General features: G+C 46.2%; 1 protein-coding gene across 1 annotated transcript; it reads left to right on the top strand.

The window, feature by feature from the left end:
• Nucleotides 1–33497: 33497 nt before the first annotated feature.
• On the top strand, nucleotides 33498–56375 carry LAMC1 (laminin, gamma 1 (formerly LAMB2); the record flags this gene model as incomplete). The annotated part of the gene is made up of 27 exons (XM_009878047.1): nucleotides 33498–33802; nucleotides 35732–35862; nucleotides 37596–37762; nucleotides 38815–39003; nucleotides 40996–41113; nucleotides 41212–41310; nucleotides 41415–41551; nucleotides 42384–42506; nucleotides 42594–42783; nucleotides 43038–43150; nucleotides 44224–44445; nucleotides 44535–44723; nucleotides 46118–46363; nucleotides 46684–46837; nucleotides 47274–47416; nucleotides 48594–48772; nucleotides 48932–49088; nucleotides 51450–51655; nucleotides 52083–52162; nucleotides 52540–52677; nucleotides 52875–53019; nucleotides 53613–53762; nucleotides 54121–54235; nucleotides 54586–54785; nucleotides 55018–55176; nucleotides 55689–55788; nucleotides 56022–56375. Coding segments are annotated over 27 exons (4412 nt in total), but the record flags the coding sequence as incomplete, so codon positions are not given.
• Between the last annotated feature and the right edge of the window lie 6962 nt (nucleotides 56376–63337).

Raw genomic sequence — 63337 nt, 5'->3', positions numbered from 1 at the left:
CAGTACAGGAGTCCCCGCTCTTCTGCTTTCTAAGCAGGGTGACTCTGCACACCCATCCCGACGTGAGCCCTGCCCCTTGCTCGCCCCCCCGGCCCGATGGCGGTCCCCAGTTGCAGGGAGGTCAGCAGGGCCATCCCCAGTCCCTCCTTATGGAACTCAGGATGTGTTATTCTGGAAGTAACGATACAGAGATGAACTTTTCCAAGAGCTTCTTAGCGCTTTTAGGAAATAAAGGCCTTTTTTGCTTTTATGATAACTATTAGGCAAAAGTGTATTTAGTGTGTCTGTTTCTTTCTGGCAATTTGCAAACATTGCAGGTAGGTTGTTGGTCCTGCTTAGGAAGGGGAGATGGTGTTTTTCATGACGGATTGATATTTCAAATCTGGTAAATACCTCTCGGAAACGATAATTGGCTGACAGAACTACAGCTCTGCAACCACAGTTCTCTTGCAAGTGACCTTAGTTGCTCTAGCCTGTCAGTATCCCAAAAAAGGCAGGACTGCGTTTTTCCTTTTCCGGAATTAAATTTCTTTAAATCAGAGAGTCAGGTCTATTGTGTGAAGAAAAAGTTGTTAGAAGTCACCAGCGCAGATGATGAGCGAGCGTCTGGCTTAAAGCCTGCAAGGTGAGACCATGTTGCTCATCAATCTCGGGCAAGCAGGCAGGGATAGCAGTTAGAGGGTTGGGTCAACCTGAGGTGTCTTTGTCACAGATTTCCTTGTAGCCTAATTTTTCTGTTCTTCCTTTCCTTGTAAGACATAGGAGCTGCATCAGGAGAAGCCCATAACTGCTTGGAAGGTGCTGGAGAGGCTGTAAATCCTGACCTTGGCACCCTTTGCACCCTAGGCTGATTCTGTTTGTTTCCTGGCAGACTACCAGTAGTCTTTATTTTGGTGCAAAGTGCACAATTTCAGGAAAAATTTTCAAAGACCTTTAATTTGGTATCCACTATGTTTTGGAAGTCTCTAGGAAAATGTGTTTGTCTGCAGCTCTGTAGGTACACGAGTAGCACTCGGGAAGGGAATCAGAAGATATGCAAAGTTGAATTTGTTGCCTTTCTGTGCTTTGATTCTCTGCAAGTTCAAGTGAAAACGTGGCAGTAAAAATCCTGGGGAGTTTTGATGACAGTTCATGTTTTACTGCTAATTCATAACACCCACCCATGGTGTCCCAAAATTGCTCGGAGCAGCTGTGGTGCTGCTGCGGCACTGGCTGCTCCCGAGTGCTGCGGTCGTCGGCAGAGGTCAAGAGCTTTGGTTATAGCCCTGGTAAAGTTCTTACTTGTGTCAGGCAATGAACTGGACTGGTGTTGTGGTGCACTTGAAGTAGTCGGCTCTCGTCTCTTTGTACTGTCTTACTCCCCAAATTAATGGTTAATTAACCAAGGATTTGGATGCACAGTTACAACAGTGCTATTGTCTGGGCTGCTGACACTGATCTCTGCCTGGATGGTGTCACTAGCTGTTACATGGAAGAGGCTACACATGTTTATAGGAAGCTCAGCAATTCCTATTGCAAAACCTCCTACAAAATATGTCTCCTCGTTAATTTGTCTGCAAATTAATCGCCTTTTTCATGTCATCCGTACAGACTCTTTTGCAACTCCAGGGCTGTGGCATGTTCCTTTGTGAAATGCAGGGTAGAAAATTAACATGCTTCTCTGGCAGATGGGAGGGACCCTGTCTGCCAGCATTTCTGTCCCTGAAATCCTGCTTCCTTTTTTTTTTTAGTTCTCTTTTTTTTTTTTAATGCTTCCACCCCTAAAAAGTTGTCATTAACTTGAAAACAGTGGAAGAGAATGAAATGCGTTTTGAAAGGGTGAGAGTAGTACTGAGTTCTTATACAGTGTCTAGAGAGGGGTTATGGAAAGAGAGTGCTTCGGCAAAATGAATCAACTTTGGAGTCATTAATCTGCATCATTAGCACTGTGTACCAGAAAATTTAAACTGTGCCTGGCTAAATCGCATGAGTATTTGAAATTCACAGCAGTGCTGGCAGCCCCGCTGGCTTTTGTCCTTCCTGCAAACACGCAGCTGCTTGGTCTGGCCGTCCCTGTGTGCTCAGCATCCCTGCTGCTGCCTCCGGTCCCGCCACAGAAAGCTGCTCACGGCTTTTAGGGACACCACAAGAGACCAGCTGAAAGCAACCTCAAGAAAATGAGTTCGTGGTGCCCTTAGACCGGTGCAGGATGTGAAAGTGGGGAGCATTCAGTTCATGTCTCCGCTCTCTGTGTGTAATTAGCGTAGCACGGGAAAATTTTCTTTATCACCCCCCTCTGAGGAGTGACGCGTGTCCAGGCTTGCTTAAGAAATTTACTGGTAAAAGTCCAAAATGCAGACGGAGCGAGTGCTCACGTAGCTGTATGTGGTTTGCAGGAACACTTGCTGTGTTCAGGTCGCTGTGCTGGCTGCTCAAGGAAAGCTGATCTTAAAAAACACCCAGTTGAAATCTTATCAGCTTTTGCTTTTCTCTCGCTGAAATTTTAAAGCCAGCTTTCAGTGCAGGTAACGCAGCAGAAAAAGTGATGGATTGCAAAAGGCTTTGGTTGGAAAGTGGGTGTGAGGGCTGTGAAAGGGGTTTTATGTATAGCAGTTAGTCAGGTTACATGACGCTTGGCTACTCTTGGGAAAGAAGTGGCCGTTGCCTCAGGTGGCACTATGAGGTGTCTTGCCGGAACTAAAATCAGAGACGGCCTCAATGTGCTTGTAAAGCACAGAGATAAAACCCATGGTGGCTTTTTGGCTGTGGTGCTCCTTGAGGGAGATGCTAAGACCACTTATTCTCATATCTGCCTTCTGAGATGCGAGAGGAGAGAGACAGGAGCCTTCAGAACAAGCGGGAGTGGAACATCTTACTCTTTCTGTCACAGAGACTATGGTTAATTATTTAAGTTCTAGTGGAAGAGACTTGCTTCGAAGTGTAAACAAGCATTTATAGTTAGAACAGTTTGCAACTTGTAGTTCTGTGTGCTTTTTTTCCCAACCTTGTGTAAGGCATGTTTAAAGATTTTTGAAGGGGAGGATCTTATCCTGTTGGAAAAGATTAATGGTCGTTCTGAACAGGCAATTAAAAAGGGATGAAACAATTAGTAAGGAGCATCTGGAGCATTCCTGGAGCATCTTCCATCCATCCTGCCTAAAGGACACATGCCACGTTGTTTCTTTGAAGAATGTTACGGAGGTGAAACAACAAAATTATTGTTAAATTTCTTCCTTTCAGTACTTAGAAGGGGGCTTATAAGAAAGATGGTGACAGGCTTTTTAGTAAGGCCTGTTGCAACAGGACAAGAGGTGATGATTTTAAACTAAAAGAGGGCAGAATTAGACTAGATATAAGGAAAGCATTTTCTTTACTGTGAGGAGGGAGTGAAAGACTGGCACAGGTTGCCCGGAGAGGTGGTAGAAGCCCCAGCCCTGCAGACCTTCACGGCTGGACAGGGCTCTGAGCAACCCGATTGGAGTTACAGATCTCACTGCAGGGGGGTTGGACTAGATGACCTTGAAAGGTTCTTTCCAACCCAAACCATTCTGTGATTCTCCAAAATGAAGTATAAGCCATAAGGATGAGCCGCAAGGAGCTCGGGCTTTCTGTTCTGAGCTTGACTACGGGAGAGTAGTCAGGAGTGCTGGAATACTTGGGGTGTATTATCAGGGTTTATATGGTTTGTATTTCTGTGTGATGGATCCCTATGTTGGTTTTATGTCACACATTTGCTGCTTCTCGTCTTTACTCTTCCACCAGCCCCACGGCTTCCATGTGTTTTGTGTTCAGTTGCTGTGACAACAGATTACAAAGCAGAGTGTTTTGCGTGTGTGAATCAAACAGTGTCCTTGCCCACTAGCTGTCCTCTGGCACAGTGGGATGCCTAAAATTTGGGAGGCAAGGGATGAAGGTGTGGCTTCGTGATGTCTCAGGGTACAGCAGCTTCTCCCAGCCCTTCCCACCTCACTGCAGCTGTGGCGAGGATTTGGGTAGCCCTTGGCTGGTTCTGTCGGCTTGCTTAAGTCCCAGGGACTAATTTGGAGAAATAACCTTTTGTGGCCATGGTGATAACAGGAGTGTGCCTGGGGCCACGTAAATGCTGGCTGGTGGGAGGGAGGCGCCCAGGGATGCACAGCCCAAGGACGAGGACAGATTTACACCAGTTGCAGCCGATTTTGAAATACCTGTAAACTTTTTTTTTTTTTTCAGATGGACACTTGTGGTAAGGTGAATTCAAAGTGAGGACTTCAGGTTATGGGAAGCTGCTGTAAGCTTTGAAAGCAGAAACCTTTTGTAAAAGGAAGGAAATGAGCCCTCTGAAATTTCCACGCTGTGCCTTGCACATGGATGTAGCTCATTAGGTGAAGTAAGAAACCAGAGGAAGAGATTGAGAGATCAGAAAGTGTTTCTGAGGGAGCATTTTCAAAGAGAAGACATTCATGTATCTATTTAAGTTAAAAAAATGAATTCTTGTAGTTACACTTTATGCAACACGTGTTTATTTGGAGATCTAGCTTGTTTAAGCTGACTTTGCATAAGCAGTAATAACGAGATTTGCTTTTTAAAATTAATAACCCGTTACAATAACTGGGCACACTGATATTTATGTAGCTACTTGATTATCCTGCAAGCAGATTCAAGGGCAAGAGATTGATGATGGGTTTTTTTTTAATAATTCTTTGTGAGGAAAATTTTTAAAAAAGACAAACAATTGGACTATTTATCAACTGGATTTTCAACTATAGATCAATGTGAAACTAAATCTAATTTTCATAAATGATGCTGAAGATTGACATGGTGTATCCCAATGCAATTAAATTTATAGGCTTACTCATTTTAGAATTAATAACACCATCATGTCTTGCTTTTCTCTTTATGGCCTTGGAGTTCCCATAGGGATGGATGAGATAAAGCCCATGAAGGACTCTTATGCTGCTGATATTCATTGCGTATCTAAGAGTTAAACCTGTGCGGAGGGAGAAAAGGAAGCTAAAATGTCTGAGCAATGTGGGTTAATTAACTAGTACAGCTCCTGCAAAATTACTGTTCTTTATATGTCAGGTTGGCGGGGCTGTGTTGCATAAGCGTTTATTTTGTTAAAAAGCTTCTGAAGAGATGAAAAGTTGGAATATGCGTCTCCTAAGAGGAGGTTTTCCTGCAGGTCATCTGCCACCTGTACAGAGCTGCGGAGCCACTCTTCCAGCAGTCAGTCAACCAATGAATGGTCATAAATCCTTGTCGAATACAGATGTAAAGATGGTTATGCCTTCTGTTTTGAGGGACCAGGCAAGTGCTTTTTGATGAACTGTGATCATTAGTCCTAAGGAGAGGTGTGTTTTGGTGGTTTTTTTTTTTTAATGCAACTTTCACCTACTTGCTTAATCTGCGGGTGCCTGGAGGAATGGAAAACGAGTTTAGCATACCTGAGGGCTTTTCTTCCAGAGGTTCCCCTTTAGTATGTCTGCCCACACAGAGATAAAGGTGAGCAAGAAAAGCCCCTCCAGCGATGCATTTTTGCCTGGGTATGCAGCAGTTCCTGCCTGGGCGACTCTTGCTGGGAGGATCCAGCCCATCCGCTGACCTGGAGCTGCCTTCAGCGGCAGCTGAGATGTGCTGGAAGAGCTACAGGGATCACTGGTTGTGGGGCTGCTCGGGCAGTGTATGCACCGAGGTCGCTTTTATTTTACCTCTGCAAGGTAGTGATGCCTGAAAACAGAGCACGGGGAGAGATGTTCTTCCTTCGGATCCCTGGAAGCTCCTTTGCAAGCACAGGCAGCTTTTTGGTGCAACTTCATCCATCCCCTTCCTATTGCATTTAGGGGAAAGGTGGTGAATAATCAACTTCCTCCTCCCTGGATAATGCTTGAAAACTGTCCAAAATGGGCTTGGTTTGAAAAGCAGAGTGAAGTCAGTGGGACATGTAAGCCCCAGAGTCCCACTGGGGGTTTTGTGGTGTTCAGCCCTTCCTTCCTGCTGGGAGAGAGACTGAAACACCTCCGGGTCATTTTATTTCTGGGGTTAAATTTGTAGTTCCCTGCCAGCGCAGCAAGCTTGTGACTGTCTCGGAGCAGAGTGTCTTCAGCCTGAACACAAGCCGAATCCTGCCAGCAAGGCAAGCGAAGACTTGTTTGCTAAAGATAGCGTGCACAAGCGTCCGTGGGGTGGGGTGGGGGTTAAGGCGCTCTGTCAGTGCTCAGATTTACAAGTGCGATCGTCAGGATCCTCCAGAAAATTAAAGGGATCAGATACAGCTAACGAATAACGAGCTATTTAAGGTCAGCTGTCCTCTATAGCACCTATTCTCCATGGTAGCTGTGCCAGATGACATTTACTCCATCGCACAAGCATCAGCCTTTGTGTCAGATTCAACTCTGTCCTGGGCTGTCGTGCTCCCAGGTGATGGGGCAGCGGTTTTCGGCATCGCTCCTGCCTCCCAGGCTGTTACACATCAGTAGTTCACTAATCCCTGCAACACAGTTGGGCTGTCTAAGGTTATAGCTTGGGTTTGTGTTCATCAGGCTGGCCCTGAAAAAAGTTTCTGTTCAACTCTCCGAGTTATGTTTCCTTTAGGTTTATTAAATAGTCGTCCTCTGCATGGATGGAAAATGTTAAAAATAGAAGTGCTCAAGGCAGGGCTATTGTGTTGGTGTTGACAGGTTCACTGGAAGCTGAAGCACGCCTTGTATTTTAAGAAGTGCCAAGAGGGGGTTGCTTTCTGATGTCGTCTTCATCCTGTCCTGAGGAGCTGCTTTTCTGAACTAAGAAGAGAGCACCTTTTTGGATAAATTAGGTTTGTAGTCTGCTGCCCCGCACTAGGTAGTGTGATTATTGCAAGTAGTAGTGTGAGCTTGGGATTTCTGAAGAATTGCTGCCTTTGATAATGAAGAGACACCAACTGCAAAGCTAGGCAGTGAAAGAACCTGAAATAGTATCTAATACATCATTTATTTGCTTTTTGGTACAACTCTTCTACTAAAAGTCTGTTCCACCGCTGTGCTGGCAAGCCCCCTGTGTGTGAGGGAATAAAGCACAAGTGATGATACAGAGGAAATAATGACATTATACTGATCTGTACCATACAGCAAATAAGTAACTTTCTGCAATTTCCCTCGTCTCGGTAGTTGTAATGACTGTAAAACCAAATTATTTTTTTTTTAGGACCCTTAACTTTGCTGAGCTTAGCTCAAATCAAAGCCAGGCTTTTGAGAAGAAAAGGCAAAGGCACTCAGGGCCTTTATTTGGTGGGATTCTGTAACTACGGAGTCGTGCCCCCAAAGGTAAACCTAAAGCACGAGCGTCTCTGGCTGTCGTTGCAGAGCCAAGCTTTCCAATGTAGATAGTGCATGAAATCACGGAATCCTTTGGGTTGGAAAAGACCTTTAAAGATAATACAGTCCAACTGCTGATGGAGAGCGATTTCCTGAGCCTCCCATCTCTAGCTGGATTTTTTTTGGTAGCAGTCAGCTCTTGGTGTCTGCATTTCTTCATCATGGAAATCTAACAGTGACCCCACAGGTTTTATTGTGCCATTGCTGATGGTGTTAGCAGATACCAGGCTTATCTCAAGCCTGCACAGCTCTTGCCAGGTATTATTCTGCATCCAAATGTCCCTTCTGCAGCTGTGGAAGTCATCTGTAACTTGCGTGGAACTGAAGTTCTGGTTCTGGGGGAAACTGGGATGTAGGACAAACATAAGGGAGAGGTAAAAAGTTGTGGTTTTGTTGTTTTAGGGTTTTTTGTTGTTGGTTTTTGGGGTTTTTTTGTTCTGGTTTTGTTTTTTTTTTTAGCTTTCCTCGAATGGTGGGAATAAGGGAGGGTTTTGCTGAAGTTCAGGTTTTCACAACGTAGCGATTACTCCTTTCTTCCTTTGTGCTGCACAGAACGTTGATTTTTTTCCTCTTGTGATTAGGATTCCCCCTGATTTAGTAGGATCATCTAATCTTCAAGACCCAGCCCAGCAGGGGAATGTGTATTTTGATAAGGAGCATTTAATGGTGCTTCCTCGCCCAGGCTTGGAACGATCCCAACATCAGATCATACGTCATCAGGAGAATGCTCGTCTCCACGCAGCTTTGCAACTTGGGCAGCGGGTGGTTGTAGTAATATAAAGAGATTGTAAAAAAGCCTGTATATATTATGTATATATATATATAAAAAACAAAAAAAACCACTTCATAAAAATAACTGGGTTACTTCATGTCACCTACTGGTTGTGCCTTTATTCCAAATGTGCACAAGTTTATCACTTTCTTGGACATGGTGGGTACGTGGCAGTGCTGGGTCTGGAGCGTGGTGGGGACCTCTCCTCCCTGAAGTCACACAGCGCACAGCTAAAATGTGTTCAGAGTGAGTGCATGCCTTTACTTTCCTTCTTCAGAAATTAGCTGTAAATGTTGGCAAGTGATTTTAATACTGTTAGTTGAAGAACAGTACTAATTTTCAACTTCCTTTGAAAAATAATGGAGGCTACAGGGGCTTGGGGAGGGGGGATGAGGGGAGAAAAATGCCGTTATATTGTAAGGCTTTTTTGGAGTTCAGAGGAGTAGTGTGCTTCTATAAACCTTTTTTTTTTTTTTAAAAAAAAAGTTTCTATTTATCCTTCTGTTTGTAACTTACGAAATATTCACTGTCATAGGTCACAACGTTTCTGTGCTAAATTTGGGAATATAGCTGGCAGCTTGTTTTTTCCCTGGGAACTTTCTTGTCAGGTTGGTACAGAATGCTTTAACTACTCAGCTATTGAGGCAGGAGGTTCTTAGTTTAATTTTTTTCTTTCTTTTTCTTTTTTTGCTTCCACTGCTTTTATATTCTAGCCTACCTCATCCACTGTCATGGAGGAAATCAAAACTTAGAAGTGGCTTGGTTTTCAGCATCATGTTTGTGAGGTTCCCTTTCCTGTTTGTGGTTTCTCACTGGTTTCTGCCAAACCTCTGTATTTCAGAGCCACTTCCTCCTTGTGGCTTTGTACCAGCTTGGGAATCTCCACACAGCTGTTCTTTGCTTTTGGGGTGCGACAGAGAGGCACAACTGCACAGAGTGTGAAGTTGTAAGACATGACGAAAATCTGTGAAAGAGATGCAATTCTTTTCAGCATTTTGCATATCATTATTTTTGTTTAAAAGAATAAAACGCTTCCTCCCCTCCCCCATGGTATTATAGCTACTCAAACTTGTTATTTAAAGAAATAAAGTGCGTGTGACCTGGGATGCTGAAGCACAAGATCTTTTTATAGGTGCTTGTGCGAATTTGTCATGTACTTGAAAAGGATGGAAATGGTACCGGACGAGCCTGAATGCTTAAGGCAGGTCCATGCTACGTGTGGACGGTGAGTGGAAACCCACCATTTCTGGCTCGGTGCTCGAGTTGTGTGGTGGTGCAAGTTCAGGTGTGCTGCAAGAAGTTCAGTTTTACTCTTTGCCTGTTCTGGGCTTTCCCAGGGTGTCATCTTTTGGCTGCTGCCAGCGCTGCGATGCAGACCTGAACATCAAGCACCTGAACCAGGTGCACTTTATCCATAACGACATAAGAACCTGGGCACCGCTGGAAGCTGATAACCTCGGGAGAGGATTTCTTGAGCACATAAGCATTAAGCTTCTCTAAAAGCCCGGGGAAACAGGTTGTGGTAAAAACCAGAAAAGGAACCTGGCTGATCCTCTTGTTTCTGGGGTCTATGGCTTTCCTGTTTATTCAGCCTGGCTTTCAAATATTTGTTCTGCTCCTAACAAATAAAGTGGTTTTGCACTGACCTGCAGAGTTCTTGCCTGTCCCTCTCCGTGCAATTTTCAGTTTGTCTCCTGGTTTTGAAATTACTCACATTGATTTGGAAACGTCGGAGGGAAACCTCTGAGCCCTTGTCTTTGAGCGTGCAGAAATAAAGCACTGGAAATTCCCACCCGCTCCCCTTCTTGCTGGACCAACACCCCATTATAAAAACGCCAAACTGGTATTTAGTTCCTTCTCCTGTTTTTTCTCCCTAAATACAGCACAGCCTCTTGAAATGAGAGATTGCAGAGGTAGAAATTGTCAGTGTGTGTTTCTGACTGAGGCTTGCTGCCTCTGAGGTGTTTTAAAACTCCATGCGGGATTATAAAACTGTGCTATTAGTAAGTAGTAATCAATAACTGAGATGATCCCATCTGCAGTTCCAATGTGGTGCAACCAAGGGTTGCGTGAGAGGGAACAGAATATGAGGAATATTCTATGAACCTCTCTTTGGAGTTAATTCTAAACCAAACCTTCTAAAACCTTCTAAATTAGGAAGTGACCTACAGATTCACTGCCTGTCCATGCTCTACAGAAGTTTAATGGCCGAAGGGTGAAGTAGAAGATTAAATGGACGGATGTGTTGGTTGTGATGTGGAGGCGTGAATCCAACTCACCTTCTTCTCCTGTGTCACAAACAAAGGGGGCTCGTGCTCGGTGTCAGAAACACGGACAGGGAGCCCCGTGTGGGGCCTGTGCCCAGCGGGTCCGGCCCTTCTGCTCCCTTTGGGTTTTCCTTTTTGCCCTCCTGGAGACGTTCTTGTGCGTGTGTGAGCCGTTGGAGGTGGGGGAAGAAGTAAAATCTTGCCATTGCTCTGGGTGTGGGTTGTAGCTCCGAGCAAGAGCTGAGGCAAGGGATGCCTTTAGGACTGTCGAGTAACTCAGCATCCAAATGGCATCTGAGCCTCAGACCGGCTCGGGCTGTGTGGGTGAGAAGTCGGCGATGTCTTGGCAGAGCTGGGAGCGGCAGGCAGCTCTGTCCTGCGGAAGAAAAGCCCAAATCCTTCTGTTGGGGTCCTTTGGCCATGAAGCTGGCCCAGAGCGATGTGCTTGTGCCGGAGGAGCTGCCTCGGGGGGCTTTTGACCGCCCGCTGCGGTGGCGCGGGCTTTGAGTGAAGGTTTCTTTATTCCTCTGAAGGGCTTCCGGGCCGTTTCATCTGCAGCAATGTTTGCTCTGAAACAGATTTTTTTTTTTTCAGAGACCACAGATAGCTGGGGGTTCTCAGCTAGATGCTTCCTTCCTAACCTCTTGAGAAGAGCCGAGTACACTCAGCTAAATGAAGTTTTGCCAAAATAAGCATTCTTACTTGAAGCAGTATATCACCAGGAATGCTTCTGGCTTTAAAGCTTTAGGAAGAGAAGTTGGTCTGGACACTGTAGCATGATAACATTTTTATATTTTGTTTTGTTCTCTTTTTTTTGTGTGGTTTTTTTTTTTTTTTTTTTCCCTAAAGCACAGGCCCGGATTGCAAAGGCAGGGTTTCAAGTTCTTCATCTGAAGTGAAGATGCAAAATTGCTTTTCTTGAGTGTAAAATGTTTTCTACCTCTACCCAGGGTGATGCCCCTGGAAGGGCCAAGGTGGTGATCTCCAGCCCAATGACTTATTACAGTTTTGTTCCTGAAAAATGTCAGGGACATTTTGTTTCTGTCCCAAAAAAAGAACAAACAAACTGCACAACCTTGGAGGTTGCTATGAAACAGAACTGTCTTCCCCTTGGCTCTGTTAATAAAGCCTCTAAATGAGTTCATTGCAGAGTGCCCTCGCTACTGCTGGTGAGGTACGGTGTCCTGTCTGTCTCGTAGGGATATCTCTTTTCTTGTAACCAAGCCTTTCCTTGGCTGTGGGTTCACTGAACTGTTTCAGGCAGAGTAAGGGTGCTGTGTCCTGCCTATCCTGTGGTATTGGCACAGAGCAGGGTTGTTTTCTGCTTGTTTTCTGTGCAGTTGGAGGAAAACTATTTCCATTTTTTAAGTCCTCAATTTTTTTTTTTTTTAAATATGCTTGTTTTAGAAAGTACAACTCTTTTTTCTATTTTTTTTTGTCTTCTTATTTTTCACCCTCTGACTTTAAGGATTTCCTGAAAAGAATTTCCAATTTCTTAGTAACTTCCCTACAAGAAAGTTTGCTGCTGTTTGCAAGCAGGACCGTGCACCAGAGGCCTTGCCCTGTCTCTTCCCTGCTCTGCCCAAGGTTAGCTCCGTGCTGTGCCGGCTCCACACGGACCTTCTGCGGGCACGTGGCTGGGTTTGTGCCACAGAGATGCGCAGAGGGACAGAGAGCCAGCGCGGAGGACTGTTTTCATCTGTGCCCCAAGCATGTGGGACTGCAGCTGCAACACGCTCTGGCTGTTTTACCTGGGCCGAGTCCTCACCCAGTGGTGGACATCCATGTGGAGCTTAGGTTGGTGAACCTCAAGAGCTCTTCACCTGAATGTCTTGGTGCCTGTGTTGGAGTGATTGCTCTCCAGAGCCTTCTGACTGCTTTGACTCGGGTGCCATTGACTGTCATGGGAGCTCAGTCACGTATCTTTAGGTGTCTGAGTTTATTTGCCTACAGCCTGGACCTTAAGTCCGTTCTCCTTCTGGTCATAGAAGAAGTGAGGTTGGAAGGGACCTCGGGAGGTCCTCTAGTCCAGACTCGTGGTTGGAGCAGGACCGATGCTGAATTTAGACCAGGTTACTGAGGGATTTGTCCAGTCAGGTTTTGAAAACTCACAAGTCTATTTCATGATGTCTCTTCATGCAGTGATACAGTAACTCACTGCATTGCTTCTGATGTTCAGGACTTCTTCCTGACTTCTTCAGGACTTCTCCCTGCCTATTGGGATTTGTATGGCTTCTTGTTCGTAACAGTCTTGATTTTCCAGGTAGTGATCACAAAGTGGACTGCTGAGCTCCTGATGTTTTACCATCTATTCTAAGGTAACTTGTCAGAATATGCTATTTTGGGTACTTACATCCATTTAACATGGAGACACTGCCTCAAAAAAAAAAAAAAAAAAAAAAGAAAAGCCAGGTGACTGGAAAGAAGGAAAAGGAGGAGCTGAATTGGTGAGCTCAGTGCTGGCTCACTTGTTTTCTGTAGCTGGCAACTTGGAAACATCTCACTGGGTGGTCATGCAGAGAGAGTGCTGGGTAGGGTCGAGGGATGTCTTGTTGCCCCTGCTGTTTCTGTTGGTGGGATGTGCTTGCACTGAAGGTCTGCTTGATGCTTCATTACCTGTAGACTTTCTTGTTAATTTATATTTTCTTTGGAACTTTGTAATTTCTTTCAAGAAGTGGACAGCTAATTAATGGGGTTACAAAGCCACTTTTAGAAATTACAGGTGTTCCTCTCTTTGGCTGCTCTGCAGACCTCAGTTGCAGTAAGTGAAGCAGTAAGTGAAAGGTGTGAGTTGTCCTGTTCTCCTCAATGGGTTATTAAAACCAAAGTCTGAAAGGTGCCAGCAGTGTTTGGACCCTAGAGCAACGGGCTGCCTCTGACACGTGAGACTAACAGGCAGGGTGAGTTTCGCCCAACTGAGTGTTAAGAATGTATGGAGTTGACCCCTGTTGTGGGTTACTGTGATGGAGCAGCTATTGCATCCTGCTGCAGCAGCTCAGAAAGGCCCTGAGCTGTCCTGTGGTGCCTAAAAAGCCTTATTTCTGAGTCTTGCTTTAGAGCTTTGAAGCTTTAAAATGTCTCTAAGTAAAAGGCAGCAGGTAGGAAAAAAACTTCGGATGAGATTTGCCCTTCAGATGGTTTTGAAGCCCTCTCCCTGCCTCATCTTCTCTGGGCTGGTTTTTACTACCGTCAGCAGCAAGCTCATCTCCGAATTTGGGATTTTCTACTGAATTTAGGTTTTTTATGTAAAGTGGAATTTGTGGTAGAAATACATCTCAATGAAAGTAGGCTGGAGGGGTTACACGTGCACGCCAGGTGCCTTTTGATTTTTACAAAAATTGGTATGCCTTTTCTTTTGTTTGTTTGGTTGGTTGTTTTTGTGGGTTTTTTTGGTCTAGTTCCTTGCTAACCTAATAGCTACAGGTCCTGGTTACATTCAGAATCTGAAGACTGCTAGGTTAGTTTTAATTTTCATAGTTCAGAATGTCAACATATTGGAACCCAGTGATCCCCATTTGGTCCCCATGTGTTACGTGATCTGGTTGAGAGGCGTCCCTGCCCATGAGGGTTGGATTGAATGATCTCTAAGGTCCCTTCCAGCCTAGGCCAGTCGATGACTCTATGAATAGATCTAATGCACAGCTGAGGTTTCCATGGCTGATTTTTTTTGCTGAAAGTGGTGTTTCCCCACGCAGTACTTGGGTTCTGCATCAGCTCAGGCAACACAGAAAGCTGGAATTCCACCAGCTGCGTCGCAAGGGACGGTCAGCAGGGTTGCACAGAGATTGCCATGTCCTGGGCTCACAAATGAGGTGTCTTTGAGGCTGGAAACCAGACAGAGCTGTACACGTGCACCCGTTTTGTCCATTGATCTCTACACACAGGATATGTATGGGGCTCTCATTCCCACTGCCTTGTGCATGGATTATTGGCTAAATGAGCTGTTGTTTTAAGTCTGTGTGTGCACATGAAGGTGAGGATGATGCTGAAGGGAGTTCTCTGCTCCACATCGGTGAAGCCTGGTTCGGAGAGCTCGTTTGAGCTGCAAGGGTGGGCAGGGGCAGTCAGGAGGAACAGATGGTGCTTATCTCTCAGTTTACAATGTTTTCTCCCCTGCAGACAGATGAAATTATTTATCTTTTTAATTCCAGAGACTTCTATAAACAGAATGTGTAAATACATATAAACATACGCTTGCTCTGCTCTGGTTTGCCTGTCTGGGAGCAGTGGTTTACAAAACTTCCACCCTCTGGGCAGAGGAGAAGGAGTGGGAGAAGGAGCTCAAGTGTGGGTCGCTTCTTACCTTTGCTCGGGTCCGTATCTTCCAGAGCAGCACCCTGAGCTGGTGTGGCAGCCCTTGCTACCCAGGGCAGGGTCAACTCTGTTGTTTCTGCTGGGCCGGGAGGCTTAAAGCCCACCTGCCTTTTTGGAGTTTGGAACGAAATGAGCCGGTGGCTTGGGGTAAGAATGAACCCTGGTCATGGTTTCATCTGCCTTCTTACAGCCTTGAGACGGGCTTACCGCGTGCTAGTCTCCCTCTCCCAGGCAGAATCCTTGTTTGTACTGATATTTTATTTGTAGCTGGCAATGCTCATCTCCTGAAGGATTGATATTAGCAGTCAAGTGTGTTTCTGCCACTCTACACTGGAAGCATTGGGAGGAACCCTGCCAAGCACATCATTGGGTCACTTTGACCATCTGGTTGGAGTTTTTTTGACTTTGGTACATGAGCAAGCGACACGAAAGCCATTTTCTGCTCTTTGTTGTTGAGCTTCAGGTGGCAAATTCTGCCACATGCCAACATTGGTAATGGGAAGGCACTCACTGTTTCTCCTAATGAGTTTAACAGGGTTTGGGTGGACTTCCCCCATGCCAGGAGAGCGGTGATCTAAAAAAACCAGCAGCATTGCCTCAAGGTGAGGGCAAAGCTTTAGCATAGGAGCTGTGCTGTGAGGTGGTAGAGCTGCTGATAAATGCTTTAATCAGAGAATGGCCTAAGGTGGAAGGGACCTTAGAGATCATTTTAATCCAGCCTCCCTGCCGCCAGGGACGTCACCTCTCGACTAGATCAAGCAACACATAGGGAAAGCTATGAAGTTGTCTTTCCAGTGATCTTATGGTCTTTTAAAACAAGAGGAAAAAAAATGCCCTGTTTGTATTCATCAGCCAAGAGAGTATTGTGGTGACTGGCAGGTTTTCTGGGCGAGGAAGGGAAGAGGCTCCTGGCCATGCTGGGCTGGGGTTAGGGTGTAGGGCAGATTGGTGCAGTGATGCTCCTGAACTCAACTTGCCCCTTTTCAGTGAAAGACAAGACTAAGTTTTGTAAGGCGTTTTCCAGAGATAAAACAAAAAAACCTGAGAACACTTTCAGGATTATGGGGTAGGCTTGTGAAGCTTTTACACTCCAGGATTTGCGTGTGGTGAAGAGGGAAGCAGTGCAGTCACTTTTCATCAGAGGTTAGAAATGGGATTTCTCAAGAACCTCTGTTGGCATCTGTGGTTTTTAATCTCTTTAAAAAGTGCAGAGGTAATATTTTCAGATGACACAGCTGCAGAAGTTAGTGCTAATGAAGCTGGTTATGTGGTTTCAGAGGAATTTTGAAAGGCTGCAGCGAGATCAGGTTATTCAGTAGGACCTCAGCAGATAAAATACCCGATGGATGTGTTTAGTAGTGCATGCTGGAAGGGAAATGCTTGAGCTTATATTGATGAGGTGTCAATTAATTCTGGGAAAAACACTTAGCTGTACATTATTGGGTACATCTTCACTGGCAGGTGGGACTAATTGTATCTCAGCTTTTGTTTTAGTCATGGAAGATATAACCAAGCAAGAACATGCACATCCAGCGGCCGCTAAATCATTATCACTGTGACTCTTCTCCAAACCTTGTATGAACTTGGTGACTCTCAAGACCCCTCTGCTGTTCAGAATTGGCAGTTGAATTTAACGAGCTATCGGAGAAGTGAGGGAGGGCTGATGGCATGAGTTAAACTTCAAAAACTTGGAGGAGGGGACAAAAAATATTAGAGATGGAAAAGTGGGTGTGGGAGCAGGCTGTAATGTAGATAATGCTGCTGCAGGATGGTTTGGGGAACGCTGTGGTAGAGTTAGTCCTTGCTGCAGCCTCACTGCTGAGGTTACTGGCTCTGGTAGGATTTGGCCAGGAGCACCTGGTGCAAAATCATCTCATTCAGCATGAACCACTGCTGTAGGTCATTTGAGCTTAATGCTGGATAACGGTTAAAGCTCTTTGGATTGATTTTTGAGAGAGTATGTGCCTATACAGTTTCAAACCCCTCCCCTACCCTTTTCTGAAATTGGGGTGTGTGGTAACCACAATACTCACATGAAAAGTCTGAAATATTTTGTAACACTGAAGAACTCAAACTATTAAGCCAGCAACACAATGTTTTAATTTACTGTTGGCTAATGCCCTGAAAAATTTTAAATATTTAAGTGCTCAAATGAACATAAAAATCTTTCATTTATGGGGTTTTTCTGGAGGGGCAGGAGGGTGGACTTTAACTCCTCCACCCCACACAAACCCTTATCCATGAAAGGAGTTGGCCATGAATTGTGAAGGGCAAGGACAGAAATGTCTCTGCAGTGTTCAAGCCTGGAGCACGCTTTTTGCACAGCACGGGCTGCTTTTGTGTCCCTGCTCTGCTGCCTGAAACAGCCGCAGCTCCCTGCAAGTTTGGCAAGGACCTGCAAAGAGGAGAAGGGAAGCAGCAGGTGCTTCTGGTGGGCACGAGATGGATGGGACGTGTCCTCCCTGCCAACATCTGTCTCATTGAACCCCCAGACAGACTCTTTGGAAGCCCAGGTATGCTTTATCTGCCCCTGATTGCACGTGGTGGTTGACTCATGAAATGTGATCCTGGATGGATCCGGGACCCTTGCGTGGGAAGCTCTGGACCTCGTGGCTGGGTGGGGTTGGCTCAGCCCAGGGTTTGGAGCTTCTCCACGTGGGCATCCAACGTGTCGGGGTGGAGGCGCTGGACTTGCTCTGCGTGCTGTTCCTCAGCTCCTGGCCTGGTGGGGCTTCTGTCGTGAGGAGGAGAGGTGTCCCGCTGCAGCTGCGAGTGTTAAGGGCTGTAAACAAGGAGGGAAAACAAGGCTATTAGTACTGTTTGTGCTCTGTCTGGGCTGTCCAGACTCTGAGCCATCGGAAGGGAGCAGATGCGGCACATTTGGTTTGAGTGGATCTGGCAGCCCTCGTCACGGAGCGCAGCCTCACACTCAGCTGGATGCGGGACACCGTGTGCTTCTGCGTTCAGACCCCACTGTAGACCTGAATGTTACTCATTTCTTCTGCCTTTTTTTAATGCTGTCCCTTTAGAAGAGAATGGTGACTGTCTTGAGCAGCAGTGGTGGGATATCTGGCCAGTTTTCATAACGGTAAACGTGTACCTGGAACAAGAAAGCCCCAAAGCTGTGCAGGTACTGGTGTGAGATGATCACCTCTCCTCCTGTCTGTGGTTGTGCCAGAGGCCTTTAGATGTAGTGCCAGTATTAATGCTTTTTTTCTCTTTTTTTGACTGGGCAGTTATTGGGAGTAGTGCTGATGCTGAAGATGTTCTATGTTATTCAGCTTGGGAGAGGAAAGAAGTCTTAAGGATGTGTTGTAAAGGGTGTGCTGATGCCTTGGAAAACAAACCAGGAGTTTAATTTTGAGTTGGAATTGAAGCCTGAGGTAGTATCCATGCTGTTGAACATGATGCACATACAGAATCAGTGAAAAAAGAGGGAAATCTTGAAAATCTTTTAATACCTCCACTTTAGCTGGAAGATGTTTAATTCCCCCTTGCCTGCCCAACGTTTGGACAAAGGAACAGATTAGACCAAGGATTAAACCAACTCTTTGCCTACAAGTTTGTTACCAAGCTTTCACTATTTCATCTTTTACATAGGTTTGAAAGTACTTTTTTTAAAAAAAAATTCCCTGAATGATGTTTTGTTTGATTACACTTTTAAGATTTGCAGTTAGTGGTGGGTATTAGGATTGAGAGATTATCCAGGGAGCTTTTGTAGCGCTTCATTGTTAGACTCGGAAGTGGGAACTGGGTGAATTAGTTGCTTTTAAAAGGATTTAAAAGCAGTGTGGGTAAAGCAAGATCTCTCAGTTTTCAGCGTGCTGGTGCTGAGCATGCACTCAGGCCTGGAGTATAAGCTTGAAGATATCGTAGTGGTTTCTTTTTGTTTTTATTTTTATTTTTATTTCTTTAGTTTAGTGCTAATTCAAACACTCTGTGGATACTATCCCATACAAATAGACTTGGCAGAGCCTCATGTTTGTTTGCTATAGAGACACAAATATTTAGGGAAGCTTTACTCAGGTATTCCTGAGTAAATCCACCTTTTTCATCTGTAGAAAATGTTTGTGCCAGAGGGCCCGTGAAATATTGATGAGCTCTGCATTCGGTGGGGGGAAGGAGTTGCATCCTGAGAGTTGATTACAGAAAAGGTATTTTCTCAGTTGTGGCGGAGTATATGACTGTGACTAGACAGCACAACAGTTTTCTTCTGCATCTGCTTCCTCATGGCTTTACCCTCTGAAGTTCATCTTATTTCCAGAGCTTGTTGGTATGTGCATGAAAAGTCTGGGAACAGCCTGGCTTCGTCTTCCCAGGAGCTGGGGGAGAATAGATTACTCTTCAACCAGGGAGTCTGAGGGAGGATATGCTTATGTTAGGCAATGTGGTTTAAATTCGAAGGCCATTACTATCTGGTCACTTGGTTAATGAAGCGGTGAATGATGTTTGTACTTAATGTTCCTGGGAGATTGAAATGCCCTTAAAAAGCCAATCTGTTCAACTGCCCTGTCTTTCTGCAATATAAATATAAAGTAACCAGACCTGGTTAAGTGATCAACTGTGTAATACTTGAGGAAAATGAAGCTGTTTCTAATCAGTGTAGTGGTTTTTTCTGTAGCAGTGAAAAAATACTGAGTAAAAACTACTTTGGCCTGTACACATTTTTAGCTGCAGTCTCTCAAACGTTGTTGTTTGGGTTTTTTTCTGCTCACATTTACTTACCTTCAGTACTTAGGGGGTCTAGATAAAGACTGGGAGGAGGAAGGAGAGAGCACTCTTGGAGCTGAAGGAAAAGGTAGGAGGCTAAGCGTGAATGCATCCTAAAGCTCCTGAAGGGTCTTTTCCCAGATTTCATCCAAAGTAAGCACTGCTTATTTCAGCAGTGTTTTGCCAGCGGAGCAATACTGGGTTTTGAGACACGGGGAAAGCTTCTCCCTTGTCCTCAGCAAAATCAGTTATTCCAGTAGCACGGGTGGTCTTTCCCACCATCATCACTGTGTTTCAGAAATCAGCAGCACAGACCTGTTAAAAGAAGTGCACGCTGCTGGCTTTTAATCAGCTGAAAATTAACTCTTTACTCCTATCCTTAGTTTTGCAAAGAGTAATCTAGATAAAAAGTTCAAATAAGTTATTGCTGAAGTAGCCCAGTGTGATCTGGAAGTGATTACACTGTTGTATTCGTTTAATGCTCTCTTCTTGTAATCTCTGTAAAACCTGGTGTGTCTAATCATGGGCTGATACAGTATTTATAGCAACATTTTCTTTGCATCAGTTTGTTTAGGGGAACCTGAAATTAAACTAATGCTGCGTGTACTTGAGTGTTTTTTCTTGAGTTGAGAAAATTCAGCAAGTATCTGAGTTAGTGCACTGGTGCTGGAAATGTTGAATGAGCTTGAAACTTACTTTTTTCCTGACTTCAGAGGAAATCAAATATATATTTCATAAAAGGGCTTTTTCAGAAAAAAAAATATGGAAATGCAAATAATCTACAGAAAAACGTAGGGTTGTTAGACTTTGGTGAAAGGAAACCTCTGTGTGTGTGCAGCTTGTCCATGCATTTGAAATACTTCAGGTATTCTTTTAAGTAGTACTGCAACCATTTACTACGACTGCTCTGCGAGTCTTTAGAGGAGTGAGACACCCAAGAAGGTTGTCACTATCCATTTGCTCATGCAGAGGGAGGCTGTTATCTGGTCCTGCTCCATTAACTTTGTGTGTTAAAGTTTTTTTCTGACAGCGTCATGAGAGGCGCATGGAATTTTTTTGCAATGACTCAGGAAGGCATGGCCGCTCATTTCCTCTTTGGAAACACGAGGCAGTTGTATTTCTCTTCTTGAAATGCATCATCCTGGGGAAGTAAAACTCACCTAAGAATTTGGTCTCTGTCCCATCATGTCCCACATAGATTCTGAAACCCTTGCTGCTCTTCTGCTTGGGTGGGTCGAAGGAGGAAGCTCTCCACGGTAATGACAGAAAAGGTCGACCAAAGAGGGAACCAGGTTTCAAACATACATGTTGCAGCTTTTGGCTTCCCCGGTCAGATGTATCTCTGAAGATATCCCTGTCAAGGTGTTCAGGAGATGCAAGGCTTGCCTTCCAGAACTCAACCAAGAGGCACACGTATAGGAAGACGTGTGTTTTTAATTCCGGTGCTCACAGGGCTCCTTCTCTTCCACTCTTCCTGTTTTAGCTTTCTCAGGAATTGTATGGGACTTCGGGCGAAGCGGCTTTAAATGTCTCACTTCACCCAAGCGGGTCTCACCAGGTGTTGTCTTTCTGCCAGTCTTGTGTCCGTCTCCTGCTCTATGGTAACAAAACACCTTGTGTTTAAGACCAATGTTAAAGTCATTGGTAAGCTTTTATTCTTTAGCAACTGCTTATTTTCAAGTTAAAAACACTGTAGAGCAAGGTTTTACACTTTTAATTTAATGTGAAAATGAGGAAGAATTTGGGTTTGGCAGTAGAAGCCAATGTTGGTTTTCATGTGTTTCTGATGAATGGAGATCCCTCCCCAACGCTCCAACACATTTGCAACGTTTTCTTAACATCGACAGATCTTGAGTCTGACTAATTTTCTCCTTTCTGAGGCTCACGTGACTGCTGAATCTCTTTGTCCCTATATCTTATGTTTTTAAAGTGGAGACCCAGCATGATGTGTGTTGTGCCAGCAGAAGGTAATAAAGAAGATAATAAAGCTTTACAATTAAGGAGGGGATGTTGCCTATGACTGACCCTATGAATTGCTTTAAAGATAAGGAGTAATACCTTCATTGGATATCGGAAGTATTCTGGGAAATAGTAGACTTTTGAAAATAATTATCTGATCAGGCCGTCCAGGAAGCGAGCCTTTAAAAGTTGTGCCCTTTGGTACCTTTTGGATTTTATTCCGTACTGTTGCGTTGAGTTATACAAATCTTTCTTGGTGTGATGGCTGATCGATTGCTTTAGCTGGGTCCTTGTTCAGGAAGCAGTGGTGACAGGTTTTGAGAGGGCAGAGGTGAGAAGCATGGCGTCCTGGATGAGGTGGAGCAGAGTTCAAGGGCTTCGTAATGTTTGGATTTTGTGGGCTGTGTACCTCCTGCGGAAAATGAAATCTTAGCTAGGCTTTGTGGGTTTCTCAAATGATTATGTTTTCCAACCAAAGTAGCTTTGGTTTGGTTTTTTTTTTCTAGCGCTATCTGTGCTTTGGCCAAATTTTGATCTTTTACAGGCACCTTGGCATTTTAGTAATGGTTGTATTGGTGAAGATTAAAATTTGGCATTGACTGGAGTTGGCTTCCCTTGAACTCTGAATAAGTCACCTATCCAGGCAATAGAGAGATCTGGGGATAGCAGAGGGTCTTGGAAGGCTGAGATTGTGGAGAAGCGAGGCCCTTGTTGCTGTAACTCAGTGGTAGATTGAAGAGCGGGATGTTCTTCAGCTCTCTTGGGCTGTCTGTGGATCAGAGGTAGGATGGTTTACATTTTGACCTGTCACTAACCCTAACGATTTAGTAAAAACAAAGGCCTGAGAGTGCTGTATTGTTTCAGATTTCACAAGGACAGCAGCTTTACAGGGGAGGGAAATTAAAATGTAATGTGATTTACAGTGGCTGTTTATTCTCCATTTCTCCCCGAAATACTGTCAGGAAAGTCAGCGTTATGTACTAAGTACCCTGAAAGCGGAGGAAGAAATATCTTGACTCCTACTTTATGGGCTGCCACTGATGGCCAACAAATTACTTGAAGTTTTAATGTGTGGTAGTTTACATTCCTAAATGAGAGTTATCTTTTAACTTCAAAAAAAAGCTTTTTCATCAAGTTGGTGTTTAGCATTTTTAAAGGAGCGTCACTGCATTAGCAGTACTAATCAGAAAATGAAATTTTAATAGTCTTCTGAGAAAAATACCTCCTGGTAGAGTTCATTTAAGCTTCACAGCGGTGTAGTGTGCCTGAGGAAGGCCTTATTGTTTGGCTTTCAGTGCAAATGGCTAAACCAGCTTTCTGTGCCATCACACTCGTTTATGCAGTACTGTTACCTGAGGAAATCTTGAGCTCTTCTTACGCTGCCGAAGAACCCGTGTGCCACCGGGGACGGGAGGACGTGGTCTGCTCTAACGTGCTCTAGCACGTGCCTCTCAACACGGAGCTTGGGGACGGGACATTTGTCTTTGGATGGACAAGATGTTTCATAGACGCCTCCTAGAAGGCTGCTTGCAGGCGTCCTCTTCCGTGGTGACCTCACTGGAAATGTCCTTTGCAACACTCCAGGGGCTGATGAACCTACTTCTTGTGGAGTGAGTGGGTTGTTGCCTTGTCTGGACTTTGCTCTGTAAGCGTTTCTGCAGCTGTTCCTACTCCACACTTTTTTAAACTTAAATGCAGGTCTGAGTTGTTGAGTACCATGACCTCTGACCATCTGGGAGTAAAATGTATTTCTCGGCGTAATATTTTCTTTTCCCTTCTACTTTGGACTTGATCTGTTCTTCACAGCACAACTGCCTTGCTTCTCTACTGCTAACAAGGTGAATTAGTTGCACGCCCAGAATTACTGGATTTCCGTTGCCTTCCTGCCGCCGGGGGGCAGGTGCTACCATTTAGCTTTATACCATACGGTATGGCCCATGTTTCATGACCCGTCGATAAGCTCAACACATTAGAAGTCCCTGTTGAAGGTCTTCTAAACATGTTGGGTTTTTTGTTTGTTCCTGCTGGTGCTGTTGTAGGAAAATATGCTTTGCAGGAAGCTCACTTGCTATTACTCTATCTCAGCAGTATCCCAAGTGTTGTTTTGTCTCACTTCAGGAGCTATGTTAGTACCTTCTTTTAAATACCTACAAAGGAGCATCAAAGGAATGCTGTCTCAGTCTGAAAATTTCTCTCTTTAAATAAATTGCAAGGAAGGACTGTGCATGTATATATATATATATATTTTTCTGTTTCAGCATTTTCTCTGTTCCTGGATGGGCAGCTTTTAGCCTAGATGGAAGGGGGTTTGATCTACAGATAAATTTCCCAATCTAGGTTTGGTGTGGATACATTGAGGTGTTCTGCAACTTGATGTAAAGGACATTTGGCTCAGTTCTAGTCTGGGCATTAATCCAACAGCTTCAGATTGTGCAGCTGGAAGTATTGAGAAGCCTGGAGTTAGTACTATCCTTGAAGGGTCAGCAGAGAGCATCCAGTTTCATGTTCTTTGTTCGTGGCGTTCCAAAATAATGTTACGGAGTCGCTTCTGTGGGAAACCGGTCGTGCTAAGCCACGCTACCTTCTCAAGTACGTGCGGTTTTCTGCTGAACTCCTTTCCTTGGAAATAGTCACTGCATTTAGTAGCTCCTTGTCCTTCGTGTATGTCCAGACAGAACATGTGGATGAACACAAGCTTGCACAATGGTGTGTTTAATGCACCTTTGCAACTTCCATGAGCGTTTGCGGTTTTGTGCGTTTGTTCTCTGGAGGCAGAGTTGAAGGCACACGCTGGCTGTTACTTGTGAGTCCAGGACTGGAGTGCAATTCCCTCTCTGCTTCAAGAAAAATTTGGAAGAGCTTTGCTTCTGACTTTCCAAAACATATTTGAAACATAACTCAGTGGCAAGCTTTGTTTTGGAAATGGCCTTGCTCCAGCAATGGATTTGTCAAGTCTGTTTATCCCGATTCCTTCCCCGGATTAATAGGCTGAGAAAGTAAAACTGTTGTGTGGGTGGGTGGTTGAAAGTGGTCCGTACGGATATTGCTCTAATCTGTGTTTCATAAATAATGGTAGCTAGTGCATAAGCCTGTAATTGACTGAAAATGCATTAAAAGATAGTGTGAAGGCACACAAATCATTACTTAAAATCCATAGCGAGAATCAGCTGGGAGGAGCGGAAAACTTCTCAGTGGGAGATGGGGAGGCAGAAGGTGAGCAAACTCTGGGTGACATTAAATGCCGCATTTCAGATGTGCTGGAAATTAGTTTTCCTAAATGTTTATTGAAGAATGCGAAACTCCTTAAATGCTTGAGAAAAGAAAGCTGTCTTGTCTGCACCCAGGCCAGGTGATGGATGCTAATAGCAACAGTATTATTTCCAAATAGCTGCCGTGTTAACTATGGCCTGTGTCTGAAAAAAATCTGTGGCTGGTGAGTGGGAGGTGGAAGGGCAGGGGCGGAAAGGAGATTAAACCATCAAAATTCCAAAGAATTCAGTGTTTTGGGTAAGGAACGTTTCTGGCCTCTCCGTGGCTGTACAGCCAGCAGTGTGGGAGCTACTCTGGAAGGTCGTCATGCTCCCAGAGCTGCTCGACTTGCTGCTGGTCACTGTACACATATGTAGTTGTATCACTTAATTTGGTCTTAATTAGGCTCAACAGCATGAGCTGTGTGTTTTTGATATCTAATTCAGATCGGAATGAAGCTCCATTAGAGCTGTTATGAGCTTTGAGTGGAGAAGGAGGGAGACGAGTCGGGAAAGGGCTACCTTTAAAGAGGCAGGGGAAAAGGGGAAAAGGCTTCAAAATATTATTTAATAGAAACTAGCAGCTGAGGGTGATGAGCGCTGGAGCCGTTGAATTGGGTCGAGAGGCATTACTCCGGTGGGAGCTGGTGTACTTCGCTTCCTGGAGGGACGGAGCAAGGGCTGTCTGGTGCCTCCCCTGCAGACACCATCCAAAATAACTTTAATGCTGCCTCTGGTCAGGGCATTTTTGACTCTGGTCTTTTGGGTTTGCTCAGCATCTTTAACTGGAGCATCGCGTATGTGTTGAGGTTAGGTGTGCTAGTTGAAAGCATGCAGAGGAAGGACGTGGAGCTGCTGGAGGGCAAGGTTCCTGGGAGGGCATGCAGAAGGAAAACAGACCTCAAGGAAAGCTGTTAACATTCCTGCACTAACCATCCCAATTGCAAAATGCATTTTTTTTTTTTAATCACAAGTCAGCAAGATCTTATTATCCTTTAAATAAATATTTTTGTAGTTCTAACCAGATTATTTGACATTAAATTTGTTTGCAAGGTACCGCACTGCAATCTAGTAAATTTAATTTCTTTTTACAAGAAGTCACGTGTTTGCCAATTGGCCAAATACCACGTTGAAAGAATTCGCAACTTCATTTTTGTTTAACTACTTAAACTTCTGCTCTGGAGTGGCAAGTAAATTGTAGTCATTCTTCTTCCCTACCTCTTCACCTCTGAAAAGACACAGTTGGAGATGAACATCAGGAATATTCCCTCCTACGCCTCCTTCTGTCAGATTAAAATATCTGAGAGGAAATTAAAATGTGATGTGATTTGCTCTTTGGTTTGTCACTTTAAGTTGAACGCTATGACTTGAAGGTGGGTAAGATTTGTTGGTTTGCTGCGATTCCTTTTGGCATTCCGGGCTCACACAGGAAACGTTCCAAGGACGTGTGTCTGCTCCTGCTCTGGCAGGGGGGCTGGACTAAGTGATCTTTCGAGGTCCCTTCCAACCCCTGTCATTCTGTGACTCTGGGTCTCTCTCTGTTGCCAAGGATGAGAATTATCGTGTTGTACAACTCTTCCACTGAAAGCTTCTTGGTGAATCTCCTCTGGCCTGCTGCTACTGCCAGCTCTGATCTTCGGGGAGCTCTCTGGTGGGGGTTTCTTGCTTCGTTGTTACTGAATGATAGCTCTTTCTCTAACATGAGGAAAACTCTTGGGAAAACGTAATGATGCTGGGGCACCAAAGTCCCACAGTGACTTGTAATGGGTGGCAGTTGCCACTTTTAGAGGGTTGTTATTACCGAGGTCACCATTGGTGGTGTCATTGTGGACTATTGGAGATGAAATGATGATTTCCTGGTAATTATTGTGCATTCTTCTGCTGAGGATAAAGGGCCAAAGACAGCCTTTTTTGGTCTCTTTGGCATAAGTAACCTCTACAGATTATTTTTTTTTTTCCCTTGTGTAAAACCCCAATTTTGGGAGAGTAAACTCCTAATTCTTCACATGCCCCTTCAGCTGGGGGGATGACTTGGTTTCACCTGTAGCCACAGAGAAGCTTCTGAAGTTTCGAAGGATCCCAGTCCACCGCAACCCAGATCCCGCTCGTCATGTTGCCGACGCTGGTGGCAGAAGATAGCTTTGTGGTTTGGGTATGTGAATGAAATGGACCCCTCCCCAAAATGACCCATGGTGTCTTTGATCATCTGTGATCTGGCTGCGCTTGCCAAGTGTAAAGTGCCTTTTAAAAACGAGCTTTTATCGTTTGTGCTGAGAAAAGGACTTTGAGGCTTCCTGTGCAGATAGGACTTTTGTGTTGTACGCAGGATCCTTCCAGTCCCTGGTGAATAAACACAGCTGGCTGTTTTGAGAAACGGACTGAACATCTTTGCATCAAAGCTGTACAAATAAGGCAGCAAGCTGTACTGAAATATTAGACAGCGGTTTCTGACTTTTACACGGACTTAGGGGCAATCAAATAAAAAAATGCATTTCTTACAAGCCTGCAAAGGGCAAAACAAGTTTCCCTTCTTCCCTCCTTTGGAAACATGACTAGGACAAGCAGCCTCGATGACTTATCAATGTTGGATTATCATGCAATAAATTAGTGGGCAGCCTTTTGCTGTCCGGAGCCGCCCACGCGCACAAGTCAATGGTGCCTTTGTTCGGGAGCGCTGGAAGAATGCATGATCTAACGGGGTGGTGGGAGTTTGCCTTCATTCCAGTGCTCTCGAGGCGGTGCTCATTCCCCCAGTGTCCCAAACCCGTTTCCTTCCTCTGTCCCTGTATTACTACAAGCACCCAGTAAAAGCAACCCATGTTTCTATCTCCAGTAGGCTTTCTCAGAACTCAGGTGCCCGTCTGTGGAGGAGCTCCACACGCCAAAATCTTCGGTTTGGTGGAGTGTATTTCACGATGAGACTGTTAAAATCCTTCAGACGTTTCTTGTTTGTGATGTACACACTCAAATGTCCAGGCTCTTTAGGTGGGGATAAGAAAATAAACCTAAAGTTTATTATTACTGATTCGTGTTCCCCTAAGGGCCACCACTCAGCATTTGAGAGCTGTCGTCTGTGCTTCTGCGTGGAGTTTTTTACCCAATAAAGATTATCAGAAAATGGAAATCCTTCATTATCTTTCTTCTGATGCTGGATATTCCCTTTGCTTGCGCAATACCAATGCTTTCCTCTTTCTCCTCCTCCGCAAATTTTCCCAGAAAAGCTAGGGTGTAGTTGTAAAGGACATTTTGCTCTAGAACTACAATAATTTCTTGCTTTCTGTCATAAGCTTGGCTTTTTCACACGCATGTGATGCAAGCGACATAACTTACTGCTTATGTGTCTTGCAGGTGTTGGGCTGTTGTTTAATAAAACTTTTTTTATTCCAAAAGAGCAAGTTGCTCAGGATGTTTCTCGCTCTCCTCACCTCCTTATAAACCCTGTCCTGCTCTTGTTGCCCATCTGCATGATGGAAAATCCTGTGGCATTCCATGGGATGGGATAGCTCATTCTTTTTAAATATTATACTCTCATCTTGCAGCCCCTGCGCTCCAGGAAGGAGGGTTTTAGAGCATGGGAGGCCGTACAAAATATTGCAGTAGCTGCGAACTTGGAGTGGTTGGCTGACTCAAGAAGCAGTGATCAGTCTTGAGCAAGATCTTGTGAACCTGCTGGCCTCTGTTTGCTGACATCAACGTTTCTGTCCCTTGCAATTCGGTGCTCGTCTGAGGTTCCAGCATTTGCCCCACCTTTTGCACATCGTGGTAGCGCAAGAGTAGAAGATGCTGCCTCCTGCTCTGGCCGGTAGCTCTTTATTTGCCAGAGAGGAGCAGATGAGCATTTATGTCTCAAAGCACCAGACAGTCTGTCTGCTTTATAGCTGGTCCAGCATTGTACTGGGTGCGGGGGGAGAGCTGATGGTTCAAGAAAGGCAGAGTTGAAGTAGGAGTAAGGACAAGCCGGGTGAATGGCATGGGGCGTGTTCCAGCCTATAGTAAGCTGGGAAAGCCGGCCTTTCGTCCTGGGAGTGATGGAGAAACTGTCAGGCGAGAGCAAACTGAAATGCCAGCAGTAGTTGCTTGCTCTCTGTCCTGTCATTGCAAAATGGCAATGAAATCCACTCAAACAGTAGTAAGTGTGCTGGCATTTTCTACTGCTTTGTTTTAAATTCTTTTAACCTTTTATTTAAAAATAGGTTGTCAGCAGGTACCTGTGTGAAAAAAGCTGCCTTGAAACAGGAGCCAACCTAAAGAGAAACAGAGCAAGACCTAAGCGTTTTGTTACTGCTCAGTGAATTTTGTTGAAAACAAATCTGCAAAGCCTTGCTTCTTTGCCTAATACAGTCTTCTTGGGTGGATTCCTTTTTTCCCCCTAGGCAGCAAAACTCAACAGCTGTATTTTAAAGCTCACTGCTGGGCGGGAGCGCTGAGGGCTCGCAGCGAGTGCGGAAGAGGTAGAGTGGTTTCATGCAAGGGATGCGAGTGGACCGACAATGAAGCAGGCGAGTGTCAATAATGAAGGAGGCGAGTGTCGTCTGAGCTTATCTCATCCAGGCATCTGCTTACAATTCAGTGCTTGTAGTCGGCGTGCCAGCTGGCGGGACGCTTTCCTGATGTAAATTATCCATCCGTTCTGAGGGGTCTGAATACAAGGAGGCCTTTTGTGTATGGGGACGAATTCCTAACTTGGGGGGGAAAAGGAGGAGTTTCTGAGGGTCTAAATAGCGTTTGCTTACACTTCCAGTCTATGGTTTTCAGCATGGCGCATTTCCTGATCGATCTTGCAATTCAGAATTGGACGATAACCCAATCTGAAGGGATAACCCAAAGCTGAAGAGGGAGTTTAATTGCTGATGATATCTGGCAGCTGTGGTCAGCCCAACAACGTGAGCGGATTGTTGGGGAAGTGTCCCCTCCATGGAACGACACTGAACGTTTCCAGTGGCACTGCTGCCGCCTCTGTAGCCAGATTTGCTCACTTGGTTGGATCTGTAATTGCAATGCTGTCTTGAAAGCTTATACGTGTGCTGGTTTACTTCAAAGAAAGATATTACAGGGTTTCCTACGTCAGCCTGAATTATCAAAAGGGGCTAGTTACGTTGTCACCTTGTCACCTTGCTGGTGAGCAGCTTCATGCTTCAGAAAAGGTGCGGCTTTAAAATGTGTGGCTCATGATTTTGAGCTCTGGATGCTTTAAAGACATGTCAGGTTGCACTCCTGAAGTGCTGAGCTCAGCATTGCTAATTACTTCTGCACATCTTCTTTCTGCTAACGAACTTCTATAGCAAACATCTGGAGTGCTTCATGAAAATAGATCTGCTACTTCTCAGTACACCGAGGGAAATACTATCTGATGCTTGACACTATCAGACACTTCTAAGCCAAACAGAGAAGAAAATAATTACCAGCTTCTAGCAACAGGAGAACAATGACGTCTTGTCTTCCAAATGAAATGTTTCAAACTACCTTTCACCTGGTTATTGCTGTCACCGTTTCTCAGCATAAAAGCAGTGTATATTTATCTAGCCCTGCAAGACTTGAAAGCAACCTTGGCAGATGATCTTTGCTAGAAAAAAACCACCCTTCTACAACCTTGAAGAGCCCTACGAGCTGCCAGGCTGCTAAGCACAGCTTTTACATTCAGTAGAAACAGTGAGGAAACGCATTTCAACACTGTGTCAGCTGGTCTTGGGTAAACTCTATTGTTCCAGCAGTATTTACCCACGGCAAGCTGATACGGTGCTAGCGCACAGCCGCTCCATGTGCATTAGCTGCATTCCTGTTTAATGCCATTAACAGGATTTCTCGAGTAGTTACACTGCCAGCTGAAATAAATGTCTTTTTCACCTGGGCTGCTCAGTCAGGAGGGTTTTGAATACATTTTCTTTGGCCTGCCCTGTAAAACTAAAGATGAAAGAGTGAGGGTTCTTTCCATTTAGCACGAAGGTTTTCTGTGGAAAATATTTTCACGCTGCCCAGAGTACAGTTTGCACGTGTTGTGCCTTTAGCTGAGCTGGGATTTTTTAGAGGAAGCTGGAATAGTCCTTGTTGGGCAACAGGGACCGCAATCTAGTTAGAGCAGAGAGAAAAAAATCGTAAAAAATTCTTTTTCAGGATGTACAGGCTGTGACCTGGCATTTCTGCTAGGGCAGAAAGTTGCGTGTGTTCGTGGAGTGAGAGCACATGCCCGGCCCCTTCTTCATTCCCAGGATTCTTTCAAAGTGTTTCCTCCCTGAAATCATCTTGATGAAGCCTGAATGCAGGGTTTTTGCTTCACACTAGAGGAATGCAGTACTTGTAGAAGAAAACTGGCTTCCCCAAGTCACAGGAGCAGGGTATTGACAATTCAGCTGACACAGCTTAACTGAACAATCTTCATCCTGTCGGATCTGGCTTATATTTTTCTCCCCTTCTTGCCTCATGGAATGGCTGCTCTTGCCTGATGTCTTCACTTTTTTTCACTTGCCGTGAAGTTAGGCTGGTGACAGTTTTATTAGTGATCAGGCTGTGATCCCAGGTCTGCTTTTTAGTTGCTGCCCTTCCAAGGTGTAGGTGAAGTTCTCAGATAGGCTGGCAAGTTGCAGGTCAACACACATACTGGGGCTTTGCTGCAGAAAAATAAGGTGACGTTTGCTCCTGGGGCTCTTTGCCTTTATCAGCAAGAGATGGGGACTGTATCTTGGGTTTGTTTACCATGGGCCTGAAAATTGTGTTTGTGCATGTCTGGCCTTTTGGAAGCAGGAGAAATGGAGAACCTTGGAGAGACTGATTTGCACATGTGGTGTCTGCTTCTTGCCTTGCAGTGAGATTCGTCAGAAAAATACTTCAAAAAAGAAAAAGGAAATGGGATTAATCTTGTGTATTTGGTGGCAAGGGGAGGGTATGCCTGAGCTGTGTTACAATGTTAGGTGTTGATCTGTTGGAGTTTCTAGCTCTTTTGGAAGTGGTTTGGCACTAATAGTGTGATTGTTTCTCGCTCGTCTTCGATGTGTAAGAAGATCTCGTTAAATAACTTGACCCCAAACCAACAGTGAGCTAGTATTGAGCAAGAGCCACAGATTGTGGACGTCTGGCTTCCAGTCTCATGCTTGGGTCATCCGTAACCTCACACATGATATAAATAGGAAAGGGTGTTTTGTGGGGAGTACTGGGGGTTTGTGTCTGCACAATGTCCCAGCTGTCCTACATGTCACGCACATATAGTACTTTTGGTAGGTTGGGATATTGGCAGACTTCCTTGGCTTTAAGCGGAAGACTGGTCTTTTTTTTATCTTTGGGACACACAGATGTAAGCTTTTTTGGGGTGCTCTATGTCTTGATCTTAATTTTTTTTTCTCCTTTTAAAAAATTTTTTTCCCTGGTATGTTGATTTCTGGAGTCTTTGCCATGCTTCAAAAAAGGACCGAGGTTCCTCCCTCGTGCTGGCTGGGCTCTGGGTGCAAAGTGCCTAATGCAAAGCTGGTCCCACTCTAACCCAGGGCCTGCAAGCAAGACCCATGGTTCATGACCTGATTCGTTGCCATCAGGCGTTGCATGTGTGCGGTGAGAGGCAGCAGTTCTTGTTGCCTGGGGCCGTCTGGTCTGCTTTAATTTGTGAAGAGAGCCACTCTTCAGCAGGTGCAAAGCCTTGTGTTAAAATTTAACAGGGTGAAGTTAATTCATGTTAGGAGTTGAGGTTAAATCCCTGTGACTTCTACAGGCAGAAAAAACCTGTTTCTCAATCAGTTGAAACTCTTCTAATAGCTTTTTATTTATTTTTTTTTTAATGAAGGGACCAGTGATGGCTGCAACCTCTGCTTAGAGCAGTGTTTTTCTTGGAGGTGGTGGGAACGTAAAAGAGCGTAGCAGGGGCTAAGCACCCGAGGTTTTGTTCCAGACAAACCTCCCATTGTTTCAGTGAGTTCCCTACGTGCGCCAGGGTGTCCTTGATCGTACACAGTCTGCTCGCCGAGGTGCAGCAGGAACAGCTGGCGTGCAGCTGTACGCCTGCTCCTGGGAACGTGCCCCTCAGCCGGCGGGGGTGGCAGAGGAAGGTGGCTGAAGCATGTTGTGGTCCTTTTCTCCTCTCCCAGGGGCGGGAATTCCCCGGGCAGTGGGTTTATGGGCGCGGGGTGGGTGCTGAAATCACTGGAGAAGAATCCATGAGGGAGGACGATCTGCTGGTCGCCACAAACCTGTTAGGAGATGAATAGAGGGCAGGGAAGCGGGTTTATGTTTATCCTCCTAAGAGAGGGAGAACATGGCTGGCTTGTAAATCATTGCACTTGGATCTGAAAAGCGTCTTGGTGACTTTCGTCTGGGAAATGTGAACCTTGTTTTTTCTCTTTCCCAGGAAATGAGTAGAAGAGGATGTGCTCGGTAGTTCAGTGCTGGAAGGCAAAGGCTTCATGAGCAGTAGAAAGAGTTTGGGATATTGCCTCTTTGGGGAGGAAGCAGAGGTACAGAATAGGCTCTACAGCGTGACTCTTACCTCTCTGGTTAATAGCCCATGCATGTATTTGGATGAAATATTATCAAATGACATGGTTAACTTGGATGTGGCCTTAGACACACACAAACTGTTTGTGGGTCTGACGTAATCTGTCATCTGTTGGGGTAAGGATACTGTTGGTGATGTCTGCAGAAGAGAATTGCAGCTTGTGAGATGTTTGGTTGCACAAAATTCCGTAGGTCTCTTTATTTATCTACTCATCCTGCCCTCAACTTCTGCCTTTGCCTCAACTTCACCTTGTCTTTGCTGGGAGATACAGTACATAGGACTGGAAGAGATACTTACGGCGCTGCTGAACGTCTGCTTATCGTGCTGGATAGTACTAGGGGAGACATTTCTTTCCAGGAGAGAACTGCAGTGCAGCTCCTTCCGTTATTTCCATTTCAAGTTGTTTGAGTCTTTCTCACGTCTATCTTTTGTTATCCGCAGGAAAGGCCTTCGATATCACCTATGTGCGGCTGAAGTTCCACACCAGTCGGCCGGAGAGTTTTGCGATCTACAAGCGCACCAGGGAAGACGGCCCGTGGGTGCCCTACCAGTATTACAGTGGCTCCTGTGAGAGCACCTATCACAAAGTCAATCGGGGCTTTATTCGGACTGGGGAGGATGAGCAGCAGGCACTCTGCACGGATGAGTTCAGTGACATCTCCCCTCTCACGGGGGGCAACGTGGCGTTCTCAACGCTGGAGGGGCGTCCTAGTGCCTATAACTTCGACAACAGCCCGGTGCTACAGGTACGTGAGCAGGACTAAGTCGAGCAGGTGGTCCAGGCTGAGTCTTCCTGCTTAATCTATGTGGAACAGTGGCCTTGCGACAGCTGTGGGTTGCGCTATGGCCCTTGGTCATACTGAAAGGCCCTTGCACAGGTAGATTGGGGTGGACAATCCACAGAGAGACTTGGGAAGGAGCTGTTGAACTCCTGACTGTATTATTAGTAAGCTTATGGTACAAAGAGCAAAACTGGTGGCGTTAAGGATGATTTGTCTTTGGAGAGCGGATGCTACTCTCTGCCTGCTTAGAAAGCAGCTGTGGGCATTTTGGGTTTTTTTCAGATATAAGGACAGAAGAAGGTAAAGCCTAAGTCAAACAAGTGTTTGAGGCATCTGCGTGTATATTTTGAGCACAGAAATTTAAGAAATGTGAGAGTCTTCTAAAAAACAAAGAGTTATCAGAAACCCAGATCTGTTCTCTTACATGCGTGTTGGGGCAGGGAAGCTTGATTTTATCCACAGTATTTGTTTTATCTTACAAGCAGCTTGACCGGGGAGTCTGATCGGGGTTTTTTTTTCTCATTGTTAGCATTCACCGCGGCAGTTGGGCAGTGGTTGGGAGCATACTGGTAGCACCCGTTCATCCGATTTACTTGCCGCTTCCTGTATTCTGCTTGGTGACTTCTGTGGCTTATATTGCAACAGGGCACTAAAGCCGTGGGGTTTGCCCCCTCAGGGCTCGTCTCTCTCCTTTTGGAGCTGTGATGGCCACTTCTTCCCTTTCCTCTTAGAGCAGTGGGAGCCAAATGAGACATCAGCCTGGCACTGATCCACTGGCAGCCAGCAGAGGAGCAGAACCTGGTGGGGCTGGCTTCTGCAGGCAAGAATAAAAATTAATGGGAAAGGAAGAAGAACTCCTAAAACAGAAAAAATCTGGTCTGACCACCTCATTGCTGTAGCTAGCTCTTGCAGAAAACAGGGTCTAATCATTAAGGTGAATGGAGAGATTTCAAATTAGTGGTATGGCATATTATTTTCTGATGAACTTCTTTTTGTAAGCAGTAGAGATCTGGCTGCCGGTTTCCTGAAATGCACACAAACCTCTGGCATTGCTTTGCAGAACTGAAGTAAATGTGTATTTTGTGCTCAGCATTTCCATGTGTTTATGCCAATATTTGTAATTTGATAAATCTTCTTATTGTACTGGCTAAGCAGTGGCACAGCTGTAGCACAGTGGTATATACAGGATATTTTCCTTGTGTTCATTTTTTTATGGTGTTTGAAGGAAAGTGGCATTTCAAAAGCTCTAATAAAACCAAAGAGGTACTAAAAGCAGTGACTGGCTGAAGGTGGTGTGAAATTTAGGGACAGCCTACATTAGCTGGCTGTTGCCAGAGGAAGGTTAAAGTACCGTGGCGAAGATGCTGTGCAAATATTATGAAAAGCTCTTGTGTTGTAAGTCAGATCTGCCTGGCTGTTTTTCTTTCTCAGCCTCCCCCAGCCTCGTTCATCTGCCTGTGCCTTTTTGCTTGACAGCGTGTGTCTGCAGATGGGTGTACCCTAAAGCTTTTCCTGACCATGCTGTATAGCTTTTCAGGAAAACCGCAGTCGGGTACACACGTACAATTAGCAAGCTCACATAATTACCTGCACTGCACTTTTTTGCTGGGGAATTTACCTGCTGCTTCCCATCTGCGTGCAGTCAAGATGCGAAGAGGCATTGGAAAGGGTGCTGGGAGAGGAGCAGGGTCTGAAAAACACATCCAGCCCAAGAGCGTGTGGTGTACGGCCTCTTGGACAGGGACGTGTGGACTTTGGAGGTACCGAGGGGGAAATGATGGGGAAGGAGCTTGCTGATCAGTGGCTTTGTGAATACAACTGCTAATGACACGGCACTGGTGCGCGCTTGAGGGGGATGTTTGTGTAATCCGGTGGGATTTCTGCCTGCTCTAGGAATGGGTGACAGCTACAGATATTAGAGTGACCCTCAACCGTCTGAACACGTTTGGAGATGAAGTCTTCAATGATCCCAAAGTTCTCAAGTCTTATTACTACGCAATTTCTGATTTTGCCGTGGGTGGTAGGTGAGTAGACAATAAACCTCTGTACTTATTTAAAGCTTTTGGTCAGGATTGCTAGAGTGCTTGAAAGATTTTGATTATACTCACGTGGTACTGTTGGGCTCCAGTCTTTATTGACTGTCCTAAACAAAAATTGCAGTAGGATGATTCTTATGAAGCTTGCAAATACTGTGTATAACCTCTAGTGGTTATAATTTCAAGGTATACAGAGATTGAATACTTTTTTGTTCCCTAGTTAGATCAGAAGTTAAGTGATTTGGGGAGGGTAAAGGGTAAAAAGAAAGACAAAAATGTGAAACAAAAGAAAAAAGCCCAGTTTTCTACTGCTCTGCACTTTGTGTGGTTTTTTAATGTGTTATAGTTGTCTATCTATATCTGTAGCCTGCAAGAACAGTAAGTAGAAAATCTCAGTGTCTCTGCTTCACATGTATTTTGAGAGCTATCTCCTATGAATCACAGAATCACAGAATGTCAGGGCTTGGAAGGGACCTCAAAAGATCATCTAGTCCAGCCCCCCTGCCAGAGCAGGATCACCTAGAGTAGGTCACACAGAAATGCGTCCGGATGGGTTTTGGATATCTCCAGAGAAGGAGACTCCACACCCTCCCTGGACAGCCTGTGCCAGGGCTCCATCACCCTCACAGTGAGAAAGCTTTTCCTAATGGTTTTATGAAATCTCCTATGCTCCAGCTTGCACCTGTTGCCCCTTGTCCTGTCACTGGACATCCCTAAGAAGAGCCTGGCTCTGTTCTCCTGACACTCCCCCGTTACATGTTTATAAACACTAATGAGGTCACCCCTCAGACTCCCCTTCTCCAAGCTAAAGAGCCCCAGCTCCTTCAGCCTTTCCTCGTATGGCAGATCTTCCACTCCCTTCATCATCTCTGTGGCTGCAGATCTGAAACGTTGTACAGCACCATGGTTGCCTGTTCCTTTTGCCGAAGTGTGTTGCAGAACGTTTAAATCTTAAGTTGTTGACGATAAAATGTTCTCGTAAACAGAGCTGAGGCCAGTGCAGTACTTTGGACTGTTTGCAGCGAACAGGCCTGAGGCCAGGATTTGACAATGTGGGGATTTGCGTTGGCTGCACCACCAGTCTGTGGAGGTCCCTGGGCTTCTGTATTAGTCACCCTTCTAATTTCTCACTGATGCAAGCGTGCGGCCAGCATGCACGCCTTTCCCGGGACTCTCATGAGAGAGAAGCTGTGGAGAGTGTACTAACCTAAAGCCAGCAAAATCCTGCTTGGCTTATTTGGTTTTAGTGACAGACTGCAACGTAGTTGGTGAACATTCTCACATTTCTGAATGCCTGCTGTGGGCAGGGACACCTTCCACTAGACCAGGTTGCTCAAAGCCCCATCCAGTCTGGCCTTGAATGCCTCCGGTGATGGGAAACATCCTTTCTGGTGTCTCACCACTCTCATTGTGAAACTTTCCTTCCTTATGTTCAATCTAAACCTACTCTCTTGCAGTTTAAAATCATTGCCCCTTGTCCTGTCACTACAAGCCCTGGTAGAAATTCTCTCTCAATCTTGCTTGTAACCCCACTTTAGATATTAAAAGACCTCAGTAAGGTCTCCCTGGAGCCTCCTTTTCTCCAGGTTGAGCAACAACAGTTGTGTTCTCAATTTTGTGACCATCTACCTTCTAATTTGTCTCACCTCATTTTTTGGAATTGCTCTGAGTGACGCAGATCCCTGGAGTTTCAATACCTGTTCTTGTCTCTCGTTGACCAGATGCAAATGTAACGGACATGCGAGCGAGTGTGTGAAGAATGAGCTTGGGAAGCTGGTCTGCAACTGCAAGCACAACACCTTTGGGGTCGACTGTGAAAAGTGTCTTCCTTTTTTCAATGACCGTCCGTGGAGGAGAGCGACAGCAGAGAGTGCCAACGAATGCTTGCGTACGTGCGGCTGTGCTTGACAGCAAAATCTCTCGGGGTTGGATCCCCTGCCTCTGTTGGCATCCAGAAGCCAGCCCTGTATTGTTTTAAGTCGTCTCAGTTGCTGTTAGCCAGCGTTAAGCACAGTTCAAGTGTTTTCAGCAAAGGTTTTTGTGGGACTGCTGGTCATTCTGCTTCTATCCTGTAGGAGCTTTCTGGTAGATCCCTGGAACGGGCCATCTCCTTTCTGGAGAAGGATGGGAGCGACCTTTAGGAAAGAGATGTACTGGAAAAATGTACAAGCTTGTGCTTTATGGAACCCCTAGAAGGAAAACCTGTATTTGGTGTGCTGGAGTATAATTGACCTTCAAAAAGGTCCTCATTCAGCATCTCCTGACTTCCTCTATTTCTTCAGGTTTCGAGGCTGTTGCAACAGTTCTGGACTGCAAATGTGGATGTCTGTGACTGAACACCAATTTAGTTTGGTTTTGTGTTGCAGGCCACAGCTCTGAGTAGTTTACTTTATGGGGAAGCTTTTTCAGACAGAAAAGCTTTCTTCCTGTCTGACCTGTGTGTGTCGATGGGTCCCAGCTGTGTGGTCAAGACCTGTGGCTTCCCTTGACAGGCTGGTGAAACCCGGGTCTCCTGCTCCCTAGAGGAAGGACATTTGTAATGCAGGGGAGAAACTCTCCTCATGCATGTTTGCTTGGTCGAGATGGGTGTTGATGTGTTGGAGGGGGCAGCATTTCAGCGGCAAGTGGCAGCCCAAAGTGGGAGTAGGCTAGAAAATGCTGTTTTTCGTCTGAGTGTAGGTGAGGGTGGTCTTGAGGAGCCTGTTTCATCATTAAAGCCTTGCTTTCCCCTCCCCACATTCAACCACCACAATAAATATGCTTCCCCCTTTTTCTTCTCGGGGAGGGGGGGTGTCTCTGTGTGGGTCTTGGGATGGTTGAAGGCTCCTACTCCAGCTCCCCTAGAACGTAATACCGAGCTGTACACAGCAGGTTTTGTGGCTGCTGGGGTGGGATGGCCACACGCACTGTTCCCTGATGATACCATCCTTGTCTTCGCAGCCTGTGACTGCAACGGGAGGTCGCAGGAGTGCTACTTTGACCCCGAGCTGTACCGCTCGACGGGCCACGGGGGCCACTGCACGGGCTGCTCGGATAACACGGATGGCGCCCACTGCGAGAGGTGCCGGGACAGCTTCTATCGCCTGGGGAGCGAGGAGGGGTGTCTGCCCTGCAGCTGCAACCCGGTCGGTAAGTAGCGGCAGCAAACGTTTCCGCTTGCAAACTTCCGTACGCAAAAGCTGGTTCTTCTCTTAAGAGGCTCTCCAGTCAGTTGCAAACTACAGGGTTAAAAGAGGGGTTGTTTTGGGGTTTCTTTTTCTTCTCTTTCATTTCCCGGTGTAGGAAATCTTTATTGGATTGTATTTTGGTTTAAATTATGCTTGTGTATGTTTCAGGTTTGGGGTGGCAGGGCTAGATAGTTCACCCCTGCCGCATTTATCCTTCAAATGTATTCTGAAATAGATTTGTTTGTTTGTTTATTTATTTCCACTGTGTATGTGCTACCCTGGACACTCCTAGTACTGCAGAGCTCATTTAAATTCTTAATAAACAAGATGATGTGAGCGGGTATTTCTGGAAGTTGTTCATACTGAAGAATTGTAGTGAACTTTAGCTGCATCAGTTTCTCCTACTGAGTATACAAATCAGTGAAACCTTAAACACAAAAAGGGGTGGGGGTGAGAAAAAAAAACAATAAAGTAAACTTAAAATATGTAGTTAAACTCCTTTAAAAGAAGGAGGGGGAAAAAAATCTGGCAGGAGAACAAATCTTTTGTTGTCAAGGGAACCACCTGACCTGTACGGAGTGATCCCATAACTACACCAGCCCCCAGCAAATAAGGGGAAAGGAGGCAAAAGGGTAACAGATAGTAAGATAGGATGTGAGTTCTAAAATAGGGTAGCTGGAATAACTCATTGCTTGCAGCATGCCCTAAAAGCAGCCAGTGAGAGGTTTGCCAGGGTACGTCTCCTGTCTAATTTGGTCGGGGAGTTGTACAGTTCTGAAATTTTTGACCAAGAAAGGCCTCTTTCCTCCTTCATCTGCTCTCCCAGGTCCTCATGTTGGGCCTTATTTTAAGAGGGATGAGGATTGGTGTCAGCTGAGGTGGTTGAGAAGCAGCAGAGAGGTGCCTTCCAGGTCTTTAAGGACAAATTTCAGAGGGCTTCGTAGTTTAGTCATCAGCCTGTATCCTGTGGCACCCAGGGTGTATGTGAAGCCCCTGGATGTGGGATTGCTGGATATGGGATTGCTGTTTTTTGTCCAAGTACTGTTTCTACCTAAATAATCCTAAGTGTGACTGCAAAGCAGATTGAACTTTGGCTGTATATGGTAAAGGTTTTGCGAGTTCTTCTGCCCTGTCCAGCTTAATCATTTTGTAACAATCTTCTGGTGTGGATTGAAGTGGAAAGAAGCAACTATTTCTGTATATTAAAATTCTTCTCTCCTGGTGGTTAACTCTTTGAGTGCTGACAGCTTCTAGGCTGTTGGCTGCATCAGCGCTTGGGAGAAAGCATTTCATTTGCCACAGATTAAAGAAACCTGCTGCTGTTTTTTGTGCAAGTCCACTTGAACAGAGCAGTACTAAGGAAATGTCCTTCTGAAAATGAGAATTTTGCTGAAGACTTTGTCAGGGTTAATAGTGGAACATGCAGCCCTGCTCCAAGGAGGCGGTTTAGTTTTGAAATCCAACTTGGGAATCAAGGGAGGAAACTGGAGCATGAAAGGGAGAAGTCAGGATATCCCTTGCAAAGGGAAGATGGTGATTAGGAAAAACACACAGGATTCAGGGAATAAAATGTTGGAAATGGTGCACGGCAGTGTAAAACAGGCATGGAATTAGAGGCGTGCAAAGGTAACGTGGAGGACAAAACAGCAATAAGGACAAGAATGCAATCTGAAGTTTAAATTGTATTTATATATAAAAAGTTTGGTCGGTAAGAATACTTGGAAGCTGAATGTAGTTTGGAAGACTAAATAATGATTCATCTTTGCGGAGCTGTTAGGGGAAAAAATCCCTGTGAACTAGATGTAGCCTTTAGGTAAACTCTTGCTTCTTGGCTTGAAGCTATGCTTTCCACTTTCATTTCCCATGTTTCTTGCCCGTTTTGTAAAGCTGAAAAAATTGCAGGCCAATAGAGCTGGGTGGCTCTGCTGAGGTCCTGTCCCCGCTCTCCCCGCAGGCTCCCTCAGCACGCAGTGCGACAGCTACGGCCAGTGCAGCTGCAAACCTGGCGTGATGGGTGACAAGTGTGACCGGTGCCAGCCAGGTTTCCACTCCCTCTCCGAAGCCGGTTGCAGGTAAGGGAAACTGCTGCTCTGAAAGAAAAACTGGGCACCTTTTTAAAGCTTTCTCTTTGTGGCTTTTAATGAGTTATCCTCTCTTCTCGGTCTTTCAGACCTTGTTCTTGCGATCAGGCTGGCAGCACAGGGGAGTGCAACGTTGAGACAGGACGGTGCACGTGCAAGGACAATGTTGAAGGCTTCCACTGCGAGAGGTGAGTTTCTCTTCCCGTGGCTTTGTTTCAAGAATGAGAAACATTCAAGCATTGGCCTGGGGTAAGCATGAGGGAAATGAATTCTCTTTCCTTTACATCTTCAGATGCAAACCTGGATTCTTCCACCTGGATTCCTCCAATCCAAGGGGCTGTACCCCCTGCTTCTGTTTTGGACACTCTTCGGTCTGCACCAGTGCTGTCGGTTACAGTATCTACAGCATCACTTCTGACTTCCAGTTTGGTAAATTTGAATCTTCCTTTGCGGGAAGGGCTGGGCTGTAGACTCAAGTCAGAAACGATTACACAAACCCATTCTTTCCTCTCTGGAAGACTACAAACCTCAGGCGGGCATGTCCAGGATCTTTTGGAAGTGCTGAGTTACTTCTGAAGGTACTGGGAGCTTCCGTGCCTGCAGTTCATTTGTTCAGCTGAGGAGGAATGAATTCACAGCTCTGGCCTCAGGCACACAGTGCTAAAGTACAGGTGCAAGTGGGAACTGCAAATATAACCCTTTTATAGCTTGAGAGAGGTGCTGGCAAGGGGGCATTTCCTCAATTTTAGAACCAAAGCAGGAGTATCTGACTGAGAGGATTATAATCACTTTAGATTTAGGATTTACATAGCTCGGAATAAAATGCTGTTGTGTTTCCAGTGGGCTTGTAAGCTCAGGGAAAATCTTTTTTCATACAGTCAGTTTCCTGTGTATGCATGTTTTCATGCTGCGTAGTCTGAAAAGAACATATTTTTAATTAAAATTCCGCTGGAGAACAGTTTGTACAAAGGCTGAAACTCTCGTCAAGTTGTAGGGGACTGCAGGTTTTCCCATCCCTGCTTGGAACAGGTAGTTGTCATAAGGGTCAAAGTTCAGAAAGATCAAGTCAACACTTCAGTTAGGGGCTTCAACTGGAAAGACAATGTTTGCTATCTGTGTTCTTCTGCATGGCTACCTTCTGAAGTCTGTTAGTGCTAGACTGTAGATTAGTTACGTATGAGCAGTGTGCAGTACGATGTGTGAAGTGTGTGCAAAGCCACATCTTCAGAGGGTGTTAATTCTTGCACATTTGTTTTTTCAGGAGAGGATGAGTGGCGTGCTGAGCAGCGCGATGGCTCAGAAGTCTTACTGCAGTGGAGTGCGGAGACCCGGGACATCTCTGTTATCTCAGACAGCTACTTCCCCATGTATTTTGTTGCACCACGTAGGTCATTTGAGAAGCAAGGCTTTCTGTGCTGCTTATGTCCTTTCTGTTCTGTGCCCTAACTGCAAGGATTTCTTCCCCTTACAGGCAAGTTCTTGGGAAACCAGGTTTTGAGTTATGGGCAAAACCTGACCTTCTCCTTCCGTGTGGACAGACGGGACACGCGCCTCTCCGCAGAGGACCTGGTGCTGGAAGGGGCTGGGCTGAGAGTGTCGGTGCCGCTCATTGCTCAGGGCAACTCCTACCCTAGCGAGAATGCGCTGACCTACACCTTCAGGTGAGAGGACTCTCCAGACACAGTGAGAGCAGCCAGGGCCTATCCTGTGGTGCCTCTGGCCTCTGAGTGCTTGAGCAAACAAACAGCATTAATTTGTTCTTATCAGGTTAATTGAAGCTTGCTGTGTAGCAGCGTTGCGTAAGCGTGTGTGAATCGTGTTGCAATAGCATACTGCTGCTGGAAAGGGTGCTTTAAAAAGGCACAGCTGTTAGCATCTGAACACTTTGCTCATGATGCATGGTTCTTCTCTGTAGGCTCCACGAGGCTACAGATTACCCTTGGAGGCCTGTCCTTACAGCATTTGACTTCCAGAAGCTTCTTCACAACTTGACCTCCATCAAGATCCGTGGGACATACAGTGAGAGAAGTAAGTCACTGAATAGTATGTCATGGAAGAGGTGGTCAGGCTCATTTGTCTGGTGCTCAGGTGGCTTTCTTGTAGGGCTCGGTTGTAAATAGCTGTGGCAGCTTATTTGGCAAAGTCTGTGCTGACTGCTTTTCACTTGGCCTTAGTGGAACAGCTTCTTCCAGGTGCCCGGAAGAGGACATGGGGAAGAAGGGTGCTGCCTTTGGGAGTCTGGAAGCTGAGCACCCATCACCTGCTGATTCTTTGCTTCTAAATGTGGGGGTTTTGCTGCGTTGCATAGCCAAATTGGTAGAAATACATAGCACAGAGTCTTGAAGTACATAGTAGGAGAGACATAGGGAGTTTACATTTGGCCTTGGTTTCTGCTGAAGTGGGAATGGTTATATCCTCCCTGTTTCCTGGTCTTGCCTTGGCATGACGAACGGGAAGGACGAGTTCTCGAAAGCGCTGCCTGTGCTGAACTCGAGTGAAAGTTCCTCTTAATGAGGGTTTATAAAAGTCGAGCACAACTTAAGAACAAAAATGTCTGGGTCCTTCGGTATTGTGGGAAGAAGGATTTTTGCAGAAAGATGTAGAGGATGAATTTGCATGTGGGAAAGCTGCAAGTGTTTTCAGTAGATGTGGTTCATAAATGGAGGAGAGGAAAGGTGTGAAGCAAACCACCCCCTGACTGCTGTAGCCACCACTAATATGCAGGAGGCTCTGTTCAGTGCTCTGGAACTGCTGCAGCGGTACAACCACACTGCTGTAGTTTGAAAACCAGCTCTGTTGTGTCTGGGCTCTGTTCCGCTCCAGGGAAGGGGCACAGAGGAGGGGGGGGAGTGCTCACATGCCAGATGAAGGAATGGCTTGAGTGGAATAGCTGAAGAGTTTGCCCCGAGGCATGGTTTGCAGACACTGTGATAGAGATGGTGTATGAAAATTGCCAGAGGGATGGTCTGTCCTCCCTGGAAAGACAGGAGTAGGTTTCGGTATTTGATTTGGAAATGGAAACCGTACACATGTAAAAGGAAACTACTTTAACTGACTGTACTTGCTCACATGCAGTTCTCTGCATTCTCTCTGCTTTCTAGGTGCTGGCCACCTGGATGATGTTACCATCACAAGTGCTCGTCCTGGAGCCGGTGTGCCAGTGGCCTGGGTTGAGAGCTGCTCCTGTCCAGCAGGATACGAGGGGCAGTTTTGTGAGCGCTGCTCCTCTGGATACCGGCGAGAGACACCGAACCTTGGGCCCTACAGCCCCTGTGTGCCTTGTGCCTGTAACGGGCACAGCGAGACGTGCGAGCCTGAGACAGGTAAGAGGGGCTGTTAAAACAGGGAGCAGCAAGAGGACAGTTCTTCCTTCTGGACAGTGAAGCAAAAGCCGTGTCCTTCTCTATTCCAGGCGTGTGCTATTGCAGGGATAACACGGCGGGGTCTCACTGTGAGAAGTGCAGTGATGGCTATTACGGAGATGCGACAGCAGGCACAGCCTCGGACTGTCAGCCCTGCCCGTGCCCAGGCAGCTCAAGCTGTGCCATTGTGCCCCGCACGAAGGAGGTTGTGTGCACCAGCTGCCAGGCTGGCACTACAGGTATGTTCCTGCACAAAAAGTCTTTTTTCCTGCACCCCATGTGCCTGTGGAAGTGTGTCTCCTGCCAGTTCTGGGGCTCTGACCCGCAGTGAGCAGTGCTGACAGCTGCTGCATCTTCTGCTTCAAATCCTTTTTCCTTCCTCAGCCCTGTTTTCTGTCCCTTGCAAGGCCCAGGGCTACTCTTGTTCTTTGAGTCTGTCTCTTGAGAACAAAGGAAAAACAAAAGCTTAATCTGCGCAAAGCCTGAACATTTCTATGCTGCGTAGGTGAGCCGTGCTGGCTCCTAATAGAGCTCTGCTAATTGCATGGCGTTGGGCAGAAAATAGGATAGATTTTGAAGAGCCAGGAAGGCAGGTCAGACTGAAATAAAATTAGAAGATGCAGTTTGCCAGCCAGAGAGACTCTACAGGATACTTGCAGGGGAGGGCCAGAGTCCTCCCTAGGAAAAATCAGGAAGGCTGTAGTGACTCACAAACACTGCCGAAAAAAATACAAGGTCAAATTTATGCTCAGTGATTTTAAAGAGAAATGTGTGAACTGGTACAGATCTTTTTTTCTTAGTTTTAAACTGTGAAATCTGAGCATATACCTGAATCTGTCATTAAGCAGAACCTTTTGTTCAGCCTGCAAACAGCAAGGAAGCCTTAGGATGGTTGACAGCCTTCATGCTCCTCTGTTCATTTTATGCTTGGCATAACAGAGTCCAAAGTACAGAATACCTGTAAATGCTTGAAATGCTTAGCCAAGCCCTGGCCCAAGCACAGAGGCAGCTCATGGGGGTTCCCAGCAGCCATGGCTTTGTGAACTGAAGCACAGTTCAGGTTCCCTGCAGCTCAGGTTTCAGTACAAGCTCATTTTACTTGTAGCTATGTGATCACCTAAGAGTTCCTCCTGTCTCACACCACCTCCTTGGGATGTGAGAGGAAAGGTGAGGGAAAAGACGATTTGCATGTTGAAGAACTGCCCATGAAACAGAGATTTTGTAGGTGTCTGAGGAGGTTGGATGTGCAGTAAGTGTAGGGAGCTGCTGAGTTGGACACTTCAGTGGCTGCTCGTGGAGGCTTGGCAGATCTCATTGGCAGTGGGGCTTCCTGGAGCAGTGATACCTCACCTGCTTGGGCTCTTAACTTGACAACAAATTACAACAAATAGATTGGCTTAAAGGGAAGTAAGGAGCTGAGATAATTTATAATGCAAATTTCCAGTGAAAAATGCCTTAAATTTGGAGATGGGGAGGGATTCGTGTGGTTTTGTGCACCTTTCTGGCCCCAACAGAAAAATAAACAGGGAGTAAGCTAGAGAGTTTACTACTTTGCAGAAGGGGCTGCAAAGGGAGTCCGGTTGAGATGGCAGCAAAGGGCTTTCTGCTCTAACACGTTTCTGTCACATCCCAGGCAAGAGGTGCGAGCTTTGTGACGATGCCTATTTCGGAGACCCACTGGGCGAAAACGGCGCCGTGAGGCCTTGCCGCCTCTGCCAGTGCAACGACAACATCGATCCCAATGCCGTGGGCAACTGCGACCGCCAGACGGGCGAGTGCCTCAAGTGCATCTACAACACCGCCGGCTTCTACTGTGACCGCTGCAAAGACGGCTTCTTCGGGAACCCCTTGGCCCCTGATCCTGCCGACAAGTGCAGAGGTGAGAACTGGTTCCTCCTGCATTTAGAAATGGTTTTGTCCCCGAGAGCTGCTGTTTCCTGATGTGTTGTTAGGACATGACATCAGGCAGCTGTTCGCACCTGTTGACAGCGATGGGTGGCTTGATCCTGGTTTGGTGGCTGTAAGATCCTTGTGTTTGTGGGTGCTTACTACCATTGAAGCAAAAACACTGTGCAATGCAGGGGGCTGTGCTGCCGCCTGTTTGGATCTAGGCCTGTTTCGGGACCTGCTAGTGGAGTATCAAAACCACAAGGGACTTTTAACTTTCTGCGTATTTCTCTATCCCTTTTATTTTTGTAGCTTGTCACTGCAATCCCTACGGCACTGTGAATCAGCAGACAAGTTGTAATCAAGTGACCGGGCAGTGTGAGTGCCTGTCTCATGTCACCGGGAGGGACTGCAGTGCCTGTGAACCTGGCTTCTTCAACCTCCAGAGTGGACGTGGCTGTGAGAGGTGACGTTTGCCTTGGCTCAGAGCAAAAGTCTGTTTGGGGGGGAACTGTGCTTTCCTTGTACAGGAATGTGATGTTTGTCCCACGTAACTGGTGTGCCTCGATGCTGCCATGGGTGAGGAAGGACAGCTATGCAGGCTGTACAAAAAAACTGAGTTATAAATAGCTTTATAAATAGCTTTGAATTAGGGTTTTAAATAGAAAAGTGCCACATGACTCTGTGATTGTTGGTCGCAGTGGCTCGTGAGTTCCTATTTTAGTGCACGCACCAAGTGACCTTGCACGGTTCAAAGGCTCAGTGCCTCGCCTCCTGCATCTGCAGGGCAAGAGAAGGAACTTTTGGCAAATGGAAACACTGAGCAGTGCTCATTAGGGCTGTTTCAGCAAGGCGCTTCGCCCGAGCGACACGGTGACTAGACATGTGCCTGCCTTTCCCAGGTGCAACTGCCACGCGCTGGGCTCCACTGACGGTCAGTGTGACATCCGAACCGGGCAGTGCGAGTGCCAGCCCGGCGTCGCCGGCCAGCACTGCGACAGATGTGAGGTCAACCACTTTGGCTTCAGCTCCGAAGGCTGTAAACGTAAGTCTGAGAGGCTGGAGTGAGGTGGGTGAGGAAGGGCGTTGCACAGCCAGCCTTGCCTTCGCTTTCCTCCTGTCTCTGGGAAGGTGCCTTCTCACCTCTCTCTTCATCGCAGCAGGAGTTTGTGCTTTTATGTTCACACCCTGCATGGTGAAATTTGATCACTGAACAATAGTTTATACCCTTTTCCTTATATATATTTTTTTTTTTTTGACTGGAGTAGGAAGGACTCCAACTTACTAGATACCCACTTTTCTTCAGTGTAAATAGAATCATAGAATGTGTTGGGCTGGAAGGGACTTTTAAAGGTCATCTTCCCCTGCAGTGAGCAGGGACATCTTTAACTAGATTAGGTTGCTCTGAGCCCCATCAAGCCTGGCCTTGAATGTCTCCAGGAATGGAGTCTCCACCAGCTTTCTGGGCAGCCTGTTCCAGTGTTTTACCACCTTCATTGTAAAGAACTTTTTTCTAACATCTAACCTAAGTCTACCCTGCTCTCGTTTAAAACCATTGCCCTTCATCCTGTCGCTGCACGCCCTTGTGAGCAGTCCCTCCCCACTGTTCCTGTAGCCCCCTTCAGGTACTGGAAGGCTGCTGTAAGGTCTCCCCAGAGCCTTCTCCAGGCAGAACAACCCCAACTCTCTCAGCCTGTCCTGGTAGGAGAGGTGCTCCAGCCCTTTGGTCATTTTTGTGGCCCTCCTCTGGGCTTGCTCCAACAACTCCGCATCCTTATGAAATACATTCTCTGAATCTTGTCGTGCAGCAGTGCTGTTTCCTAATGTTAAATCTCTGCATGGCTACGCTGCAAATGGCCTGAATATAGAGATTTTGTCCTGAGGAGCAATAGATCTTATAAATGTGACTGGAAAATAGGATGATCCAAACTTTCCTCCTTGATATCCCTGCCTGTAAAGAGCAGAAGAATTAACTGTGGTTGGTCGTAATGAAATGGGGTAGAAAATTATAGTATAGTGCTGTGAGGGAAAGGCAATAGCAACGCTGAACACATGTGAGCGATGTTGTGTCAAGCTAGACAGTGCCTTGCTGAGAGCAGAAGTGCCCCAAGAGGAAACAGGGTTTGTGCCCTGTTGTTCTTGCAGATACTTTAGGATATTGGGGAGATTTAGGGTACTTTTGCCTCTGAGGTGTTTCTTACTGAGGTTTATCTTGCCCACAGCCTGTGACTGTGATCCTGAGGGTTCACGCTCCCTGCAGTGCCGGGAAAACGGTCGCTGTGAGTGCAAGGAAGGTTTCGTGGGGAGCCGCTGTGACCAGTGTGAAGAGAACTATTTCTACAACCGTTCATGGCCAGGCTGCCAAGAGTGTCCAGCCTGTTACAGATTAGTGAAAGATAAGGTAAGGCCACAAACGTCACCGTTGGTACTGCTGGAGATGGTGACACATTCACCTCTGTGTGGTGGCGTTTACGCTCATGGCTGGCTGATGCTGGCTGAAAGCAGAGAGCTTCCAGGTGCTTTGCTGTTGTTGTAGCTGTGCTCTGTTTCTCTCTTGCAGGTGGCAGAGCAACGAGAGAGGTTGCAGGAGCTGGAGAATCTCCTAGCGAATCTGGGTACGGGAGAAGAAACCGTAACTGATCAAGCCTTTGAAGAGAGGTTGAAGCAGGCAGAAAGAGATGTTATGGACTTGCTTCAGGAAGCACAGAACAGCAAAGGTGAGTTGACCTGACCAGACATGCACCACTGTGATCTGCTTTATGTTCCTGTGCCCTTCGGACAGAGCGTGGTTTATTTCAAGGCTGTGCTGCGCGTTGGGACAGTTGACTATTTCAGATAGTGTTGAGACAGCGTATGTTTTCATCAAAACAAGGGTGGCCGTGCTTTTATCCCTGCTGTTCTCCCAGTGGTCTCTGTTGTACGTGCGAAGCGAAGATCTGCCTGTAGCTCTCTACGGATGCAGGTGTTTTGTATGTTACTCTCCTCACCAGATGCAAAGGAGGTTTCTCCTTACCTGTTAAACAAGCAGAAGGTTTTCCAACATACTTATTTACTATGCTTACAGATTTGCTTAGACATCTTGGGATAAAGCAGTTCTTGCTGGGATATCGTCAGTGATCAGAATGACAGCTTCAAAATCCTGCTGGCAAGCTTCGTTATCCCGCTATAAAGTGTATCATGTTCTGAAAAGTGTTGTTGTGGCCCGTAGCTATTTTTCCTGCTAAACTCTGCTTCAAATTGGTTCTTGTGCAGTCACCTCTACCATAGGGTGTCTGTGAGCAGGACGTTAACCAATGGGACAATGGTTTGTCCTTAGGGTATTTTTAACGTATAAACTGATGTGTGTTTTGGAGGAGAACAGCTTGAAGAAGGCTACTGACTTTGTAGTAAAAGATGTTTCCCTGGGGGTAGGTTCAGCGATTTCAGACCATTTGGAAAAATATGTCTCCTTTGCATGAAGCTGGGAAAAAGCTGATGCACATCTAATGCTTGTGTTTGCTTGGGAGGATTCCTGCCAGTGGGAATGGTCACTGAAGCTCTTCTCAGTTTCAGCTGCAGTAGCTTTATGCTGCCTGCTTGGCATCCATGCCTAGATAATAGTCCCACGTAGCAGGGTAAGAAGCTGGGGATCAGAGAACACTGAGGGAATGGATGGTTTTGCAGTGGTGTTTATCATCTTTCTTTCCACCTCTTAGAACCATATAGAATCATTTAAGTTGGAAAAGACCTTTAAGATCGAGTCCAACCATTAACCCAGCAGTGCCAGATCCACTACTAAACCATGTCCCTGAGCACCACATTTACACATCTTTTAAATACCTCCAGGGACAGTGACTCCACCACCTCCCTGGGCAGCCTACTGCAGAGCGTGACAACCCTTTCACTGAAGAAGTGTTTCCTAATATACAATCTAAACCTCCCCTGGTGAAACCTGAAGCCATTTCCTGTCCTATTGCTTGTTACTTGGGAGAAGAGACCGACCCCCACCTCACTACAACCTCCTTTCAGGGAGTTGTGGAGAGCGATGAGGTCTCCCCTCAGCCTCCTTTTCTTCAGGTTGAACAACCCCAGTTCCCTCAGCCGTTCCTCATAAGACTTGTTCTCCGGACCCTTCACCAGTTTTGTTGCTCTTCCCTAAATAAGAGGCAAATTAAATGCAACAAAAGCTATCCTTGCAAAAACTTGTGCACAGGTGTAGGACTTATCTGTGGTTTTCTACTTGATAATGTAATTTGTAGTATCTTTTCTGGAATGTGTCAGATGTTCATGCTCAACACTTAAGATGTGCTGCAAGGTCAAGGCAATGTACTTGGGAAAAATCTGGATTTTGGAGGCCTGCAGGCTTCTGCTTGTAGTTCATCTCTTAATGCTCTCACCTTTTCAGGAGTAATTGCCTCAGGTCATTTATTAAGATGCTGTTGTTCATTTATTAAGATGCTGTTGTGGTGGTTCAAAAATTTGGGCAAGTTTGGGAGGTTCATAGCTGCTAGAGACTGGAGAACCAATGCTCTGTCCTGCCAGCTTTTGTCATCCCTTTGATTTGGAGGGGGAAGTGTGGGGTGGGTTTGCACATCCTCTGGCTGCTCCATATGGAGACTGTGTCTGGCTTGGGAGTAGCCTCCGTTGCCCAAAGCAGGCAATAACATGCAACCCAGCTATTGCTCCATCTCTACTTAGCTTCTAGGAGTTAAACTAAAGAGAATTCACAAAGCACATGTTTCATACCTCTGGAGGAGCAGTGCTGTTGTCTTTTTTCAACTCAATGATAGAGGTGAAACATGATTCTGAACACAACCCCCCCCGTCAGAGTCAGTTCCAAGACCCTGCATTGGAGTCAGTTCCAAAATCCAGGAGGATTGTCCTATTAGTAGTTAATGACTTTATATTTCTGGTATTTGGTGCGCATTCTGATGATGACTGATCTCAAGTTGACTGACTTATGAAATGGCTTTTCTGGTTCCCTCTCATTAGAGGATTAACCTACCAGTGTGTTGCCTGCAGGGCTAAGCTACTGGTCCAGCTTCTCTTCCTGACATCATTAATTTTGCTTCCTCTCTCTTTTATATCTGGTGTTTCAGATGTAGATCAGGGTCTCATGGATCGTCTCAAAGACATCAACAGCACACTAGCCAGTCAGCTCAACAGGCTGAGGAACATCCAGGGCACAGTGCGGGAGACGGAGAACCTGGCGGAGCAAGCCCGAGTGCGGGTGGAGGACACCGAGGACCTGATCAGCTTGGCTTCCAATATGCTTGAGAAGGCGAAGATGGCAGCTGACAACGTGGTGAGTGTGCTGCCCAGGTCCCGCGAGCTTAGGAGAGGAGAGGGCCTTTCCTTTCTGCACCCCCTGGTGTGTTTCTCTGCTTGTTCTCCCTCCCTCTCTCAAATTTGCTATGAAAATATCTTCTTCCCTGCTCAAGATCACAGGAAATAAATAAAGGAAGATCACCAGTGATTGTCATAAATTGTATGTTAGCCCCTGATCAAAGAAACCAGTGTAAGATAAGTATTGGAATAAGTGTCAGCACCTTTGTTTTTAAGGGATAATCAGTGGTGGAAACTGCATGGGCTTAAGAAAAAAAAATGTGCAAGGAAGTCAGAAATAGGTTAGACACATCTCTGACCATTGAGATCATTGCAATAAATATTTAAAGCAAAGATAAATAAAAGATGAGAAAAAGAGCTTTAATTTTTCTTTCCTTTTTTTCCAGTCCATCACACCTCCAGAGTCGAGTGGGGACCCTAACAACATGACTCTGTTGGCAGAAGAGGCCCGTAAGCTGGCTGAAAGGTAGGCTGTGGCAAGACGTGCTCTTCCCGAGGAGGGGAAAGCAAAGTCTAATTGTTTGGTACAAAACACATGCCCTTTGCTGAGTAAGAGAGTGACACCGTAGGTGCATACCTGTGTGTCCCTGAGGGCAAACACGAGATGCGCCAATGAGAAACGTGTACAGCCATAGGGGAGCTGGGGTGATGCCTTGGTTGCAGCAAGGTGTCTTCCATTGCAAATGTTTCAGCGTCTTCTGTATGCAGATGTGAGGGAAGGGAGGAAGGAAAGAAAAATAAGAGACGATAAAATCTAGAAGAGAAGTAAAACCTGCAACTGGGGATAGAAACCACTAGCTGAGAGTTCTAATGGCACTATTTTTCTTCTGTAATCTTCTCCAGACACAAGAAAGAGGCTGATGAGATAGTTCGCATCGCCAAGGCAGCAAATGATACTTCCACAGAAGCATATCAGCTGCTGCTGAAGACCCTGGCTGGAGAAAACCAAACTGCACATGATATTGATGAGCTCAACCAGAAGTGAGTCAGTAACGGAAAGTTGTTCTTATTTCCCGGCTTCAGAGCCGTGCTTAAAATTAAGATGCCTTCTGCAGCGTTATACGCTTCGGGCTGTATGGGAATTGTCTTTCAGTTTCTTAGCCTTCCTATTCTCTTGGTAGGTTCAGTTCTAAAAAAAACCAAAAAAAAATTGTAACTGGATCCTTGGTGGTTTTTAGGTATAATCAAGCAAGGAATATTTCTCGAGACCTAGAGAAACAGGCCAACAAGGTACTCGCAGAGGCAGAGGAAGCCGGAAACAAAGCCCTGCAGATCTACGCTAATCTCACCAGTCTGCCTACCGTGGATTCCACGGGGCTGGAGGTATGTGCGGGAAGCATCATGCGTGGTGTTCTCTAAAGATCGATGAGGACAAGCGTTACAGCAGTGGGCTCAGTTGCTGATATACCCTGAATGTGCTCTGCTAATGGTTCTCTCTGTAAGAATAGTCTGTGGAATTTTTGTCCATAGGCATAACCCAGACTTGGTGCATTTCAACTTTTGTGCAGGGGACTTGCATGCAGGAAACTACCTACGTAAACTTCTACCTCTTCCAGTCTCTGAAGGACAAAAAAAAAAAACCTGAGTGAAATGTTGTTTGACAAATACTTTGACTTGAACAGAGAAGTGCAAAAAGTTCCATTGCCTCTGAAGCCTGCAGAACTGCTCCCTCTCCTGTGCCCTCCGTAGCACTGTAGATTTTCTTGCACACAAAACTGCAACTTCTGTCCTTCGTTGCACTGAACTTTGTGGTATGCAGAGGTTTGAAGGCAAAGTTACGACTGTGGGTGTAAGAGACAGGAACCCATCATGGCTGCTGCCTGTTTAACTGTTAGAAATTATATCGTGTTGTGCCACCTGTTCAGAAATTCTTTAATGTTCAGGAATCTGCATTTGATTCTGATTTCTGCTTGCAGAATGAAGCAAATAAGATCAAGAAGGAAGCAGAGGAGTTAGATCAGCTAATTGCCAGGAAGCTGAAAGATTATGAGGACTTGAGAGAAGACATGAAAGGAAAGGAGCTAGAAGTAAAGAACCTCTTGGAGAAAGGGAAGACAGAGCAGCAGGTCAGTTTTGTTTTGCACAAGCTTTTGTTCCCTGGAAGAAACAGACGAAAACAAGTCACTGTCCAGATATGAAAGATTTGGTCTTATTGAGTCATCTTATTGCTGCTTGTTTCTTTTGAGAATACTGAAGAATGATCCTGGAAAAGAGGTGCAAAAAGCTGGTAAAAGCAATGGCATTGAGGCTATATGGGAAAACGGGTGATGTTTGCTACATGTGGTGTCGTCTTTGCATTCAGGACAGTATCCAAAAGTACTTAAATTCGTCTGGTTGTTTCAGGCTGAGCAGTACTTTTTGATACAGCTAGATGGTCGTTCTCCAAAAGGTAAGAATGTGTTGATACATGTGATGTCTCCTTAGACTGCAGACCAGCTCTTGGCTCGAGCAGATGCAGCGAAAGCCCTGGCTGAAGAAGCTGCTCGGAAGGGCAATGGCACACTGCAGGAGGCTAATACCATCCTCAGCAACCTGAAAGGTAAAGAGAAAGCGCTTGCAGAGAATCCTTCAATTCCTGTGTGACAAGTCACTTGGCAGTAGCGTATCTTGGTTAAACAGGATGTGCTATTGCCAGTACCTGAGTGTTGAGTGGGTTCTTTTGGCTTTAAACAGAAAGGCTTTCAGTGACTAGAAATCTCTTTTTTGTTTAAGTTCCTAATTTAGCGTTAGAAGACATAATAGGGAGAGCTGCAAGCATATACCCCCTGCATCCCAGTTCGCTCTTGGTGCTTCTAATGTAAAGGTGGCAAAGCCTGGGTAGCTTGGTCAAACAAAGATCACAAGGCTCTTCTGGAGCACACAATAAGAATCTGTTTTGCCCTTTCTTAGATTTTGATAAGCGGGTGAATGATAACAAGACAGCAGCTGAGGAAGCACTGAAGAAGATTCCTGCCATTACCCAGACCATTGCTGAAGCCAACAGTAAGACACGCCAGGCAGAGCTGACGCTTGGCAACGCTGCTGCTGATGCCCGCGAAGCCAAGAGTAAAGCAGATGATGCTGAAAAAATTGCCGGTTCTGTTCAGAAGGTGAGTCCTGTGCGGTTCTGAAGCCACCCCTGCTGAGATACTGGTGTGTAACTGTGTAAACTCCTCTGCTCCCGGTGTCTTCTGATGAGCCCCGTGTGCTTTGTGCTGTATTCCCCGCTAGGGAATGCGAAATGTGGCATAATAGGAAATTGGTGCATTTTGATGAAAAAGGATTGAAAGAGGTTCTGCACTTTCACCACCTTTTCCGTCCTGTTCCCCTTGCTGGCTGTAGACTGCTGCTGCTACCAAAGCTGAAGCTGACAAGACTTTTGCTGATGTGACGGGGCTGGCCAGAGAGGTGGATGACATGATGAAGCAACTTCAGGATGCAGAGAAAGAGCTGAGGCGGAAGCAGGATGATGCTGAGCAGGATATGATGATGGCAGGCATGGTAAGTAGTGCTGGCAGGTGGCAGCAGTGGCAAGAAACTGCTTTGTCCCTGCTGTCCTGGTGATGCGTGCTTTTCTCCAGCTATTCTCCTGCAAACATAGTGCTGGGTCCGGCGAGTGTTTGACCACTTCCAAGTTTTAAATGGGATTGAAGACACAAGACAAGCAAAGGAGCTCCTATGGTGGCGTTAGCATAGGTTCCCTGCTGAAACTTGAGAGCCAGTTCTCTTAATGCAACACTCCTTGCTTTTTAACTGAAAAATGCTGACTTTGTTCTGACTTGTCCTGCAAAATCCTGCTCAGTTATCAGGGATCCCCATCCTGAAATAATCAGAAAACTGATTACTTGAAGGTTGTCACTCCTAACCAGCGCTATGATAAAGATCTCAGCACCAGGATGTTATCCTGGAGGAGGGAGCCAGGGGTGTGTGTGACTTCACTGCTTGGGCAGACCTGCAAGGAGGAGAGGCAGCAAGTTTTGTAATCCCTGCAACCTTTTCTTTATACCTTGCAGGCCTCACAGGCTGCCCAGGAGGCAGAAGACAACGCAAGAAAAGCAAAGAACTCTGTGAACAGCTTGCTCACTGTCATTAATGACCTGCTGGATCAACTAGGTAAGACTCTCCTTAGTGTGCCGTACGCTTTTGAGTGTTTTCCTGGTGTGGCAGTGCTGGCAGCTGGCAAGGTGTAGCCCTTTAGTCAGTCCTGTTTTAAACGCTGTTTGTAACGCAGAGATGGCCTGATGGAGATCTTGGTATGGGCTCAGCTCTGTAAGCACTGAACACCAGAGTGTTAGAAGTTGGGGGTTTTTTTAATGGACTTCACTACTTGCTTCTGGCTTCCCCAGGGCAACTGGAGACGGTGGACTTGAATAAACTGAATGAAATTGAGGGAACCCTGAACAGTGCCAAAGACCAGATGAGAGATAGTGACCTGGACCAGAAAGTGTCTTTCCTCGAGAGAGAAGCCAGGAAGCAAGATGATGCGATACAGGCCTACAACAGGGACATTGAAGAGATCCTGAAGGACATTAGCAACCTCGAAGACATCAAGAAGACCTTGCCCTCTGGCTGTTTTAACACCCCGTCCATTGAAAAACCCTGAGGGTGCACTGGGGGTGGGGGGTATTCCCCTGGTGAGCGGTGGAGTGGTGGTTTGGCTACGGAGTGCCTTAACACACATTACCTTCTTCAAATCCCCAACTCTTCGCTGCTCGCAGCCGCTGTTTTCTTTTCAGATCAGGATAAGTTGAAAGTTGTTTTTGTTTTGTTTTCAATTTTTTCTTTTGTTCTTTTTCTTTTTTTTTTTTTTGTTTTCTTTTTAAGAGAAGCAAATTAAATATCCGTCTTTGGGCATCAAAGGGGTTTTTTTATATAAATTGTCTTCCTGAGCACTCCACCTTTCCCCCTTTCTCAGACACAGTTTCCCTTTGATTAGCACAAGGATGAGAGATGCTCTGGACTCTTTATACTGTGGTTCAGAAATAACCATGTGAGCTGTATACAGCAAGGCAAAACTAACCCTACTTTCTCTCCTCTATTTTCCCTTTGACTGTAAAACCCTCGCTCCCAGAGCTCTCTGTCCCTATGAAGGAAGGGGGTGGCTACCAAAGTATTACTGTAATGGCCAGTATAGCTGCACTCATTCAGATCCCTCTTCCCAACTTCTAACCCTGTGAATTTTTTAGTTTTTACTTTTTTGTTTTTAAGTGTTAACTAGTGGCCAATCCAACAGTGTTGGTAGCCTTCGACAAAACAGCTGAGGCCTCTTTCTGAAATGCTTTCTGTGATGAAGCGTTGCTCTGAGAAAAGCGCAGCCTCTGGGAGGAGCTCTTTGGGAAGACGGGATACTGGTGGAGCGGTGGTAGGTCTTTACTGGTGGAGTGGTGGGTCTTGCCAGCACCACTCCTGGTCTGCAAAGAAGTTTTGGGTCTGGTCTGTAAGCGGCTCCCTGCTGGGTAGTCCAGGCTGGGGAGTGTGGAAGCTGTGAGCTGTGTTCCCTTCTGTAGGTGTTGCTACTGAATTGCCAGAGGATCTGGGTTTCGGTTTAGTTTTTGGGGGTTTTTTTTAGGCTACGAATGTCTGGTGGACAGATTAGTTTGTTCAAGCAGGAAGAGTCTTGCTGAAGGGGAGAGCTGCCATCCAGAGCGCTCCGACAGCTGCACTGGCCTTCACACTGAATGTCTTAGGGTGGGGAAGGAAGGGGGTGCCTAAGTGGAGATGAAAAGGTCTTTCTCCCCATCTTTTTCCTGAAGGAGGACTGTGGAATTTTTGTATCTCCTGGCGTAGCTCTCGCCTTTTGCTTGTTTTTAAGGTGGCAGAAAGAGCTGGAGTTAATTGGTGCCCTCCTTTCCTTTTGCCTGCCGATCTCCCGGTCACCATAAAGCCACCACAGCACAGGCACCTCAGGCCAGGCTCGGGCGGCAGGTCTGCATTACACGGCTACCGCAGGCTCCGTCCCCAGGTACTGCCTCCCAGTTGCTTACTGGTGCTGGGTGGGAGCAGCGGGGAGCCCCTCGCTCCTCCTCCAGCCCTACTCTGAGACGAGAGCATCCTCTGTGGCTTCCTCCTTGCCTCCAGCCTGGCATCCCTTCCCCCCTTTCCTTGACATCCAGTATATATGTATCCTTAAACACTATGCAACTTCGTACGTTTGCGTAGCGGGGAAGAAATTATTATCTGACACACACTGGTGCTATTAATTATTTCAAATTTATGGTTTTTTGTGTGAATGTGATTTTATTTTTTTTCCATTTTTGTTTTTTTTTTATTATTTTTATTTTTTTTTGTAATCATGATTATAGTGTGAGGAAGTCTCTCGTGTGTGCGTATGTGTGTGTAAATATGCTCGGCCATATTTCCAGAGTGGCACAGCCTGGCCTCCTCTAGATGTGCTTTCCCTTATAGCCATCGGGGCGCATGCAGCGCGTATCTCTTCTCTCCGTGCTGTTCCCTCGGAGCTCGGTATTTCTCCCAGCTGGGCTCCTGCTTTCTTTCCGATATCCTCAGCACCCTTCTGGGCATCAGCAGCAACCACTTTGCCCATCAGCTGTGCTGTCGGGAGACCAGACCCAGTGTTCAGGTGGTGGGAGAGCAGGATTTGGAGACATCCCGATACCGCTGCGGGAGGCTTTGGTGCCCTCTTGGGAACGGCGCTGCTGGACTGGGGGTGAGGAGGGTGTTCCCGGCAAACTCCATGACGCTTTGGTACCCCTTCTCTTACGATTTTACCAGCTTAGGATTTCCCCCTGCCTGCAAACGTCCCTAATAGCTGGAGGAGAGCTTCCCCGTGCCCGCCCACACGCGTGGGGCGCTGGGGTCGGTGCCTCGGCCGGCTGCTCTGGTCAGATGGCTGTAACCACGTCACCTCTCTGCCAAGGCTGTGAGAAGAGCAGATGCGAAGATGCGCGCATGCCCTGGCTGACCTCAGGCCTAAGGTTTCCTGCTTTCTTCTATTTTTTTTTTCTTAAGCTGTTTTTAACAGAATTTTATTTTTAAATAATTAAAAAAAAATCTTTATAAGCGATCTCTTAATCACTACTGCATTACAGCCATTACTCATTGTATAAGTCCAGTTATTTCTTTACGTAATGTGATGATGTGACAGCTGCTGGTGGAGTGCTGGATGTCACGGGTAACGCGTGACAGTCCCTTCATCACCTTATTCCTGACTGTGGCCCCCTCAGTATGTGCCTTCACTCCAGCTTTTTGCCTTAATCTGTGGTCTTGCTGTCTGGGGCGGTGAACAAAATGCAACACTTGCAGTTTTTATGTATAAAACAGTATTTCTTATTTATAATAAAGTCTGAATATTTGTAACCCCTTACATCTTGGCATTCTTTTAGTATTACTTTTTTTTTTAATGAGGATGGATATTGATGGGGATGTGTCTCAGTTGTAAGATTCATTTCTTGCTTAAATTATTCAGATGAGCTGGATTGGGGTGGGAGAAAGGGAAAATTTGGAAATTCACGTGATGGGCTGCAGATGGCCCTAGTAGTTATGGTTCCTCCCCATGTCCACTGCTCCATTGCCATGGCTACAATGAATTTTAATGCCACTGGTTTTCCAGGCCTTAAAAAATACAATTATGTTGGTGATACTGATGACATTGGAACTGCACTGTCCTCCTGGAAAAAGCCTTGAGGAATTGGAGGGTGTTTCTTTACAAGGCAAGGGTAAAATCTTCTCTGCTCTCAGCTAAACAGGCGGAAAACGATGGGGATCCTGAAGAAAAGCAAAAACTCCAGAGAGAGAAGCTGAAATTTCTCTGCTGGGAACTGCCATAAATCTGGGTACTCCGTGTTGTTCCGTGGGTCCTGTCTGCCAGAGCCCAGGATAAATTGTATTCCTGAATTAAGTTTTTAACGTCAAGACAGGTTACTGTGATAACAGATGGGGCAGTTCTGCAATCACACCCGTCTTAGAGCTGCAGACTGGATTTCTTTTATTTTTCTCAGCAGAGGAAAATGCACGTCTCATTAACTTGCATCTAGAGCTAATCCCTTCTCAACTGGTAAGTTCTCATTATTTTTTCAGTTTATTTTGTCTAGCTTCAGCTTTTTGTTCTTCAACTATAATTGCCACTAATATATCTGTTTACTAGATTTTTTGTTGTTGTTGTTGGCCAACATTGCTGTTGAGCAAATCCTGGCTGGTAGGATCTGTCTGATGTTTGAACTGGGCTGTAGGTAGCAGTTGGGGGAGCAGGTGTGTACTGTCCACTGCAGGAAGGAGCAGACCCAGGTGAGTGTGAGAACTACTTACAGGTCACCAAAGTGTTTTACTATTTTGGAGACCAGGTAGAAACATCCTCTTCAGATGTTCTCTCCTCAGCATGGGCTGAGCCTGACCTCAGGGTAGAAAAGGAGGGATTTTGCTGAGGAATGACCTTGCCATGCTCTGGTGGCTTTTTTCCTCTCATTCCCTCTGGCTTTTCTCATTGTCCAAGATCAGGCTCTGTCATCTCTCATGTGCTCTCTGGGGAAAGGCGAGGCTGGCAGAGGGCAATGGGCTTGGACAGAGCGGCACCTTGGCTGGGGTCTCTGCAGCAGGGTAAGAATCGTTGGGGGCTTCTCCCAGCAGAGTGGGGGAGAGCTGCTTGGGGCTTCACGGAGGTTGGGGATGCACCAAGGTCTCCAGGGAAGCACAGAGGCAGAGAGGGGAACCTGGTGGGACAGCGCTGCCTTCTTCCCTCATCTCTGTCTGTCTTTCTACGTGTCTCACCCCCTCGCTGGCACGGGCAGGGCCCAGGCGAGGCAAGGCCAGTCCGGACGGCACTTCCGCGATGTGCGGCTGCTGCCCAGCCCTGCCCTGCTTGCTCACCACCACTGTGACCCAGGCAGAGCAGCGTCCCCCCGTAACCCCCTGTGTCCTGCTCCCCTGAATGATCTCCTCTGCTCTGGGTGGCCCTGGCACAAGGGGCTTGGCCACCCCAGAGCCAGGGCAGACCCCGACCTGCGTAACTATGCCTCTAAATCTGCCAAAACCAGCCTTAAAACCAAAACATCCCAGAAGGTGACATCTCCTGAAGGAAACCCATGTGTTCCTGAGCAAGGAGGAGAGACACAATTATTTATTTATTTATCTATCTATCTATTTATTTATTTATTGGATCAGCTGATAATATCACTGTGCTTTAAATCTTGGGTTATAAAATAGATTCTCTGTCTGGGAGCAGCCCTGTAGCAGGGAACCACCCCTGTGCCAGAATGGAAAGGCTGCTCGGTGTGCTGGGCCTAAGCCTGCTTTGAGAATCATAGAATGGTTTGAGTTAGAAGGGACCTTGAAGAGCATTTAGTTCCAACCCGCTGCCGTGGGCAGGGACATCTCCCACTAGATCAGGTTGCTCAAAGCACCATCCAGCCTGGGCTTGAAGCCCAGGGCACCCGTCTTGGAGAGGAGACTGAAGTTCATCCTTTATCACCACAACACCAGTGTGGCAGGATCCCTGATTTTCCACATAGAGGCAGTCCCAGGTGGCAGGATAAAGATCTGTTGCTGGTCTGGAGGAGAAACTGCTTGGCCTCAAAGAGGCTGGTGGTGGGCAGGTGAATGGTGCCAGGTACAGCAGGCAAGCAAACGGAAAACAGAAGCGAGGCTGCCTGCAGAAGCAACGCAGGACTGGAAATTCAGGAGGACATTGCAGTGTAGAAAGTCCCTTGGGGACAGAGGTTTGGGGGTGCCAAGTATGAGCTGGGCTGCAAGAGCATGTGTAACATCCTGGTGTCATTTATCTGTCACGAGCCACCAAAATGGGATTTCTCTTTTGGTTACACCAGTAAAACTATTGCTTTGGGAGTTTTCACACATCCATCACTTACTTGCCACTGGCAACCATCAGAAAAAATCACACTGTTATGTGGATTCAGACTTATCTCTGGAGCAGTTAATCTTGCCATGGCTACCTTCTCAAGAACTGATAAACTTGCCACCGCTGCAGTGCTCTCCCTGCAGCAGCAGCAGCTTTCTCAGCTCCATTATGAAGAACGAGCATATGACATCTTCTTTCTCCAGTGAAGAAGTAGTTTCACTGCAGTGCCTGATGAGTGCTGCTGTTCCTCCTCTGCCTCCCATCGCTTCTCTGCTCACTCTGACAGGTAATGTTTCTGTTAACTGTGTTTATACAAGACCTTTTAACTGCCACAGCGATGGGTTGCGAGGGACAACACGTGCTCTGTGGAGGGTGGTGGGCGTCAAGGAGGGTGGTTGGCATTGGTTTGTTCCAAATCTGGTGTGGTTAGAAAGTCAGGGCCCCAGAAGATACATTTTTGATAGTCTCATGGCACGCATTCACGTGGTTTTTCGAGGTGATCTTGCAGGATGGTGGAGGATGATGAGGTAAGAGTAATGTAAGTAAATATGCAGAAATGACTGGAGAGGGAGCTGTGTCAGTGCCTTGTTTGCAGAAGTGAAGTAAAAGGTGGGGTGATAACAGTGAGATAGAAGGGATAAGACAGAGGAGACAGTTAAGGAAAAAGCTTCCTGATGGTGACAGCTGGTCTTCCGAGAGAGAAATCAACCAAGGGCTTGGGCTGGCCAAGGCCCAAGGGAACCACTGTACTGATAACACTGCGGGAGGAGATGAGCTTCCCCAGCAGGTGAGAAAAACACAGCAGAGATGTTTGGGACAAGCAATGTGCTATAGGGCAGGAGGGATTAAGTGTTTTTATTCAGACAAATAAGTCTAAACAAAAAACCAGATAAGACAATCTTGAGTGCCAAAACCCAACATGCCACTAGTATGTTCATGAAGCTGAGTTTCTTCTCACGAGCTATATTAAGATCCAGTGTGTGAAATTAAAAGGAAACGGTCTGTTGATAAAAGAGAGTTGACTCAATCGGCGGAGGCAGGGAAGGGAGGTGCAAAGATGTGGTGAATTAGGGCTGATTGCACCCATGAGATCACCGGCAGCCGCGGAGGAAAGCCCTCTGAGTCAGCTCCAGGTGCACGAGTGTCTGGAGACTGTTGAGGCTCAGACTAGGACCTAAGTGTTAATCAGCCCAGGTTTGTTAGCTCTGAAATGAGCAGTGTGTCAGCAGCGTTGGGCTGAGTTTCAGTCCCTAATGCAGAAGGTGACCTGAAAGTCAACTTGTGTCTTAGACCGGGGGCAGATTTGTTAAGTGTCTTCATACCATCTAAAGGTGCGCATGGACTTGTGGCAGTAGGTGTCCCAAGGTGGAGAAGCTGTGATGCAGTACAAGGGTCCATCCTTCCTTGGGACCCTCTGGTGGGCTGCTTTGCAGGTCGGTCGGACGTGCTGGTGTCTCACTTCTGACATATGCAGGGCTAGGAGCACCCCTGCCTGCAGATTTTTCTCTTCCCCTGTAGTCTTGTCCTCCCTCAAGGCAAAGGTGAGGAGCAAGGTGGAATTGGCCTTCACGTCTTGTGTGGCTTGTGGTGACACCAAACTGCTAAGGGACATGGGGCGGTGGAGCCTGGCACCCTCATCCTGGCACCATCAGCGACCTTGGGCAAGCCTTTATCCCTCTGCCTCCACTTCTAGCACAGGCCAAGGACCCATCTAACTTCACTTTTTCTCTCAGGAGCAAAAGCAGCCAAATGTGTGGTGATTCCTGGCCTCTACTCCCATTTCTAGGTCTGCGGATTCCCTGAACCTGATGCTCGCCTGACTGATCCCGATAGATCGGCTGAGTGCGCATC

This window comes from Apaloderma vittatum, unplaced genomic scaffold, assembly GCF_000703405.1.
Source record: "Apaloderma vittatum isolate BGI_N311 unplaced genomic scaffold, ASM70340v1 scaffold10361, whole genome shotgun sequence".
Taxonomy (NCBI): domain Eukaryota; kingdom Metazoa; phylum Chordata; class Aves; order Trogoniformes; family Trogonidae; genus Apaloderma; species Apaloderma vittatum.
This window is presented reverse-complemented; position numbering and strand designations above follow the sequence as displayed.